The sequence below is a fragment of the Carex rostrata genome, chromosome 17 (genome assembly GCF_964058835.1).
Source record: "Carex rostrata chromosome 17, lpCarRost1.2, whole genome shotgun sequence".
NCBI classification, from domain to species: Eukaryota; Viridiplantae; Streptophyta; class Magnoliopsida; order Poales; family Cyperaceae; genus Carex; species Carex rostrata.
The window spans coordinates 9,313,458-9,371,131 of record NC_135934.1 but is presented as its reverse complement, the minus strand read 5'-3'; the positions used below and the strand labels follow the sequence as shown (position 1 = coordinate 9,371,131).

The window sequence follows — 57,674 nt, the reverse complement described above, 5'->3', positions numbered from 1 at the left end:
TATCCGTACAGATATTCAAATATCGAATATCCGTATCTAATTTTCAGATACAGATACAGATACGGATACTATCCGACCAGTTTGCACCCCTAATAACAACCCTCCTTTTCGGCATTTATTTTTAGAAACATAAATAAATGGGGGAAATTATACTCCTTAAAAATTTTGAAGTTTATTTCTCCCTCTAAATTTGTAATTTCATACTTATCTTCCGAATTTAAAAAATACACAAATTTACTCAGATTGTTGAACTTTTTTTATTAAAACTTATTCTAAGTTTAAAAATATCTATTTTATTATTTATTAAAAAAATATAAAATGCGTAGCTTATTTAAGAGAAATATTCAGTTTTCTAATTAAGACGGTTGTGAGAGCAAATTGTTTATTTTCTTATTTGTGACACACACATAGACATATACCTATTTGTTACTGACTACGTGTTTTTATTACAAAACTGAGTAATTTTTATAAAAATTAAAATTGGTATTTTCTAAATTTAAAATAAATTTTGATTGATTAAAATTGTGATTTTTTTTTAAATTTAGAAGGATAAATATGATATAAGAACGTTTAGAGATGAGATATGTAATTTTGCCGAGTTTTTTTAAAATAACCAAATTCATAAATATTTTATTAAAAATAACCACGCTTTGGACGGATTTTTAAAAATATCCAGGGCGTGAAAAAATTTTACGCTCCGGAATTTTTAATCCGGACCGTGAAAAAATTTCACGGGTGGGTTTTTTTTTATAATATATGTATATGTATATGTATGTATAATATATGTATATGTATATATAATATAATAGAGATGGGCTACGGTGAGTTGCAAAGTAAAACGCGTTTTTACTTCACGCTGTATTTTTATTTTGAAAGTCCAAACGACCGATCCGAACCGTTAGATGTTTAATCCATATTGAAATGTGCTTGGAGACCAAATTTTATATTTTTTGGAATTTTTTTACTATTTGTTAAGCATTTTTTAAAATTGTTGTTTTGCTGTGAACAGTGAAAAACAGTAAAATTTTATTGTCCATCAGATCATCGACTTTCAAAATTGCTTAATAAATAGTAAAAAAATTCCAAAAAATGTAAAATTTGGTCTCCAAGCACATTTCAATACGGAGAACAAGATGAACGGTTCGGATCGGCGTTTTGAACTTTAAAATCGTAAAATATGAGCGTGAAGTATAATAATTGCTTTACTTCGCAACTCACCGTAGCCCATCTCAATATAATATATGTATATGTATATGTTGGGTTTTGTGGAACGGTTCAAACCCATTAGTTTAGCTTAACAGCGGAAGTGTGTAAAACAAAAATTTTACGGTTAAGTTAAGCTAAAAATTAAACGAGGTATATCAAGAAACCTTCCAAGGCGGTCCACCTTCAGTATTCCTTCGGCATCAAAACCTCATTTAATTCATTTATAGATCTACTCCATAATTGATTTTCTAAAGCATTGAATCTATTTACAAATTAAATAGATTAATATAACAATTTATACATTGATTCCAAATCTCAGTTGGAATGCAGACCGAGCGAGTAGAGCCTCACCAGGGATGGAATCGACTCGCAGTATCACACGTGTGATACCTCTATTGGTTATCCACCAGGACTAACCGGAGAGCGATTTATTTCTTTTGCCAGAAATACCGTAAATCGCGGAATTCTGCAAAAACACTATTCACCAAAACCGTAATCGAGGAAGAGAGAAATACCGATTAACAATGTAATCAGATTAACATGTGAAAATAGTTGGTCTTTCTCTCTACCCCTACCCCTCTATTTATAGAGTTTTGAGGAGGTTCGTAAAAGACCGAAATACCCCTCAAAACAAATCTATTTACCAAAAGCCCTTGACACCTCATCCTTTTATCATGTGAAATGACCAAAATACCCTTGCCACCTCACATGACACATGTCAACACATGGGAAGTCGGCACCAAGGTAAAAAAGACCATTTTGCCCTTGGCCCATTAAGGATGAATAGTAAAAGGCTTTGATTTTGGGCTTTTAATTTTAATTAAGGCTTTGATTATTTTGGGTTTTTAAATCCATAATTAACAAATTAAAATCCAAATCAAATATATATAATTGTCATATACAATTATATTTCTTTTCGGTTGTTGTTCGGTAACTTTTATACAACGTAACGTGTACGTTTATAAATTAACCGTTGTTTCTGCTTGTCATTCTAAATGACATTTATAATTTAATTATATCACGTATAATTAATTATAACCATCTTAATATTAATTATAATTAATTTATAATCAATCAGTAAGATTCTCCGAGTACCTCCTATATGGTGTGACCCAATAGGAGATGTGTTATGTTGGTAAACAGAGTTAAAACTGTTTTAACTTCTATAATCATGGGTGGCGTCTGGCAACACATCATGACCATCCAATTATACAGATGATGCTGTACTGTACAATATCACGATCCAGTAAACTATTTACTTGTGTCTGTTCTTCTGTCTCATAACTATCAGATCAGTTTCAAGGTAGATGTGTGTCATCCTTGTTAACTGTATCTTTTCTTGATCTTGAGTATATTATCAAATATAATTACTCTTGTAATTATACCGCATGCAGATAATCTAACTCTATCAAGGGGCCCAGTGATGCTATAGCTCGTATAGAGATACGAGGGACAAATAGTATTCTTGGCAGACTATCACTTCCTCAGCTAAGCTATACATATGGAAATGCTACCGTTATGGCTGCTTTTTACGGACAGCGTTAGATAACACTTACTCATATATATTTCTTAGTGGGAACGATAAATACCTCATATTGTAGAACTTTGACACTGAATGAAAACATTAATGACACGAACACAATTCTATTTAATGTTTCATTCGGGGTCTGTCAAATACCATGTTCCTAGAACATGTATCTATGTGATTAAAATGACATCTCGTGTCAGGTGGTTTGTAAAACTTAACCATCTTTTAATCCACATACTAACCTTATAGCGGTAATTAGTGTTCCTGCTAATTACCTTGGTTAGTGACCTTTTAAGATTAAGAGTATATATTATCTATATTATGGAGTTTCACAATTTCAGTCATGAACTCGAAATGATCCATAAATGCAATAGTACTCAAGGCAACAAAATGATATAAACATTCAATTCATGAACAAAGCTTTATGATAATTTATCGTATTATTGACTTCTAGATTATTACAAACTAACAGTATATACATGTATTATATATGAGGAGGGATTAAGTTACAATATTTTTTGAGTTACAACAAGTTACAACAAGCATTTTCTACATTTTGAAAGTCCAAATCGATCGTCGATCCAAACCGTTAGATGTGATCTCTACAATAATATGTGCTTGGAGACCAAATTTTACATTTTTTGGAATTCTTTTACTATTTATTAAGATGGGTACAAAAACTAGTCAAATTCAAATCATTGAATTTTGTACCCATCTTAATAAATAGTTAAAAAATTCCAAAAAATGTAAAATTTGGTCTCCAAGCACATTTTATTTTAGAGATCACGTCTAACGGTTTGGATCGACGATTTGGACTTTCAAAATGTAGAAAATGCTTGTTGTAACTTGTTGTAACTCAAAAAATGTTGTAACTTGATCCCTCCTTATTATATATGATATATTATATATGCATATATTATACTATGTATAATAACTTAAAGTTTATGTTTTTTTTTTAAATAGATACAACTTTTTAGAAATTAAATGTACTAGAAGGATGACAATATTTTCTATATTTACCTAGAAGTGATTTTTGAATTGGGATCAATAACATAGAATTCAAGTTTTTTTTTTTCCAATAACACATAAAGAAATATATTAATTTTTATTACAGCCGCTAAAAATCTGATCTAAAAAATGTTGATCCGGGTTATTTGTTGCAGTCTTTCTAATAAATCAAATTATATTGTATTCCTTCTATTTTCAAATAAATATATTCAATATTTCTAATATTTCAATATAAAAAAATTATGTTTTAAAAAAAAAATCAATCCGGTTATTTAATAACCAGACAAAATTCTTGAATTGGGTAGATTGAGTCCAGTTAGTTATTAACCGGACAAAATCAATCAGTCCGGTTATTTATTGACCAGACAGGGCATTATTCGAGATTCTGCTCAAAATTGGATAGATTCAGTAATTTGATAGAATTTTTGGGTACTAATAAAAATTTCGGTTCCAAACACAAGGGTATGGGTGTCAATGACACCGGTTTACCTGTTTACTCTATCCGTATCATATTTGATAAGACGAGCATGAGTAAGATTTTTTTTTTGTTAGCTTATTGGGTATGGGTAATAATTTTTTTTCGTTAGATAAATGGGTACGGGTACGGATAAAGGCTATTTCATATCCGTTGAGTAACGGGTAAAAGACGAGCATGAGTAAAAATTTTTTTGTTAGCTTATTGGGTATGGGTAATAATTTTTTTTCGTTAGATAAATGGGTACGGGTACGGGTAAAGGCTATTTCATATCCGTTGAGTAACGGGTAATTATATAAAATAAATTATATCATGATAAAATGTATACATTTTATTGTAAGAATAATATTATGCTAAATATTTTTACTTTTTTATTTGAATGTTTTGTTATTTACTAAAACGAATTGAATTTGTTAGAAGAGATTTATGATTTTGAATTTTTTTTGCTTTATAAAAACTATTAGTTATAATTTATTGCATGTTTGTATTTTAATTTTATATTAGTAATTGTGATTGTATGTGTATTACATGATAAGTTTTGATGATTTATTTGTAAAAGTAATAAAACCATTCATTTGTATTATTTGTTATTTGTCCACTACCGTTTCATTACCCATTAATCTTAACAGATATAGATAGAGTAAGATAATGCAAATTCTTAATGATATAAGTAGAGTATGAATAAGATCAATTCTTAGTGAGTATGAATATGAAAAATAGTTTAACTCTCTATCTGTGTCATACCCACTGACACTCCTAAGCATGGGAGTTCATGATATATATATATAACGACTTCACTCTAATTCTACAAAACTCTGTCAAATAAAATCCAAACTGATTAACTAAAAATTTATACAAACAACTCTTACATTTTAAAAAACTTGGCCTCGGCTATAATACCGAAGGGATGCTCGGATGAGGATCTTCTGAAGTAACCCAAATTTTGAGTTCAGATCTGAAGGGCCTGTTCGGCCGACAAATGGGAATGGGCTTGGGCACGGGAATTGAACTGAAAAACACTGTTCTCGTGGGAAATTTTTTTTTTCCCACGTGAACAGTGATTCGTCCAAACAGACCCGAACTGTCTGCAATGTATGAGGGTTCCTTTATAATTCGTACCATAGCTGATCACATGATGATCTGATCCGAACTGAAAATTTTAGTTACAGGATCCAGAATTTGAATTCATATCACCCAATCTTATTAAATCCGATTTCTATGTGGTATGCGGAAGGCAGTATGCAGCTACATGCAATGGCATAGCTAGAGTTTTTATCAGGGTAGGCAAAAAATAAATTATGAAAAATAGTTATTATTTTTTATTTAATTAATTTTTTAATAAAAAATTTAAATTGTGAGCACACCTTTTTTTAAAAATGAAATTTTTTTATTTCTAAACAATCTGGTAAAAAAAGTCATGTTATTTTTCAATTAAGATTATTTTTGTGATAGTTTAAAAATAAATGTATTCATTGTATGTTAAAATCATCAAATAGCAAGGTACAATGGTTTAGAATGAATGTTAAGGCTCAAATAATTTCTAGATGCTCTTGGTTCTTTGTGAATCAATAATTATTTATAATTTTTATATTTAATGGACTAATACATCAAGTCTATTTAGAAAGAAGTATCAAATAATCCTTCTTCTTCAAAGAGTCTCCGTTCACTTTAATTCCAAATCAACAAAACTCATTTTTGTTAAATTCAAAATTGACACGAAAAATACCGAATTAAGCCACAACTAGAAAAGAATCGCGGCAGAGGTAGGCAATGATCTAATTTTATATTGATTTACAGGTAATGATCAAAATCCAGGGGTAGGCGGTTGCCTACCCCTGATCCATCTTATATATGCAGATTTTAAAATGAGAATTCATATGCATATAAACAAATATGCGGTATCATATAAACAAGTATGCAGTAATATGCGGCTAGATATGGGGTAATAATATGTAGTCGAATATGCGGCCGCATATTGACTTTATACATATTTCTATGCATATTACAACCAAATACTCATATGCGGTCGCATAAACTGCATTTTATTACATACTAATATTGCAAAAAAGAAACTCTAAACTCAAAATTTGAGTTACTTCAGAGATCGGACATTGCGAATTCCAACTAGGAGATGCTCACACGAGTGAGGAGTCTATATCGCATGAAGTAACTCAATTTTTGAGTTTTGACCCGGACAGTCCGATCAGAAATTTGGACCAATCCGGTTTATGGTAGAACTAGGGTGCATACAGTCAGATATTATATGTTTGTAACTGAATTTGTATCTGAAAATTAGATACGGACATCGATATTCTAATATTCATACGGATACATATATGGTTTTAAATATGGCACTAACATTCCGACTTGCTGTCGTTTGTGAACCTGTTTGTGTGAATACCGGCAGAGACGGCTGCGGTTGCTGTTGCGTCGATCCGACACGAGGTGTAAGAAGTGAAGAAGGTTACTGCTAGAGCTTGAAGTTTCCGCTGCGCGTCTAGTAGTAAATCCTATTTATCCTGGAATTAATTTTATACACAGGTTATGATTTTCAAGTAGTAAACAAATCTTGAACTAAATTAAATTATTGCGCATATAACCTATCTGAAATCCTTCAATAAGGAGAGGCATTTCTTTTTTCCCATTAATCAGAGTATATAAAAAAGAATTAGTTAAATGGAAGTTTTTAATAAACATTCTACAAGAGAAACTATATAATTATAGCATAACTCGTGAAAAACAATACTATAAAATAAAATTTCCACAATCTGTTTTTGCTAGAACTACAATATGCTTGTTCTGTTGTTGACAACAATTTCCATGCTTCATTCACAAATAGCAACAATTATAGATTCAATTTTGATCTAGGTAACTAAGAATCATGCTTTTTGAGTAATCCACAACTCAGTACTTCTCATCCGATATTGCGATCAAACTTAATTCTAGGTTCCAAGATCTCAAATCGGAAAATCTCTATTTAGATTTGAGCGCATTTATAAGACACTCACAAATAAATTTTAATTGAAATCAATCATAATCAGAATCATGGCGACGCCTCTGCTTCTCTTTGCGATGAGTTTATTGAGCTATGGAAAGAGAGGAGAGGAGGGGAGAAGAGAGATGAGAAAGAAAGAAGGTGAATCGATGAAGGAAGATGGAAGTGTTTTTTGTTTAAAATTCAAAGGGTATCTAAATATCGGTTAATACTTTTTTTGAAATAATTAAATAAATGAATGAAAGTTAAATTTATATGAGAATATTAAGTATAATAAATTTATGATGCATTCAAAGAAAAATATGGCTATTTTAAAGCTCTGAATGGGCACACTTAATTTTTCTCTAAACAAATATATCTCTCAAGATCAGGCGTTTGCAAATTCTTTTTCTGGATTTTTTTGCCTAGAGAGGGGTATCCCGATTACGTCGTTCTAAAGGATTTGCTGTTTTGAGAGTCTACCGAAAACCCTAGCAGATTGCCGCCCTCTGCCCCCCCCCCCCCCCCCCCCCCTCCACCATGCTCTCCTCCACCGCCACCTCCTACTCTCCGTTGTCTCTACCCGTCCCTCTGCCTCCACCGCTTCTAATCTTGTTCCCAACCCTCTCTCCTTCCCTCCACCACCACTGCCACCTCCTACTCGTCATCACCAATACTCGCCCCCATCTCAGCCTCCTTGCCGCTTGCCCTGCCGCCTTTATGCTGCTTGCTCCTTGCTTACTCCGCTGCTTCGCCTACTGCTTGGTCTCTTGAAGCGCTGACACTAACCCTACTTGCTCTTTATTTACTTTTATGTAAATTATGAAATAAATGTTTAGTTTTTGTGATGATGTTGTTGTGTGTTGTTTTTTGCTGCTTCTCGTCTCTTCCTGTCTTTCTTCTTCTTGTTCTGTTGAGGTGACTGTCCTGGATTGATTGATTTAGTTTCCGGTCTGATTTGATTCAGTGCCTTCTCAGCTAATGGGTGACTGTCCTGGTCCAGTCGATTCAGTTTCCGGTCTAGTTTGGATTCAGTGCTTTTTCAGGTGTGTTATGTGTACAGAGGAAACCATCACTAGGCTTCTATCAATCTAATCAAGCAAGGATCATCAATTTGCGTCCACAGAATGCATATACCCCTGTGCGTTTTTTGTTTTGTTAGCTGTATGTTTTTCATAGACATTGATTGTCTAACTTATGTAACATCTACTTTGTAACTCTCTATCAATAAAATTGTCTACGGGTTTTCAACCAAAAAAAAGAGAGGGGGGAATCTGTACTCTCTCCAATATTGCAGAGGATCACCCTCACTTTATGATTTGAGATTAAATCTCAACCGGTTTAGGATTCGCGTTGCAATAGGGGACAATATTTTTAGGCTTTGACATTCGTGTCAAGTAAAAAAGAACGGTTCAGATCTAGTAATTGTAAAAGATTCTCTTATCAGATATCGGAGAGGATGTGAATTCGAGAGAGGGGGGAAGTCAGCGTTGGATCAATCGTTGCATCACAAATTCACAATGGAATCTCGATTGTTGGATAAAAAATAGATGCCATTATGCCTGAGAGGAGAATTCATATCACCTAAAGTAGGTGAAAGTTTTTGTTTAGATCAGAACCGTCAGATCTGTTTCTACACGAATATTAAAGGGACCCGTTCATTCCACCTCTGGACCGATTGTCTAAAATTCTGATCGGACGGTTTGTATATAAACTCAAAACTCGAGTTACTACAGGGAACTGAATTCGAGACGGAGAGGATGAGATTTCACGCAGAAGGCGTCAGGCTGAACGTGCTTCTCACGTGACCATACAAGGCTGAGAGCAGCGATCAATCGCAGCCGTTCGATACGATTACAATCTAACAAACGTGCTTCTCTCTTCCTCTGGCTGATTTTCTCTCTCTACGACCCCCCACGGCCCCACCCCTTTCTTCCCTTCTGTCTCCTCCGCCAAACAACCTACGGGGACCCCCCAAGCCTAAAAGATCTCCGTCGTCTCCGCTGCTGTTACTCCGACCATCGCCGCAGTTTCCATCACTCTCTTCCTTCGTTTGAGCTCCCATTCGCTCGCCACCTGTCTCTATCTCAGTCGCTCCCTCCTCCTCCTGATTAAAGGTGCCTATATATTAGATCTCTGGCTCGTTGCATCTCTCAAGTAGCCTATTTTTAAGGATTTTAAGGCCCATCCTTTGTTTTGGTCTGATGATTAAAGATTGGACCTTGTTGTAATGAATAAATTACTAGGATGAAATTGAACTAAGATCAATTGATGGCCTTACAATGGAAAGCTACCGAATAGGAGATAAAGGATGTAATCTTGTGGGGATCTGATGTTAATTTTAACAGAGTTGTCTCTGACTTGGGGTTCCAATGCACTCTCAGCTGTATCGTAAGGTAGTTTCAGTGCTAACAGATAGAGGGTGTGCGACTGTGCTGTAGCAGTTCTAATTTTATAATGTTTGAATTTTCTTCGTTTTTAGAATTTTTAGATACAGACATAACACCAATTTGTAAATGAACTGAATTTAATCTCCACTTTCTGTGTGCTGGTATTGTGTATGTCTGTTTGAGCCATTCTGTGTGTGAAACTACTAGACAGAGAAGTGCCTAATTACCTCTTTGTAGTGCCCGTACGTACGGAGATTACTTTTATGTTATTTTTTCCTTGATTGGTGCTTTGATTATGAAAATCTCTGGATGTTTTCAAACGATTTGATGTCACTTCTTTAGGTAGGAAACAAACAAAAAAAAAATGCTAAAACTGGTGGTACTCTACTGTACAAATCCTACATAGATTCCATGTTAATTTTATGGATGTCTCTTATTTGGTACATAATACAAGTGGTAATTATTTCTTAAATAAGAAAGGTAGTGTCAATAAAATAAGGAACTCATACATGCATTCCATGCATTTTTGTTTATTATTCTTAATTAATGATATCAAAGCATAACAGGTGTTAGCGCATTGATTTGAGAAAAGAGGAGACGGAATAGAATGGTGGATTGCCTAGAAGGAGTCAAGCAGCTATGCCAGCTTCTTCTCAAGTGCTTACGAATAGACAATTCGACTCCTTATAAAGGCCTCGGCGATCCTCATGTCCTGGCTGAACAAACCTCTTGTATGTTCTCCTGAGAATTTTGTTCACCTAAATTTTGATTTTGGCATTTATCATCACGAATGGTTTTTCCCCTCTTGCTGTTATTTTGGAATTGAACAAGAATTAGTAACACTCAAATGAAAACAAACGGAACTATACTGGTCTACACCAGTGGCGCTGATGGTTACTTTTATGTAACACTTTTGGCTCAAACATGACGGTGAAAGGGAAATTTTTTTTTTAATATTCTTATGTATAAATATTATTATGTCATAACCTTTCATGGTTTAATTAGGAAAGTTTCTTGAAAGCTGTCACTAACAGTGGTGGTGCATTTGTGTGTGCAGTTAGTGTAAGTGAAATAGAGGCGTTGTATGAGTTATTTAAAAAGATTAGCAGTGCCGTGGTCGATGATGGCCTAATTAACAAGGTTAGTAGACTATGTGCTAATTTGTTATGCTTATTTATTCATTTACTTTTTTTAAAAAGCGCCTCCTGCACACTTGTTGTGACTTCGACTGTTTCATGGTATGCACTTTAAATTAGTTTCCTTTTAACATAATCCTAGTTTTTTTAGTGCACTCCACATCATGTTTATATGTACAAATTAGTTTCCTTACTTTCCTTTATTTTCATTTCCTTCATATTTTATTTTTTGTTACTTTCATTTCTCTTGATAAAAATAGTACGTACTCGTGAAAATTAAATCAAATTATTACCACTCGTTTCCTATCTATTTCATGTGTTCACTTTGTATGTCATTCTGTAGGAGGAATTCCAGCTTGCATTATTCAAGACTAACAAAAAGGAGAGCTTGTTTGCTGATAGAGTATGCTACCCACCTTAAAATATATTTCGACAAATTAATTTATTTCTTCCACATTGTATTTATTGGAATTCTGATATATTTTTAAATCTAGGTACCAAGGTAATAATGATTTTATCATAAAACTCTAGTTTAGGATGAATTGCACTTATCCTTCAAATATTATTACTATTATTATTATTATTTTTATTTTTATTTTTTTTACCAATTTTATACCTGAAATTTTCTTCCCTAAGATTCTAGGAGTAGAGATTGTTCAATCAAAGCCCCTTTTATTAAGCTGTTAAAATATAATTGTATTTTAACTTAGTATATCTGGGCTAAAATGCAAACAAAAATATTTCAGGTGTTTGACTTGTTTGATACAAAACACACTGGAATCCTAGGGTTCGAGGAGTTTGCACGAGCCCTCTCTGTTTTTCACCCAAGTGCTTCTATTGACGACAAAATTGAATGTATGTTTCACTGTCAATTGTTTCCTTCATTGATTTATTTGTCTATTTTTTGTTTTTCGAGGAATGTAGGTATTCCATTATTTTGGAATTGAGAGGGGAAGAGGGAGGGGGTGGGGGGGTGCTTGGGTGATTGATTGAGTTGTGAAGTTAAACGCTACATTGTGTGTTGTATATGAGAAGAAGTGTTGAACTTTTAGGTTCCATAATTGATGATTGGTTGCTGGATTTGAAGGCTTAATTGGAATAACTGTTTGATTATGGAGTGAGGCGGACTTCATTTGGTTAATTAGGGCAGGTGAAACCGTATCCTAAATCTCCGGTACTATATCATTGTACACGGTGAAATGCCATAATTGGATGAAACAATGCCTTAAATCTAGCACGTAAAAGTATAAAACACACAACCATTACAGTCCTTCGAAATGTTATTTTAGTTTTACTTTTGATTGTTTTAATTTATGCGCAGTTTCATTCAAGCTATATGATCTTAAGCAACAAGGATACATTGAAAGACAAGAGGTATATGTATATAATTCCAATTATCGCATTTAGATAAAGGTTATAATGCAATCCTTCTATGTTACGGACTTACGATATAAATATTGGATTCTAGGAGTGTTTTTCTGATTTTTTTTTTTTGGTGCTGCAAGGTTAAACAAATGGTGGTGGCCACACTTGCTGAATCTGGCATGAATCTTTCTGATGAAGTCATCGAGAGCATTATCGACAAGGTAATACTTTGCTCTGGTATTTCTGTATTTTACCAATCTGCTGTTGCTAAGATTGCAATTCTATAACTAGATATTATAGATCACACACCCTGTATAATATGAGAAATAAAATTAGATGAGGTTGCATATGTAGGATCCGTGTGTTGATATTAGTGTGCCCCTTTTTGGTGCATTTAATTTGTGCTTTTTTTATTTATTTGTTAATTTATATCTGCTTTTGTTTCCATTGGGGGCAAAAAAGACATTTGAGGAGGCAGATACAAAGCATGATGGAAGAATAGACAAGGAAGAATGGCGTAGCCTTGTCTTGAGACATCCCTCTTTGCTCAAAAACATGACACTTATGTACCTTAGGTATATTACCTTTGTTATTAATTTTTTTTTTCTCCTTTGTTTCTACCAATCCCCAATTTATCCCTCAAATATACATAGGGTTGGTGTTTGGTTGAGGCCTAAACCATGGAATAAGGGGTTTAGGCCTCAGTTATTCCATCAAATATTGATTAATTAGGCCAGCCTAATTAGGCGTGACTCTAAAATTGGGCCCCCCAAATCTAAACCACCTCTCCAGGTGGCTTAAAGTTAGTCCCCTATGGCTCCACAGTCAACAACTATCCAATTTTCCCCCCTCTCTCTTCTTTAGTCGGTACTATCAATAGCTTGGGCCATGACAAAACTTTAGACCTCAATCAAACATGAATTGCTATGCCAATTTAGGCCTTCAAAATTTTAGGCCTCAACCAAACAGCACCTTCTGTCAAGCCTAAATTTCGAACCAGTTGTTACTCATAACAGACAAAAGGGAAAATGGAGCACGCGTATCAAATTGTCTGACTTTGTTTCTACTTTGTAGTGGGTACAAATTGAATCAGTTGACATCCATTATTCCGAATAAGGTCTAATTAAGTTTCCAACAATACTTTGAATTTCAGGGATATAACTACAACTTTCACGGATTTTATCTTCAACTCGAGAGTAAAAGATGACTGAAGTTTATGGGTTTTTTTCTTCTTCCAAATTTAATTAGTTATAAAGGAAAAGAAATGTGAAAAGGGATGTACATTAGTGAAGGGGTCTCTTTGTTACTGTAAAATTAGCTTTGAAATTTTGAAGTTGTTGTTGCATAATTCTCAATCTTGTATTTTATTTTAATGTATTCAATTTTTGAGCGGGAATGGTGGTATATCCTAGAATTCTCTATACATTTGATAAAATGATGTTATTTGAAGTGTCAATTACAGTTGATTGGCACACAACAGTTCGCAACAGAGCGTGCCACAAAAGCTCTACTTGTTTTTGGGTTGTTTATCAGTGAAAAAAAACTGGGTGTGATATTCTTTGTTTCTCAGTTCTGTTTGCAGTGCAGAGTATTAATCTATGTGAATATATTATAAAAATAAAGTTCATTCTTCTGTTCCCAAGGCAATATAAAAGGTGAAACTTATTCTTTCCAATGTCAAATTAAAAGAAATATATATAAAATATAATACATGGTTCACTCTTCTCTCCTAGATGCAAAATATTTTTTTGTCAGTTATTAGTTTTCATTTTTTTTTCCTGTCTCGATACTGCAATATTTTAAATTCAAAGTGCCTTTCATATTTCTATTTAAGGTTGATTAACTCTTTAACTTTTAAAATACAAGATAAGAATATTGGAATTGGGTTGTCAAAGATTAAGTTTTTTCAGGTTACATGTCAAGTGCTTTTTTTTTCCTATTTGAAGGGGAATATTTTTCAAAGTATGTGCCAAATGTGAACATGTCCTGTTAGATTTTAATAAATAAAGATATTAAACTGCATGTCAATAATTAAGAGTATGTTCGGCAATTACGAGATGATAAACAAATTAATTTTATTAGTGTGGGATTCTAATGGTGTGGAAAGTCTAGAAAATGATATCAATTAATTAAGAGTATGTTTGGCGAAAAGGGTATCTCAATATCTCATGGACGTAGAAATGTGTGAAAAAGTCTTATTGTTTGGACATGAGTGGAAATTGTGACAGGAATCTATTTAAATTTGATAATCTTGTCATTTGTTAGTGTTAATTATTTAGTTATACAGAATATACAAATGGCTAATCTAAAGCCTAATAAAATTGATGAAGTTAGACTAATTAAGAAAAAAATGAAGTTTACAAAATTCGACACTCCTATCAATAGTTCTATTTTTTATTTTTTTTGTATATAAAATTAAAGGAGAGGGTGGAACTTTAAAGAGAGAGACTGTAGGAAAAGAATATTGATGTTTTACCTTTTTTTTTTTTTGGCACATGGGAATCATAGATTGAGGAGGAAGTTTGGACAAATAGCATGGTAAAAAATGGGAGCCAAATAATATAGAAGGAAATATTTCCAAAAGACCCGTGAAAAGGAGGAATATCAGAGAAGAAGACAAAAAAAAATTCAAATAATACGCATTAATTTTTTTTTGCTATTGGGTCTAATTTGATGGCAAAAGATGGACCTAGCTACCACATAATCTGGATCGGATCATTTAGCCACACTGAATTCTATTATTTGAGTGATATAGTATAGTAGATCTATTTGTTTAATAAAAATATTTGATCGGCCAGTTGTTAAAAAAATTCAATTATATATAATTTGATCATTAAATGTAGGTGGGTTGATTACCGATGAGGCTGTTATTATATGAAAATAAATAGTTGGTCATATCAACATGAGTTAAGTGTTTTGACCGTTGGCTAGTTGCAAATTTATAATTTATAAATAAATTAGGTGTTGTCGTCGAAAGAGTAAATGCTGTTTGCAGAATGACTCGTTCTGGATCTGGTTAGCTTATTGATTCTTTACAATTTTCAAAATTACATATTTTCCCCTCAAAAATTAATAATATCATATTTATCCTTCTAAATTTTAAGAACACACAAATTTATCTAACTTATTGACTTTTTTTTTATTAAAACTCATTTTAAATTTATAAAATATCCTCTTTATCATTTATTAAAAAAGAAAAATACATACTCCGTGACTTTGTATAAAAAAATGTTACGTCTTCTGACTAGAGGTGTACAAAAAGCTCATAAATCGTGATTCGATTGGGTTCGATTCAAACAAAAAAATTCGGTTCGAAACAAATCAAACTAACTCGGTTCTGAAATGAATTAAACTTAGTTCAGGTCAAATCGAACTCAAAATGAGTCTGGCTCGGTTCAAAACTCTTCTTTTTAGTTATAAAAACAACTTAAATTTCGAAACTGGTTCGAATCAAACTTGATCTCTTCTTTTCAGTTTGAAACTCTGCTTCAATTTCGAACCAGTTCAATTCTAAATTAGTTTGAACTCGAATTTGAACTGGGTTAAGTTCAATTTGGTCCGATTCGTTTGCAGCTCTGCTTCTAACTGATTATTGTGGTATACACAGTGAAAACAAGCAATTATGAAATTATTGAGGGGTGTACATAAAATTCATAAAAAAGTATAGCAATGGGACAAAATGCATGGCGACATTTTTGAATTGCAAATGAATTGCTTTCGCATGTGAGCTGTGTTCCATCACCTCCTCTCTCTGTCTTCTTCTCCGCTTTTTTTTTTTTTTTACTTTTTTCATTATCACACAACAAATTCTAGAGCTGTATTATTTTATTTACTTCTTTTTTTGCCAGATATTCCCAAAGAAAATCATATAACCTACGGGAAAATGAAACCTGGCATCATGCACATCATGCAGCCTAATTGCACCAACAATAAAGTTAAAAAGAGTAATAAGTGCTGTGCAGAATGATTTCAAGGTACCTCGAAGCATTACATCACATCACGCACCTAATTCTAATTTTAACCAAAACCATTTTAATTCGATTTTCATCTCTAAAAAATAATCTGTCGGTCTAGAATATTGCACTATTTAAGTATTTGATACTTCAAAGCTTAGCTTAACTGGCAACAGATTTGATTAATTCCTCTAGAACAAACTGTAACCACCACGCTTCCATTCTCTCTCTCTCTCACAACTAACTGTTCTAGTCTATAGTCTATAGTCTATAGGAGCGCATGTGCAGATATGCTCCATCGTTTCTCACATTTTTACTCGTATTGTAGCGAGAGCAGCTAATACAAGCACCTCTCTTTTAGTGTCGGTCAACAAGGATAGGCTCCATTAATTATATAAATAAATATATTAATTAATACAAGTTGCTTATGGTGCCTCTGAGCATGTTGCATGTTACATAAAATTATATATATTTATTTTAATAATAGGGTACACATGGTATTCACAGCTCAGCATTTAAGCTGACCTTTCACCTACCGCTTCGGCGCGTCCAGCCTTCTGTAATCCTACTTTAATTGTAAAATAATAGAATTTCTGTTCTATTATATTCTAATTCTATCATCATTTCATTTCAATTATAAAGAACGTTAATTATTGTTACATCTATCTAAAATTATGGCCTACCGTGCATTTGTAAACCAAATATTATTTTAGTTTTTGAACTTTATTTACGGATGTCAACATTTTAATTTACCCATTATATTTTTCTAACCCCTCAATGTTTTAGAGAAAAAGATTCACATCTCGTCTTTCTTTCTTATTTTCCAACTTGCATCGTAACTTTTTATAATACAAGTCTGTCTCTAGGATTTCCACCTGGACCACCAAGTACCAACTTGTACATTCCAAAAAGAGATTTTTTAATAGGAAGAATTAGAATTTGAGAATAATTCTACTGTATGATTCCAGAGAGAAAATCTGTTTTCTTCTGCGCTTAGAATTCATTGAGTGGAGATCGTATGTGAAACACTCTCTACATCCAAATATGAAGCCTACTAATACCGGGCCCAAGTTTGTGGATGATGGTGGACCCCAAACGACAGTTGAAGAAACACATTTGTTTGTACAATCAGTATGATCATAGTAAATCAAAATTCAGACTGTTTCGCATTTTGCGAGGTCAGTTGGATTATAAAAATGGGATCCAGTGTAAGAAATAAATTATTGACATGAATGTGGGCACTCCTCTGCACTGTTATAACCCTTCTTATCTCGACGTATTAGATATTAGATTAGTATAGTAAATCATCTTTTTTATTTATTTACTAGGAAAGAAAATGAACGAATGAATAATCCAACTTCATCGTGTCGGTGTCGGTGGGTCTTTGTATTTTGGGGCTGAGTCATAGATGCGGTAAGAAGCAACGAATAATAAAGACACACATACTTGTCAGACACAGAAAGGTTGCCAGAGAGAGACACACAGGAGGGCAGCAAGAGAGAAGCAAGAGAGGTAGAGAGAAAGAGAGAAGCAAGTGAGAGGAGATTAGTATCTCTAACTTTCACAGGAGAGCAGCAAGTTTTATTGGGTGCTTGTCTTTTCACCCAAGTTGTAGCCAGATCTGGTGAGAGATTGGGGGGGTTTTGGCGCTGTGGAGAGAGCAGAAGAGGGAGAGTGCGTGCAATGTGCTTATTCCCGCTTCAGATGCGGGAATTTCAACTCTGATTCTATCTTCTCGCTTCGATTGAGTGCTTGACTGGAGAGCTGCGCCAGATCTGGTTTAATTTGGGAGCATTGCTGGTGCTCAAGTGAGAGATAGAGAGAGAGAGGGGGGAGTAAGAGGAGGCCGAAATGGAGGCGTGTGCGGGTCTAGTGGCCGGCTCGCATAACAGAAATGAGCTTGTTGTCATCCGCCGGGACGGGGAATCTGGCGTATGCTTTCTTATTTATTTTTCCTAATTATCTCTTACTTCCCTATAATGCGAATGTAGTTATAAATTCTATTCTAGTTATGATGTTAGGTACCAAGCACCATTTTTCAGTTTCATAAGTCATAGTCACAATATCATACACAGATATATTTTAAGCTTTTAACTAATTTTTTCTATAATTATGTTTATTTGGGCCTTTCTGATTGATACAATTATATGAAGTTAAGCTTATACTTTGGTGATAATACAGTACCAATTACAAGCTTCATCTGACCTAATTTAACCGGTTACGTAATAGTGACAGCAGTGCAGTTCAGTACTATTATTATATGTGTTGCTATTTGTTTCTATCAGTCCCAATTTTACTTTTACCTAAATAAATTCTTTATTGTTTTGGTACCTTTTTTTAATTTAGATAATAATAATATTTAAGCCAAGTGCAGTGATCGAGTTCCTCATGGATTGGGAAGTATTTCCCTGAAATGTTGTTAATTTTTTTTTTTTTTCTTTTATCATACAGCCGAGACCAATGAAACAGTTGAATGGGCAGATCTGCCAGATCTGCGGGGACAATGTGGGTCTGAATGATGACAAGGAGCTGTTTGTGGCATGTAATGAGTGCGCCTTCCCCATGTGTACGACTTGCTATGAGTACGAGCGCCGGGAGGGCAACCAGATCTGTCCTCAGTGCAAAACCCGTCTTAAACGCCACAAAGGTAAGGTAATTGGAGAATTTTTGGTTTGTCAGTTTGTTATAACCCAGTTAGACTAACAATGGCCTCAACTATGACCTTTTATAGGATGTGCTCGGGTCAATGGAGATGAGGATGAGGATGGTGTAGATGATCTCGAGAACGAATTTAAAGACATGGGCGGTGATGATGATGCCGAGTCTGTGATCCACAGTCACTTGAGCTATGGCCGCGGTCGAGACTATGACTTGCCCCGTTCGTACCATGCCATTCCAAACGTCCCTCTTCTTACCAACGGCCAGATGGTATACTCTCTCTCTCTCTCTCTCTCTATTTCTATCGGTACCATGACCGTGCAAATTTTGTTTGAACTGTTTGTAGCGCATTTTCATTGGTGTTTTCACTGACTTTTCTGATGGGGTTCTCACTGTTCTCTGCAATTGTATTCAATTGTAGGTTGATGACATCCCCCCTGAGCAGCATGCTTTGGTACCTTCTTTCATGGGTGGCGGTGGAAAGAGAATTCACCCACTTCCATTCACAGATCCTAATATGCCAGGTGCTTTGATCTTTCTTTTCCTTGATTAAATCTTTTCTATATTTCCTTATTGAATGTTGCTTTTGAGTTTCCTTATACTTCTTGAAATTATGCTGCATATTCACTTTTGATATGCACTTCATAATTCCCTACACCTATTGTTTTTCAACAATTATATTTATTCATGGGGTCTTTTCTAAGTTCCATTATATTCCCGTGGCCATGAAACATCTCTATACAAAAGCATTTTTGACATTAATCTCTAGCAATATATTTGTGTTACTTTAGTGCAACCAAGATCGATGGATCCTTCAAAAGACCTGGCAGCATATGGCTATGGAAGTGTCGCATGGAAAGAGAGGATGGAACTATGGAAGCAGAAGCAGGACAAGACACACCACATGAGAACTGGTGGTGGGGACGGCGATGATGACGGGCTTGATCTTCCACTGTAAGATAAAAATAAAGATAATTTTTTTTGCCGTTATTGTGATGTAATCAAATCAGAGAAAACATAAATAGTTGACATGTATACGGAAAACAAAAAATATCATTAAGTGGCTCTTTAATTGATATTGACCCGTAGTAATACTTTATTTTGACCTTGTTTTTTAACCTGTGGTGCAGAATGGATGAAGCGAGACAACCATTGTCAAGGAAACTGCCATTCCCGTCTAGTCAAATCAACCCGTACAGGATTATTATAATAATTCGTCTGGTTGTTCTTGGGTTCTTCTTTCACTACCGAATAACTCATCCCGTCAATGATGCATTTGCACTTTGGCTCATATCAGTTATTTGTGAGATTTGGTTTGCTTGTTCTTGGGTTCTTGATCAATTCCCCAAGTGGCTTCCCATCGAGAGGGAAACCTATCTTGACCGTCTAAATCTAAGGTTGGTTGCTTCGTGTACAATGCTAAGTAGTAATATATCTGTTTTACGTTTTGTTTTGAATATGAATTTCCAAAGCTAATCCCTGTGCACCAAAAAACCAAACAAAAAAAAAGAAAAAAAATTACTGATGTCCTGAACTCTACAGTCTGTACCAATTGTCATGATATTGTGCTCCTTGATCATCCCTTTCTTTTATTTCCTGTTCCATAGAGTGTTTAATGTGAGATTTTAATCTGGTCAGGTATGATAAGGAAGGTCAACCGTCACAGCTTTCACCAGTTGATTTCTTTGTGAGTACAGTTGATCCCATGAAGGAACCACCTCTTGTCACAGCAAACACTGTTCTCTCTATCTTGGCTGTAGACTATCCTGTTGACAAGATCTCTTGTTATGTCTCTGATGATGGTGCCGCCATGCTGACCTTTGAGGCCTTGTCCGAGACCTCTGAGTTTGCAAAGAAATGGGTACCATTTTGCAAGAAATTCCATATTGAACCACGTGCACCGGAATGGTACTTCCAGCAAAAAATAGACTACTTGAAGGACAAGGTGATGCCATCCTTTGTTAGAGAAAGGAGAGCAATGAAGGTATATCAGCCTTTTGTTTTCCTCTTTCTGTAGAGCTTATCTTTGTTAGTAGTTCTGTTAATTTTGTTCTTCTTGATCTCAGAGGGATTACGAGGAGTTTAAAGTAAGAATAAATGCGCTAGTTGCGAAGGCAGAGAAAGTTCCGGAAGAAGGGTGGACAATGCAGGATGGAACTCCTTGGCCTGGAAACAATGTCCGTGATCACCCCGGCATGATTCAGGTATATACTCTGAAGATTTTGGCGTTGTTTGTAAATTTGTTGACAAGTATTTTCTTTGTTGTCTTTTGTAAGCATCAGAAACTAATATTGCTTACTTTGTTCATAAAATTAGGTATTTTTGGGTCAAAGTGGTGGGCATGATGAGGACGGTAATGAATTACCGCGCTTGGTTTACGTCTCGAGAGAAAAGAGACCAGGTTACAATCATCACAAGAAGGCCGGTGCAATGAACGCCCTAGTAAACCCTATTTCCTTGTACTCTTTCCCTTTAGTGTCATGGTCAAAGTATCATATCGAGAATTTAGGAATTGTGTGAAGCAAAACAAAAGTTCAGTATGAAATCTTTAGAAGAATACTAAGTTGTGAAGTGACACCTGAAATAATTGCAAATTAAACACAATAATGAGAAATCACGTAGATCTTATTTAGTAAAACTTGGCACCAACCACGACCAATTGACCAGCAAACCTACACTTAAATTCTTATTTCCAGGTGTCGGCTTTGTTACTGACTATTTTTCTTTTGGGTAGGTTCGAGTGTCTGCTGTGCTAACAAATGCGCCGTATCTTTTGAACTTGGATTGTGATCACTACATCAACAACAGCAAAGCTTTGAGAGAAGCAATGTGTTTCATGATGGACCCTTTGGTCGGGAAGAGAGTATGCTATGTGCAATTTCCACAAAGATTTGATGGCATTGATCGACACGATCGATATGCTAACCGTAACATAGTCTTCTTTGATGTAAGCATTTCACCTCATAACCTTGCCTCTTTATGCTCCTATGCTTGATAAATTCAAACAAGTGAAAACAAAGATTCAAATAAGTACCAAGAAAACTACAATAGTTACATTTTTGGGCTTATCTTCTTATCCTAAGAATAAAACACAAATTTACACTTCATTTCTTGTATAGATTAACATGAAAGGTTTGGATGGCATCCAAGGGCCAATCTACGTCGGAACGGGATGTGTGTTTAGAAGGCAAGCATTGTATGGTTATGATGCTCCAAAAAAGAAGAAGCCTCCGTCTAGGACATGCAACTGCTGGCCCAAGTGGTGCTTCTGTTGCTGTTGCTGTGGTACCAGAAAAAATAAATCCGGCAAATCCAAACAGGGAAGGAAGTTCAAGTTTCCCAAATTTTTCAGGAGAACTGACAACAGATTACCTGTCAATGGAACCACTGAAGAGAATGGTGAAGGTACGTACGTGATGATAATAATTTATTTTGTTAAATATATCGGTGTCAACTAACTAGCCTCTAGATTTGTAACAAAAAGTCATACTGAGATTATGATATGATCAGCAGGAGCAGAGCAAGAGAAGTCTGCTGCAGCTATATCAGAGCAAAAGTTAGAGAAGAAATTTGGACAGTCTCCTGTGTTTGTTTCATCAACCTTACTTGAGGATGGTGGGACGTTCAAAGGCGCTAACCCTGCGTCTCTTTTGAAGGAAGCGATACATGTTATCAGTTGTGGCTATGAAGACAAGACTGACTGGGGAAAAGAGGTTTGTACTAATTACTTTATTTACATGAACTGAATTCTACTGCTTTTAATTAATTATTTGCTATATGTTTATTTTTCTTCTTTGATAGGTTGGGTGGATCTATGGTTCAGTTACAGAGGATATTCTGACAGGATTTAAGATGCACTGCCACGGGTGGAGATCAATTTACTGTGTACCAAAGAGACCAGCGTTTAAAGGATCTGCACCTCTCAATCTTTCTGATCGTCTGCACCAGGTGCTCAGGTGGGCCCTTGGATCTGTTGAAATTTTCTTCAGCAAGCACTGCCCCATCTGGTACGGTTACAATAGCGGTTTGAAATGGCTTGAACGGCTTTCCTATATCAATTCAGTGGTCTACCCCTGGACTTCCATCCCTCTTCTCGCTTACTGTACCTTGCCTGCCGTTTGCCTCCTGACTGGGAAATTTATCACTCCTAATGTATGTATCTATTGCTCTTAAATTTAGGAATATTAAATTGCTTATAAGCTATCTTCAGGTGTAGTGATATGATTTTCAGTTAGGGAAATAGCTGTTTTCTCATTTTGTGCGAATTGTTTGTTGGTGGTACACACGGAGGGCCAATATACATCTCTTTATGTATTGGCACTGGTCTGATTAGCAGGCTTTTATATCAATTTGATTGCTCATTTGGTAATTTGAAACCTTTGCAGTTGAGCAATGTGGCGAGTCTTTGGTTCATGTCTCTCTTCATCTGCATTTTTGCAACCTCAATTCTGGAAATGAGATGGAGTGGCGTCCGAATCGATGACTGGTGGAGAAATGAGCAGTTCTGGGTCATTGGAGGTGTTTCCGCTCACCTCTTTGCAGTGTTCCAGGGTCTGTTAAAGGTTCTTGCCGGTATCGACACCAATTTCACGGTCACGTCCAAAGCTGGAGACGATGAAGCATTCTCTGAGCTGTACACCTTCAAATGGACTACGTTGCTCATCCCTCCCACAACTCTTCTCATTTTCAATTTTATTGGTGTTGTTGCTGGTGTGTCAAATGCTATTAACAATGGGTATGAGTCGTGGGGCCCGCTATTTGGCAAGCTTTTCTTCGCTTTCTGGGTGATCGTCCATCTCTATCCTTTCTTGAAAGGTCTTGTTGGCCGCCAAAACAGAACTCCAACCATTGTCATTGTGTGGTCTATTCTCTTGGCCTCCATCTTCTCCCTCTTGTGGGTCCGTGTCGACCCGTTCCTTGCTAAAGGCGATGGACCCATTTTGGAGGAATGCGGCTTGGACTGTAACTAATAAAACAAATAAACAAACACGGAGCTTAATTCTTTTGGTGACCTAAGCAGGGAATACAGCAGGTAATCAATCTGTAGATAGAAACACCGGCTGTGGCAAATATATTTCAGGAACCATTTTCTATTGTTTCAATTTTCTTTGGTGACTCCAGTCTCCTGTTTCCGGTCGAGGAAAAAGCTGCGGTTGCGGGGCTTTGATTTTTTCCTTATTTTAGAGGAAGGAGATCTGCGGGGAAACCAAACCAAATGATCATTTGTTGATTAGATTGTAGTTGAAATTATTGTTCATGGGAATAATGTTATTAGGATGAGTGGTTGATTATTCCCCGTTTTGTACTTGTGGGATTGTGTTATTAGTGTAATAATTTTCTACAGTGAGATGAAGTGTGCCTGCTATTGAACTGAACGATTTGTTGTTGTATTGACTACACTTTCTTCGCTATACAAGGGAACGGTTATGTATAATGGTTTGAGCAGCTTCTGATTTTTTTTAATTTAATTTAATTTATTGGTTCGTGAGGTCAATGGATATTGGGTTGCGTGGCATTAGGTTATATGTATCACATTAGACGATTTTGTTTCTATTTTGTCGAGTAAGAGTCGTTCATGTATCAGTAATAGTGAGATATTTGTAAAATGCCAATGGTGTTGCGGCCGAGACAAATTATCATCATACATTTTTGAAGCAAGCGATCTTATTTGTCAGGAGGCAATAAATAAAAGCTGAAGTTGATGGACCCAGTATTTATTCGTGTGAGTACAATGTGTCTGTTTGTCGTGGTTTTTCACCAGTTTTATTGGAAAATTAAGTAAAATAATTGCAAAAATATAAAGAAAGGTTATAAGAGGTTGGTTGTGAGTTGTGACTGTGAGGCAGGGTCATTAACTAACTAAAAGCTGTCATATTTTTTTAGTGCAGTGCAACAATTGATAATTTAGAGACCCGCTCCCAAATTCACTTCATTTTAGTTTAAATTGTTACTGTGTTTTAACAGTTTTCTGAAACTTCTTCATTGTACTCTTTTTGATTCGGTTATTTGCAGAAAAATTGGGACCTACAACCAGTTCTCATTTGTTGACAGAACTGAGAATTTGTATCAGAGCAATACCAAGTCAAATTAGAGTCACGGTTCTCTCTTTCCTTTCCAAGAGGAGAAACGACGACTGCCTTTTCAAAAAAAAAAAAAAGAGGAGAAACGACGACTGATCAATTCCCTATTTTTTTTTTTTCCTTTTCTTTCGGGTGATCAATTCCAATTTGAAGAAAATGACAACCACTGGCCGACGCATCGAGGAATAAAAAATAATCTAGCAAATTAAGCGATACTTACTCGCGTATCATTCCTAATAAAATAGTCACATTAGTTCATGCATTTTGCTATCTTTTATAAATCTGTAATTATTATTCTTATCAATAAGAAATATCAACTTGCTGATTCAACGGAGATTGAAATACAATAATATTTAGGGAGGATCTAGCTATTTCCGGTAACAATCTCCCATTTTATCTCTCAATCATTAACTACTACATAAGGAGACCACTTACAATTTGAGAACCATCTAATATTTAAAAGATTTTACAACCTACGCGCACAAGTATTTATCTATAACACATCAAATATTCATACTTAAGATATCAAGTATTTGAAAAAAAAATGGATACATTTTTAGAATTGATTTTTTTTTTTCTCCATTCAATCTAATCAATATTTCTGACGATCGGTGAGAAATTTTACAAATCTAAAACCATAAATGTTTTCTACATTATTTTATTTTTCAAACGAGATTCATGATGATATACTTTCGAGTTGTCCGTTGCACAAATATTCATCATCATCAAGAAAATATTCATCTTCGTCGTGCAAGTGCAAATATAAAAACTGAACACATCACTCATTCATCTTTTACACGTTTTTAGAGGTGATTTTTTCTCCATTCAATCTAACTAATATTTGTGACGATATGTGAGAAATTTTACAAATCTAAAACCACGAATGTTTTCAATACAATTTTATTTTTTAAATAAGATTTCGTTGCACAAGTGTTCATCATCGTCGTACAAATGCAAATATAAAAACTAGACACATCAATTATGTATCTTTTACATGTTTTTAGACACATCAATTATGTATCTTTTATATGTTTTTTACATGTTTTTAGAGGGGATAGAGTATGAAATATCCGACGTTACAGTAGGAGTAAAATATCCATGTCATGTTATAAACAATAATGACAATAATATTATGAGCAATTGAACATCATTTACTGCTGTCGAAAGAAAAATAAAACATATATGCGTGCTTCGTTCACATCACTATTACGACGTACGAATCCACAAACTTTGGCATGTACGAACTGGAGAGGATTGATAAATTGGAGCAGAGCAGGCCGCCGCCGGTCAACCAAACCAATCTGACTGGATATCTCCAGTGGTAGCTGCCAACTGCCAAGTCTCCTCTCCTGCTTTGGCCTCTTAATTCTGTTTATTTTTTCTTTAAATTATAAATAATTATGTATTTAATTGACAATGAGAGCTGTGTAGTTGGGCTGTTGATTTTGTTTTCTGCTTTAATAATATAGTAATTATATTGCATGAATGGAGGTTTTAACAGCAAATATAAAAGAAGAATGTAAAAATCTTTTATAAGAAATAAATAACATCCTATAAATAATTTAAATAGCTATGTAGAAACTTTTAACTAAAAAATAGTCTCAATAAACTTACAGTAAACATAGACATTAATAACTGCAATAATTCTTTAAATCATACTGGGGGGGGGGGGGGACGAAATATTTTCTCAATATGAATTTTTTTCAGCAATACAACCGAGTGAAAAGGTTACAAAATGATCGGATAAAATAAAACGATAAATTTATAGCTGATTCAACTAATTCAGTAAAACAATTAAGCAATCATCCTTTAAACCATATAGTTAGTCCACGAATAAAAAAAATAATCAGAAATTGCACTGTGAACTGATTTTCCTCTTCAATAAAACAAAGGGTGGAAGTAAATTACATACAACTAGGAAGAAGAAAAATGCATTTTTTTTACAACATCGGTTGCAAAATGTGAAATATAATTATTTAAGTACTACTCCACTTAACATTTTATAAGAGGTTACCGAAATAAACAAAATTCAGAAACACACCATATGCGAAACATATAGAACAAAAAGAACGAGTACATGCTTTAAATAAGGAGTTTGGTTAGTATAATATCAGTGTTATTTTAGTCTATATAACATTAATTTCAAAACCTATCGAATTTATTTCAAACGGTGAATCTAAATCATTCAAACCAATTTACTTTATTAGTTGTGCGTTTACATGTAAAAGTTATAACTTTTTGAATTTATTTTGTATCAAGTCAAGCGGTCAAATATGTGAGTTTTCAAGTTAATTTTAATACATTTACTTTTCAATGTTTTTACCACTTGATTTGATACTAAAATAATTCAAAAATAGATAAAAAATGTATGTAAACGTATCATTTATAAAGTAAATTGGTTTGAACGGTTTGAATTAGTTGTTTGAAGTCTATTCGATTCATTTTGAAGTTAGTATCATGTGATATCGATGTCATATTAGCTAGATTTTTAAATAAGAAGACGGATTAGAATGAAGAAAATAAAAAAATAAAAAAAACCCTTATGTTTTCAGCCTGGCAATCAATTGAATGTATTGACGAACACGCCAAAATAGGAGCTCTTCCCCCTAGAATAATTTTGGCTTGCAATATTTATTTATTAGATAAGTAAATGTTGAATCAGAAAACAAATTCTTATATATTTCTTTTTGTTTATTACGATTGGATGTGCTCGTATTTTTCATGTCTTTATTTTTTTTAATTTAAAAGAGTTTGTATTTTATGGTAAATCATATTGTTTGTTTATTATATATGTTTTTTTAAAATTTTAGAAAATTTATTTATGTGTAAAAGTATTTATGAAAACTTAACTTATTTTAAATATATATTATGTTTCGAAACAATTCAGTAAGGAATAAAAGACTGAAACAGGGACGTCTTTTTTTTTAGCTATATGCCTATATTCTACGGAGTACAGATCCAGCAAAAAAAATAAAAATAATAATAAACAAATAAACAAATATAAAATAATAAAAAGAAAAAAAAGAGAAAATATCCTCTTATACCTTTGCTTCCCTCTCCATTTCTCATTTTCTCTGAAACCAACCCCAAATCCCACCCACCTCTTCCTCAGCTATGGCCTCCAGCTCGCTCCTCCGCCGCGCCATCTCCTCCGCTCCGTCCAGCTCGTTCCTCCGCCCCATTTCGGCGCGCCTCTTCTCCTCCTCCTCCGACGAGACGGTCCTCTCCATCGAGACCAGCGTCCCTTTCACGGGCCACAAGATCGAGCCTCCCTCTCGCATCGTCGAAACCTCGCCTAAGGAGCTCCTCTCCTTCTTCCATGACATGGCCCTCATGCGTCGTATGGAGATCGCCGCTGATTCGCTCTACAAGGCCAAGCTGATCCGGGGGTTTTGCCACCTCTACGACGGACAGGAGGCGGTGGCCGTCGGGATGGAGGCCGCCATCACCAAGGCCGATGGTATCATCACCGCCTACAGAGATCACTGTATTTTCCTCGGCCGTGGTGGTACACTCGTCGAGGCATTCGCCGAACTCATGGGGCGCAAGGCCGGCTGCTCTAATGGAAAGGGTGGATCTATGCACTTCTATAAGAAGGATTCTAGGTATTTATATTTCCATGTTTTTTTTTTCTCACCGGCCTTAATTAGTTAATTGGTGTTAATCATAGTGTCTATAGAATCTGAACATTGATTTCTTTACAGTTAGTGTGTTTGTAATAGTTGTTAAAGCAGACATTTGGTAGAACTTGTGTAGTCCTATGTAGGGCAAGTTTATTTTCTTTCAGGGGATATATGTAGTGTAGTGCTTACTTTTCTTTTATGATACTAATGCAGCTGCAAGAGTTTTTGAGTTCATAATTTATTGTCATGTAATTCTTCAAAATTACCTAAATTTTGCTACTATCTGAGACATGAGACATACAGATAAGTTGAACAAGAAGGTGATTCCTCTTTGTCACAAATTTTTGCATATCTGTTGTCAAATTAGTGCACCAAATTGGACGTGATGTTGGTTTCTTGTTTGTAACAGTACCTAATTTGTAATAAGTGTGTTGTTATACTCGAATTGTAAGAATATTAACATCATCACTTATGTAGGTTCTATGGTGGTCACGGGATTGTGGGGGCCCAGGTGCCATTGGGTTGTGGTGTGGCCTTTGCACAGAAATATAACAAGGAAGGTGCTGTCACCTTTGCACTATATGGAGACGGTGCAGCGAACCAAGGGCAGCTTTTTGAGGCGCTCAACATCTCTGCTTTGTGGGACCTGCCTGCAATCTTGGTCTGCGAGAACAACCACTGTTAGTGTTTTTTTTCATAGCTGTTTTCATGGCTTGCTTTAGATGTTATCAAACTTGATTTTGGTCCTAATTTTACTTTGTTTATTTAGTGAGTTAAGTAATTAATTAGATTATAATTCATAGATGGAATGGGAACCGCTGAGTGGAGAGCTGCAAAGAGCCCTTCCTATTACAAGCGTGGTGACTATGTTCCTGGATTGAAGGTTGGAAAAACTCGAACTTTCGATCGTTTCTTCTTTAGATTAATTGATTTGAAACCATCACTAGCCACTGCTCGTGTTGACCTGGAATCTTCATGATTGTCAAACTTCCATCTCTAGACATATCTGAGTAATGTGCAGTTCTTGGTAATATTTCATATGGACGGGCTGTGTGTTTCATTTGCATGAAAACATGCATAAACTATCATATTTCTGGAATTGAGCATATGATTGAACTATTGAACCTTTGTAATTGAATCCTTTGTTTAAAGGTTTTAAGATTCCAAAGTATAGAACATTGAGGTATTTACATGACCTTATATTATTATTATTAGGTTGATGGTATGGATGCCTTCGCTGTGAAGCAGGCTTGCAAGTTTGCTAAAGAGCACGCACTCGCAAATGGACCAATTGTTAGTACTTCACAGCTCTTTTTTTAATCTTACATTTGTGTTCTTTCCTTTGCAACCTTTTTTTGTATTTATATTTATATCATGCACGGTACCTCTTTCCTCCTCCTGTTAATGATACTTGCTATATGTATCTTCTTAATCAATAATAAAGTGCAATTTTTGTACCAAGTGAAAAATTTAACACAAGCAAGAAAAGCATGATTTCTCTCACTTACAAAAACAATGTTCTTTCTTCGTTTAAATTTTTTGTGTATCTAGATTCTTGAGATGGACACTTACAGATACCACGGCCACTCGATGTCAGATCCAGGTAGCACATACCGTACCCGTGATGAGATCAGCGGTATTAGACAGGTCACCCAAGTTTGGCTCAATAATCTTGTTCCTTTAATTTAGTTTCAAGTACATTTCATCCTCAAATTTTTGCTTTTATCCGCATACAGGAACGTGATCCAATCGAAAGAATCCGTAAATTGATCTTAGCCCATGATATTGCACCTGCCTCTGAACTCAAGGTAATTTCGACATCCTTTTGCTTCTCTTTTGATCATAGGTGCATCTTAAGTTGTCACTCATGCTTTTTTTTCGCCAGGATACTGAGAAAGAGATTAGGAAACAAGTTGATGATGCCATTGCTCAGGCCAAGGTTGTTACAGTAAATAAACATCTAATTGGTTTATGTCATCTTTTATTTTTGTCAATTTTGCCTTGAGTAATTTGCTTCATGATTATTATTGCTGTTGGTTTGTTTATTGATTTTGCATCTTTTTGTGATATACAGGAATGTCCAATGCCCGATGAATCTGAGCTTTTTACAAATGTGTATGCGAAAGGTTACGGGGTTGAGGTAATATATCCATTATTGCAAATTTTTAACCTTTTATGTACCTTATGCACTATCGCTGAGAGGCGCACTTCTGTTGTACGATGTTAAGTTTTCAAAGAAAGAAAAATTCCTTTACCAGTACCTACTTTTATTGATCACGCAAACAAGGTTTAAATAACCTACAATTGTGCATCAAGCACCAAACATGACCAATAATGCTAAAATTTATTTTTCTGATAAGGAAGGTTTGAATAATATATATATATATATATTTTTTTTGGGGGTTGTTACAGTCATTTGGCCCGGACAGGAAGGAAATCAGAGCAACGCTTCCCTGATTTGATAATTGCATTCAAGTTTTGTCAACTAGGCGCCAAAAAAGATAAAGAAAAAGAAAAAAAGAATTGTTCACCAAATAAGCATGGAAAGAAGAAGGTTCAGACACCCCCAGCATTTTTCTTAGTGAATATATAAATTTATATATGCTCGTATATCAAACTATAATGGGGGACCATCTTCATAGATTCCTTTGTTTTTTTCACGCTCTCGCAACTTAATTTGATCTTATCTTTCACTGTTGTAACTTTTGGTTTGAAATTTTTGTTTTTGACTAATTGTTTCATGTGCATGCTGGTTGCTGCATGTTTTCTAGTGGTTAAAAACACTTGGATGATCTTTTGTGCTCTCGGTAAAAATAATTGTTTCTTATTGCCTTGCTTAAAATTTCGCTCAGTTGCTGCGCGCTGCAAGTTCCCAATTTTGATACGCGAATTAAAATTACCAACTGACTAAGACTGGGTAATCTGATCTTGATTTGAAATGTCAAACTTCCAATAAAACAAAAAAAGGGCCTGGTAATTGGGCCGGGCCTGATGTGGTGAAAACATCTCTTATTTATTTATTTGGGAATCCTCAAGTTAACACGTCGTCTCATGGAGACCAACTTCTTCAATTCAGCAATTGAGAGTAATGGCTAAATAATAATTATGAAAATTTTAGAAATTAAACAATCCACTCCTACATTAGTATAATCAATCAAACAATTGAAAATTAAACACTTGGCCAATAAGAATTAAACGTTTGGTCAACTCATCTTTAGAAAATGATTTCTTATTAAGCAATTCTTTTCAAGAATTGCTAAATAAGCAATAGCTATACAACTCAGCAATTATAAAAACAATTGATATATTAGCATAAGTAATCCATAAGCAATTATATTTTTGGTTATTACCTACAAGATTTTTTATTTATTTTTAACTCGTGATACGTTGCTTGCACACGAAAGTACGTTTTCAGCTTAACTAGGGGTGTCAATGGCACCCTTTTATCCATTTATCCAATCTGTATCATATTCGATTAAATGGGTGAGATTATTTTTTGTAAACTTATCGGGTATGGGTAAAGATTTTTTTTGTTATTCTGTACCCGCTATCCAATCGGATAATTACACACACACACACACAGATATTAATGAGCAATGAATATTAATTCCCCAATTATTCTTGATAGTCGTGTTACGCTTAATTAATTATTAAAACACGTAACTAAATTTCAGCAAATCCCAATAAAATTTAGACTTTTGCAACACGTATATATATTTATGAAAGGAATGTGTTTTAATGTATTATTTAGTAAATAATAAAATATTTATTATAATAGTATTATTTGTTATTTATCCGTTACTGTTTTGTTATCTGACTACTATAATAGATAAGGGTAGACTACAGGTGAGATGATTCATAACGAATAAGAGTAGAGAATGGATAAGGACAATTTGTAACAGGTACGGATATAAAAATGCTTCTATCCGACCCTTACTGTACTCATGACACCCGTAAGCTTAACCCCATTTTAATATATGGATCAAGAACCCTAAAATCAATGGAGTTATTTATTTCTGTAGAAACAGAATTATATTTTCCGTAATCAATTTACTTGTAGTCAGTTATTGTAAAATAGATATCGGAGTTCTGAGTTTGTTGTTTGAAAATTTCATCAAAGGTTAACGTTGCGTTCAGTCGAAAAAATAATTTTAGCTTTAGGTTCATATCTGTATAGGTTATTGCATGCGACACCTGTTTAGAAGAGAGAATGCCTTCGTGAACTCTTTTTAACCTTTTTGGGCATTCCTAATATTGTTTATACAGATAATACCTGTGAACTCTCTACTTATATTTTTTGTACCTCCAAACTACTATCAAGACAGAATCAGATCTCCTGCCTCCGGGTGCAGGAAATTCCTGCCCCCAGAGTCACTGCGGGGATGGGTCCGGTTACTATTAAAGAGTTTAGGGTTAAAATGATTTTGGGTTTATGATTAAATGAGGGTCCACTCCACAGTGACTCTGAGGACAGGAATTTTCTGCCCGGGGGGGCAAACGATTCGGATGCTAACTTGCCATTGATGATTGGTCATCATATCAATTGCATCTCACATGTCCTCTTTATACATTTACAACGTCAGCCGAGAAATGACTACAAGTTCCGTACACAACTATGCAACAAGAAATCAAGAATTATATTGAGTAAATATTATCCTATTTTGTTTGGAGTTATTGTGTGTGGGATGCAAAATGAATTGTTGTGAATAATTATGCACATGAGATGGTAATTATGTTTATAAGCTGCAAGTCCTTTCACATCAGGCTTTTTTTTTTGAGAGAACTTTCACATCAGGCTTAATTGATAGCTTTCATAAACTTTGAAGAAAAATTTGACACGACTTTTGCTCGTCGGCTGATCGGCTCGTTGCTCTATGCGGATGAACACTCTCGGAGAGATCAGTGATGATTTGTTGTTTTCAAGATAGAGAATGCATAGAGGCTATAAACAAGCTATATATATTTTGTAATTAAAAAAAGAAGAAGTCATCAGTGCTTGTAACAATAGTATACTTAGAACGAGAAGTTGATTGAATTGAAATTGATCCGCGTGGTTTGATCAGTTAGTTGGGAGGTCAATTTCATTAGGTTTTCTTCGAGATGGCGATTGCTAATTAAATTGGTTTAGGTGATAAATTAAAACACACACTGCAACTGCAACTGCAACTGCAATGCCACAGATTAATTAATAAATAAATTAATGAGAGTTCTGTCTTTGTCAGAGTGCTAACCTAACACAAACCCACTTTAATTAATGACAACCACAGCCTTCCTCTTTTATTGATCTTCTCCCACAGCATGTATCACCAGTAGCTACTCAATAATTACCAATCATGTCATGTTTCAGCATTAAAAACACACGCTGTGATATTCTAGCAAAAACTGGAACTAACAAAGATCGAAATTGTTAATAAAAACACAAGCGGTGTTTATAGCATGGATGAGAGGTTACAGCTTTATACTATTACAATTTTGTACTTTTGCTTTGATCGTGCACCTGCGTGGCTGCGTTGTAGCTTCTTGATTTTGTCCTTTTACTTGACTTACGACCTTTATCATATTATCTTTTATAGAGTGGGAAAAATGGTACGGCGGAGCTGATTCCGTCACGGTTACGGCATATGTGACTGTTCTGTGCTTTGATCAACTTTTAAATTTTTTGACATGGTACGGCACGGCACGTCACGTAATCACACAAGTCACATGTAATTAGGATCGTTAGGTCTTAATCAAATGATAAATCTTGAATAAACTAACTTAAATTGAATAAACTAATTTAAATTATGAAAAAAAAATAGTTAAACGTGAAAAACATAACCAGTTACATTTGGACACGGCATGACTCGCGTGCCGTGACCACCCCTCAACATTTTGGTCACGGTACGGCACGGCACGTGTCACTGTTCACTTGATCACAGCATGACACGAAACCAAAATCATGACATATTAGTCACGGCACGGCACGTTTTTTCCAATCTAATCTTTTACCATTTTTATCTCTCTAATTTTCACTTTACTCGTGTTACTGGCTCCTAATTTAGTAATAATCTTCTGAGAGAGGGTTAAAGTGCCTCTTTTTTTTTTTTATCTCCATTTGTCTTTATTTTTTCACTTTCTAATAACTAAAATTATAAAATTTATATGTTAAAATAAAACTGTTAGATTTTACAGGAATCAATAAGTTGAAAAATCAACTTCCACAATTTATCTACATTAGTGTATTTTTAAATGCTCTTGATACTAAATCAAAACAAAATTAAAATTTCATGGTCTTTTATGTGTGCATAGAGAAAATGATATATCAGTTTTGTTTTGACATTGAAGTTACGTTTAAGTTGTTAGTTATTGTAGTTCTAAAAATGAAGATGTGATAGAAGACATTTGAACACTCTTCAATGATTAATGGTTAGTTTAGTTCACATGTGTGTTATCCAAATACTCGTATACAATTATCTGATACTCGTATACAATTATTTTAATATATTTGACTAGCTGATATATGCCTTGATACGTCAGGTTTGATTTTCCATTTTTTTTGGAACCCAGGTTCTATGAGTTTGAGCACCAAAACTCTTAACCACTGTATTGGACTACCTTATGTGATATATGCTAGTAACTATGATATTCAATTTATACTTGAGCTAAACCTTTAGTTTTTTTTGTGCAAATTTGGTTTAAGTTATTATTATGATTAATCTAACTATCACAATAAAAATAAAAATAACATATACAATAGATGTATCGTATCTTTTTTTTTTTTAATTATCACATCGTATCCGATATGGTACCTGTACTACGTCATGTAACGCTTTGAATATGGGTGATGATACTAACACAAACGATATTTTTATTAACACAATAAATTCAAATATTTTACTTGTTTGGACAAATTTGTCCTTGCTTAACTCTATATACCGTATCTTTAAAAAGATGTACTTTTTTTTTATATTAATAGTCATTATTTATTTATTTTATTTTCAAAACTAAAAGTCCTAATTAATGAAATCTTATCTTCTTATTGGAAATGTTTTATTTTTTTTTTCAAATTTGAAAAATATAGCTACATAAATTTACAAAGCAGTCATTTCTGGCAGAAAGAATCTTATTTATAATCAATTTTGATGCATTTATGTAGCTACATAAATATAGCTACATAAATTTAATCAATTTTGTTGGATTTACAACATCATCATATGTCATTTTTTACTGTTACTTATTATTAAGTGGTTCGTACAAATTTTATATTGTTAAATTTTGAAAAACAAAGAGAATATAAACTATATTCAAAATATATTATCATAGTTCAACAAAAGAACACTATAAACTCTATTAATTGAAAATAAACATGAACTGAAACAAAATATTATACGCAAAAAGACTAATTTGTTTGATAGAATGAATTTTCTCTCTATAAAGAAGGGTATGGGTTTCTAATTTGTTATTTCTATTCTTTGAAAAGAAAATGTATTAGGTGAAAAATCCAATTATGAAAATAATATTAATAACAAATAGTTATTAATATGAAGAAATAAACATGTATTTTATTGGTTGATGAGTTCGTATACAATTTGGCCATTCTTTAATTATTTTCTTCAGCTACTTCATTCATAATTGTTTATCTTTATTTTTCTCACTGATTTAGTTCATTAAAAATAACATGTATCTTATGTGATTTCTTATTTGAACTAAAAGTAATCTTAATCATTCGTATATGATATTAATTAATAATTTGTCCTGATATTTAGAAATAAGATTAAAATAATTTATTAAATTACATAATAACAAAATATATGACCATATTTAAAGAAAAAAGGATAGTCTTCGAAAAATAATCTAAACATAAATGCTACAAGGTAATATAAATTACATTCAATCGATATAAAATATGTTACGCGAGAAATAATTAATCTTTTATCTTAACATAAATTAATAAATAAAAGGGTCTACTCCTCAACTCTGGCCAACATTATTTTGAAACCACAAAAAAAATTCAGTTGGTGTTATTTTTAATTTGTCTATGTTTTAATAACTTAGTAAGAATAAACTAGTTATGTTAAATTTGTTAAAAAAAAGTGGTAATATAGTAAACTTTATTTTTATATTTCTTATACTAAATATCTTCAAACAAAATAGGATCAAAATACATATTTAATTAAAGATAAAATGATTGATGTACATAAAAAAAATACATCTTTTGTTGCTTTTTTTTTAAAGAAGTAGAGTAGCCCACCGATTTCTATTAATACATAAATCATATAATGTGTGTCAACTGGTACCAACATTTTTTTTTCTTTCAAGTTAGATGAAAATTTAACAATGAAAAAAAAAATATTTTTTTTGAAATATATATATATATATATATATATATAGAGAGAGAGAGAGAGAGAGAGAGAGAGGAGGGATCAAGTTACAACAAGTTACCACAACTATTTTCTACATTTTCAAAGTCCAAATCATCGATCCAAACCGTTAGATGTGATCTCTACAATAAAATGTGCTTGGAGACCAAATTTTATATTTTTTGGAATTTTTTTACTATTTATTAAGATGGGTACAATATTCAATGATCTGAATTTGACTAGTTTTTATACCCATATTAATAAATAGTAAAAAATTCCAAAAAATGTAAAATTTGGTCTCCAAGCACATTTTATTGTAAAGAACATCTAACGGTTTGGATCGACTATTTGGACTTTGAAAATGTAGAAAATAGTTATGGTAACTTGTTGTAACTCAAAAATTGTTGTAACTTGATTCCTGCTCATATATATATAGAGAGATGGGCTATGGTGCATTGCAATGCATAGGCATTCTCGTGCATTGGACCATAAATCACCGATTCAAAGTCCAAATGACCGATCCAAACCATTCATCTTGTTCTCCATATTAATATGTACTCGGAGATCAAATTTTACATTTTTTGGAATTTTTTTACTATTTATTAAGCCACTTTGAAAATCGCCAATCCGGTGGTCCAGAATTTTTACTGTTTTTACTGTTCAACCGGATTTTCAGATTTTCAAAGTGACTTAATAAATAGTAAAAAAATTCAAAAAAAATGTAAAATTTGGTCTCCAAGTACATATTAATATGGAGAACAAGATGAACGGTTTGGATCGGTCAGTTGGACTTTGAATCGGTGATTTATGGTCCAATGCACAAGAATGTCTATACATTGCAATGAACCATAGCCCATCTCTCTCTATATATATATATATATATATTTCATTGTTAAATTTTCATCTAGAAGAATATATAGTAACTAATAAATAATGTTTGTACTAGAAGATCGTATAATCTCCGGGTAACAAAAATGATAGTTGAAAGCTATATGTATAGTAAGGGGTAAAATTGTCTATAAAATTATAAAATTTGAAATTGTTCTATCAAAATAAAATATTATTGTGTCAATATCACCACCCTTTGAATGTAATAGTTTGATTCAATAATTGTTTGTTTGATAATGGTTCTTCTAGCTAATAGTATGGTTATTATTTAACGAGGAGGGTTCAAATGCCTCCATGTTTTTGTGCCTCCATCTCTCTCCATCATTTTCAAAGTTCAAACAGTCGATTCGAACCGCTCAACCTAACCTCCATACTAAAATATGTGTGGAGACCAAATTTTATATTTTTAGAAAAAATTTTACTATTTTTTTAGATAGGTACAAAATCAGTAAATCTGAACCATCTAAAAACAGTATTTTTGTACCTATCTAAAAAAATAGTAAAAAATTTTCTAAAAATATAAAATTTGGTCTCCAAACATATTTTAGTATGGATGTTAAGTTGAGCGGTTCAGATCGACTGTTTGAACTTTGAAAATGATGAAGAAAGATGGAGGCACAAAAACATGGAGGCATTTGAACCCTCCTCTTATTTAATTCTCCTATTTTGTTTGGAGTTGCCACTTGGATGCACACCTGTTATTGAATATGTATTAATTATTGCCTCAATTAATTCGTGCGCTCTCTAATCATCCACACCGACAACTAAATTTTCAAACAAATATCATATCATCAGATCAAAGATGATGATGATGATGAGACCAAAGTCGCAACATATGGAATATGGAACCTACAGAATTGATATATTTCGCTACAATGAAATCATTCATATATTTTGTTTTTTCCCAGAATTCTAATTGAGTGGTTTAATTTGTTTCTTTGAGAGTGATTATTCTAATTAAGTAGTTAGTACTCGAAAGCTGCCACTTGGATGCACACCTGACACCTCTCGTTGATTTTGTATAATTACCTCAATTAACCCGTGCGCTCTCTTATCAATTATCATCCCCACCGACAACTACTTATCGAACAAACATCATATCATCTCATCTCATCAAAGAAAACAAATTATCATACCAAATAAAAATACAAATACAACGGTTAAGTTATGGTTTGGTCGCCGTTTGAAATGTTTCTTCGAGTGCTTCCACGTTTAATTCCGTGTTCACCTTTTCCTTTACACTTCACACGTGATATTCGCTGCTGCTTCGTTATATTTCATCAACGAATTTTTCGTCGGTGATTAGTTGCGAAGAACAAACGAAGTTACTTTTTTATTACTCTGAGGGTTCGTTGAAAGCACACGTGGCAACATGTTGACTGACATGGCCATGGCCTTTCTGGAATCAGAATTGAGATGATGAAAGCAACCATTTCGTTTCAACTCTGCTCTTTGAATTTTGTTTCCTTGCGACTTAGTGTTTGCGTGTTATTTTTAACATGTTTTTTGCGACAGACAAAAGGTGTTCTCGAACAATTATATTCATTTTCATCAAAGCATATTTTTATAATTTTAGCAAGAAATAATGCAATAGCAGCTATTTTTTTTAGGAAAATGCATGGCCAAGTATTTTTTTTTTCTAGAGTTAAAATGAGATGCTGAAATATTAAATGTGGTGTTCTATATTCTTCGTTTGTTTGATATTTTAAAATATTATTCGTCAATGGAATATACGAGGAACTTTGTACGCCACAAATTATGCTCTCACTTGTTAAAAAGAAAAAAAAGAAGAAGATGAAAATGAGGTTGCTTCTTGGCTTAAAATTCTCAGAAAAACATAGGCATCCGCTGAAATTATGGTGCCGTTTGATTTTTTTTATTTTTTTTTATTTTTCTTATAAAGAATAAAGTACATTATTGCAGTTGAAATTATGGATTTACCATTTTTTCACGGAATTGGTGCAATTTATTTTTGTCAATATAAATTATGCATATTTTTCAGAGGGTAGACTATGACACTATGTACAAAAGAATTATATCCCTGTGGAAATATTAATTAGTGAATTATATTATTTCTTTGGACGCCAATTAGAGATTGATTACCTTATTTAGTATCAGCTACTATACATGTTTGCCACGAAAAAAATATTTATATCTAATTATCTATAAATCCTAATAGAAAATGTCTTGTATTTCATTAACAATATTGTTATTTTTTTTTATAAAATTATAAGCGAGAATGTCCAACAATAATTGGAGATCAGAAAATTTCAAAGGCTAAAAGAAAAGAGAAAAGGTTCTTGTCCACTGGCTTTTGTCCACCATCTGTCCACAGCACCTTATCCAACTCCCGTTCAACTGTCGGTCTCCACCTCCACTTCGTCTTGCTATTTAAACACCCGATCTCTCTTTCCGATCTCTCTTTTCTCTCTTCTTTCCGATCTCTCTTTCTCTCCGATCTCTCTTTTCTCTCTTCTTTCCGATCTCTCTTTTCTCTCTCTTTCTCTCCGATCTCTCTTTCTGATCTCTCTTTCTCTCTTTCTCTCTTTCTCTCTTCTTTCTCTCTTCTTTATGATCTCTCTTCTTTCTCTCTTCGTTCGCGAATCGCCTATTCAAATCCAAATGAAATTCTCGATCGCGAATCTCATTTTTGTTTCGTTCGCGTGTCTCAGTCGCAGGAACCGAGGAGATATTCACTAATAGTGAGCTGGTTCGATTTGCTTCAATCAAGTATCTCCGATCAGGGTCACAAGGGCTTCGATTAACCTGGTTCGATTTGCTTCAATCGTGGAGCGCGATCGAATAGAAGTTGTTTTTGTTGAAGAGCACGGTAAAATTCAAATCTAGTAAGTTTTCTGTTGAATTTATTGTTTTCGTTGTATGCAGTAACAGATCTAGCATTTCAAATGAAATCTGGATGAAAGAGATGATAGAGAGGCGATATGGAGTATTGATCTGTTAATTTTACTGTATTGCCCCGTTAATTTTACAGTATTCATCTTGTCATTTTACAGTATTCATCTTGTGAAAATCTGGAGAAAATAGATGATAGAGAGGTGATGGAGTATTAATCTGTTAATTTTACAGTATTGCCTTGTTAATTTTACAGTATTCGTCTTGTATTTTACAGTATTCATCTTGTGGAAATCTGGAAGAAAGAGATTATTTGTTAATTTTACAGTATTTATCTTGTAATTTTACAGTATTCATCTTGTAATTTTACAGTATTGGTTCGATTTGTCTCTGTCCTTCATTTGTCTCCGTCCTTCAATCAAGCCCTTCGCTCTTCATTTGTCTGTCCTTCATTTGCTTCAATCAAGTACTGGTTCGATTTCGGCTCGCTACTCCGAACAGTGAATGCATTGTTTCAAGCTTTGGTAAGAAATATTGTATATTTCTGATTCATTTTTTCTTTGCAATGTCGATTTTAATTGAGATTACTGACTCGATCTCATTTTTTATACATGATCGCAATGGAACCTTCAATCGTGGAGCGCGATCAAATAGAAGTTGTTTTTGTTGAAGAGCACGGTAAAATTCAAATCTAGTAAGTTTTCTGTTGAATTTGTTGTTTTCGTTGTATGCAGTAACAGATCTAGCATTTCAAATGAAATCTAGATGAAAGAGATGATAGAGAGGCGATATGGAGTATTGATCTGTTAATTTTACTGTATTGCCCTGTTAATTTTACAGTATTCATCTTGTTATTTTACAGTATTCATCTTGTGAAAATCTGGAGGAAATAGATGATAGAGAGGTGATGGAGTATTAATCTGTTAATTTTACAGTATTGCCTTGTTAATTTTACAGTATTCATCTTGTGGAAATCTGGAAGAAAGAGATGATTTGTTAATTTTACAGTATTTATCTTGTAATTTTACAGTATTCATCTTGTAATTTTACAGTATTCATCTTATGAAAATCTGGAGGAAAGAGATGATAGAGAGGCTTCTTACTCATCTGAACAATGAACACATGAGGTTTTTAATGTAAAAGTTATTTGTCCATAGTTTTTTTGTTGTTGTTATGCTATTCTGAATGTTGCAGTGAATATTTTTATCTTGTGTTGAACAGATGTTGTTTGTGGTGAACGGATGTTATTTTGTGGTGAATAGATTTTGTGTGTGATGATGGATGTATATATAGATTTAGCAATTTTATAGTATACATGGTATTATTTTATGGTTTATATTTTGCAATTTTACAGTATACATGATTGTTTGCAGATTGTAGTTTAAACTGAAATGTAGCATTTTTTACATTTTATCTTACAGTATAGATGGTAATATTTTATGGTTTAGTTTTAGAAATTTTACAATATATAAGATTCAATTGAAAATTTACAGTATTATGTGAAAATTTTACAGTATAGACGATTCAATTGTACATTTACAATATACAAGATTCATTTGTAAATTTTACTATGTAGAAGATTCAATTTTACAGTATACAAGATTCAATTTTACAGTATACAAGATTCAATTTTACAGTATACAAGATTAAATTGAAAATTTTACTGTATACAAGATTCAATTTTACAGTATACAAGATTCAACTCAGTACCAATAACCGCTAATAACTAACTCTAACTGCCAATAACTTCCTATAACTGCAATTTCCGAAAGTACAGTTTGAAAGTACATTTATTTTGTCATGTTGTGCAAGTTGCAATTTTTTTCTAACTATTATATGATCACTTAAAATAGTTGCTGAATGTTTTGTAGTTAACTGATATATTTTATGTGATATATTGTATAATTATACAGCATGTAGAAGTAATTTTACAGTATTCGCGTAAGTCAAAGCTGTGGACAAATGGTGGACAAAAAGCTGTGGACAATTAGACGCTTCCAAAAGAAAAATAATTTACCTTATAGAATTGAAAGTTGTTAAATATTATTATAATTCGAATCTCAAGTGTAAATTCGTTATTTTACTAATTCAACTAAATTTCCAAATAATTAGTACCTAAATCTATGTACGTGCAGTGTTGTAAGGCTAAATATTCATATATATATTATTTTAAAATTTGCTGCCTAAAAAACAGAGATCTTTTCACAAATAATATCTGCATTAATATTTAAAGTTTATTTGGTGTTTTAAAATATGAGTTTACCAACCTTTTTTTAATTTCATTTTCTGTGTCTATTTCCTTGTCACAATATTTCTCTATTCCATTTGCTTTGATCTTTTTCTTTTTTCATTCCAGTTGTCAAGGTAATTTTTTTTTATTTTTTATTATTGTTACGTTCATCAAAAGCCATGCAAACATCAGAAAAATATCAAGGGTTATTTTTCTAAAGTCTATATCATACACACAACAATTAAATCATAAATATCCACAAATTACAACAATACTTAATCCGATAAAAATACTAAATAAATAATACAATTGTGTTATTGTATTCTAACAGAATCTAAATTTATTTATCACTATACTTGAAAGTTGAAACAAACTAACGGCGCAGATGAAAGCAGTAATTCCACGTGTAACAACACCGTTGATATGGTCATTCGAGATTTATATAAACAATTAAATAAAAAAAAATTCGAGATTTATATAAACAATTAAATTAATTAATTAATAAATACATTGGGCCCGTACCAGCTTGCGGTACAGCTGTGCCTTGGCAGGACCACATCACACATTGGTTCTCGTTCTCCCTTTTCTATGATATGATGATATGATGAGACATTGAGAGTGAGACTGATTTATTATACATATTTCTCTGGTTACATTATATTATATCTCATATTTTTTTATTTATAGAAATTAACATAAAGGACTACAGGGTATTAGAACGAGGGGCAGAGTTTTTAGAAGCATAGAAAGATCCGATTTTTTTTTTTTCAAAAATACGAGCAAAAATTATTGGATCCAATTTGCTGGTGACAACAATACAACATACCACACTGCAAATTAGATCTTATTAGAGTCGGAAAAAAAATTGTATCCAAATTTTAAAGTAAAAAAAAAAAAATCTGAGATTTAATAGATTCAACACTGATACACAAAATTATAATAAACTCGTCTTTGTAAAAGTGAGAGAAAAAGTGGGAAATAAAAAATGTTTGAAACTGATTAAAATTTTCGGATCCGAAAATTAAAACTGTATTTTAAATACTTTGTAGTCAATTTATAATGAGTTGCATGATGTCTGACAAAAAGATTGAATGCGAGCATTTTTTTTCAGCTCTGAACATTGAATCCAAGTTTTCTTTTCCAAATTAGAATTTCTATAAATAAAAAATTCTGATATATCTTGACTAAATAATTAATTAAAATATTGGATTCCCCCGACCAACTGAACGCTTTTCAGTTTTTAAATCATTTTCTAAACTCCGCAGAGCAATTTCCAAAGCAACTGACCACACAAACAGATGGGCAGAACCAAGGTAAATATTCGACCAATAAGGCAACGCCACGTTGCTTGTCGTGACTTTAACGGCCCTTTATTGACAGTGTCGGTAGACTCGGTCTTTGTTACATTTACACCGAGGGAGATTTCAAGACTCGTTCTTCCTGTATTGGGAAATAACATCTCTCATTCTCTGACCTGACCAGTTAAAAACTTAAAAACAATTAATTTAACATTAAATTCTTTCTACAATTCTCAGTATCAGAATATAAACAAGTTGTTTCGAAATTTCATTTGAAATATTTTTTTTAATAAAAAAAAATTAGATTGAGTAAAATTAAATTTAACATTTAATTCTTTCTTCCATCCTCAGCATCAGAATATAAGCAAGTTGTTTTAAATTGCATTTGAAATAGTTCTCTTTTAAAGCATTTTTCTTAGTCACAATATAAATTGCATTAAGTTTGAATTTAACTTTTTCTTAGTCAAATTACCATACATCAACACGGTTGACTACTGACACTAGAATTTTTTTCTTTACTTGTTTGTTTCACAACAAGGAAAAATTATGTTTATAATTCAAATATGCCTCATCTTAAATATTATTATAATATGTTTTGAATTATGGAAAATCGCATGACTTTTTTTATTTTTTTTCTAAATGTATACCGTAGAAATATGTAGACTCGGTCTTTTGTTTTAGCAAACGAGATTTGAAGATTGGATCAACTGAATTGCTTAGTATAGAATATGAACTAGTTGTTGTAAAATTTACTGTACAATGTTTACTTTGTTGGTTTGGTTATAATGTTTTTTTCTATAATTAATTATTATGCTTGTCTTTCTCTACCTAAATTTATCTTAAAGTTTCTAATTATTTTCTGTTTTTTAGTATCCAATACGCGGTTTAACTTAGTTATTTTTGTTAGATTATGCAGTTTAACTAGGAACAAATTTCGGTTAAATATTTTGACAAAGCAGCTTTTGATTCATACAGCGCTGTTTTGACTTCATTATTATTTTCTGTATAAATTAAAAAGTGCTCTGTCAAAATCTTAACCCCAAATTTCACTAAGGGCCTGTTCGGCCAGATCACTATTCACGTGGGAAAAAAAAAATTCAGTTCAACTGAATTTTTTTTTTCCCACGGGAACAGTGTTTTTCAGTTAAAATCCCGTGCCCGCGCCCATTCCCATTTGTCGGCCGAACAGGCCCTAAAACTAAAAATTGAAAATGGTTCACGTACCCAAATTCATTCAGTACTTGCGCATTAAATGAAAATAATACTTGCACATTAAACTAACATATTGTGTGTAGAGATCTCAATTATATGTTTGGGTGACATATAATAGCTACTATTTTTGACGAGTTATTCTCAACACAACACGTTTGGGTGAAAAAAAAAATGCTATTCTCAACAAAGGAATAGCTCGGGTTAACTGCTATTCCGCTATTCTTATGAAATGTTGGATTAGTAACTCTTCTGAACTCAGGAATAGCTGCTATTCTGAACTATTCCTTGATTCATCCAAACGCATAATAAAAGAACTAAATAACAGTTTTGGCTATCTACCCGAATAAGTGTTTTCATGTTTCCAGATTTTTAGTAGCAATAGTACCGTATATTTTTCTTAAGCCGAGTACTTTTTTTTTATTGCACGTAGCAAATTAATAATGTTGAAGCAATTCTTGGGTTTATGTAAAAAAATAAAAATAACCATACATGCATACTTTTACAAAACTATGTATTTTCTATGAAGAATATAAAATTGTAATAGAAATTAGTGTTTTTTTTATATACGATTTACTGATAATGAACTTTTTATCAATTAGAAGCAGAAAAATGTTTATGAATGAAAAAAAAAATGACCCCCCATAAATAGTATAATTTATGACTATTAATTGTAGTTTCAAAGTATTGAAAATGATATGAGTTAGCGGGAGCCAGGCGGGCCCAGCCGTAAAACAAAAGAAAGATTTAATATTATTATTTATTTAATTATTTTACACCGCGTTACTCTGTCTGTCCTTGCTAGTTCTTTCCTTGGTTGCTTATATTTATTTCTCTCTCTCATTTATTGACACCTAAACTAAACCAAAACTAAACCCTTCTCTCTCCTCTCTCCCTCTCTCGCCGACCGTGTCTCTTCTCCTCTTCCCATTTCTGTATTTCACATCTCTCACAGTAGAAGCAAAACCAAAACCAAAAATCTGGAACATTAAGCAGTAAGTAGGTAGAGAGGAGGAGGCGCCATGGAGATGCTCCCTCTTTTTCTTCTATCATTCCTCCTCCTATTCTCCTCCTCCGCAGCAGCATTCGCCGAGGCCCCGCTCTTCCGCAACGGCGAGTCCTGTCCCCGTGCCCGTCATGGCCTCTGCGATCCCACACGTGTCCACATCGCCATGACCCTCGACACTCACTACCTGCGCGGTTCCATGGCCGCTGTCTTCTCTCTACTCAAGCATGCCTCCTGCCCCCAGTCCCTCTTCTTCCACTTCATCGCTCCCGCCTCCTCCGCCCCTCTCCTCCGCCGCCTTGTCGCCGCCTCCTTCCCTTCCCTCCGCTTCCAAATCTACATCTTTCGCCAGGAACTCGTTGCTGATCTCATCTCCTCCTCTGTCCGCGCCGCCCTCGAGTCTCCTCTCAACTACGCACGCAACCACCTTGCCGATCTTCTCCCTCCCTGCGTCCCCCGCGTCATCTACCTCGACTCCGACGTACTCGCCGTCGATGATGTCCGTCGCCTCTGGGAGACCCGCTTGCCCGCTCGGGCTGTCATTGCGGCGCCGGAGTACTGCCATGCCAACTTCACCCGTTACTTCACTTCCTCATTTTGGTCTGATCCGTCCCTTGGTCACCGTGTTTTCGAAGGGAGGCGCCGGCAACCTTGCTATTTCAACACCGGCGTTATGGTCATTGACCTAAGGAGGTGGCGAGCAGGTGATTACAGGAAAAGAATCGAGACTTGGATGGCTCTGCAAAAGGAGAAGAGGATTTATGAGTTGGGATCACTGCCTCCCTTCCTGTTGGTTTTCGCCGGCGAGGTTGAAGGGGTGGATCACAGGTGGAACCAGCATGGCTTGGGCGGTGACAATGTAGAGGGGAGTTGCCGCCCATTGCATCCGGGACCTGTCAGCCTTATGCATTGGAGCGGCAAGGGGAAGCCATGGGACCGGCTGGATGCTGGCCGGCCGTGTCCGATTGATCGGCTTTGGGCCCCGTACGATCTGTATGTCGGTTCTGGGTCAGAATCTTCTCCTTCTTCGTTGTATTCTTGGTAGACAGAGCAGAGCATGGAGAAGTAGGGATATAGATGTAATTCCAATTCAATTCTTTTTCTTGGCTGGCGATCAGTCCCGATCGCCGGTGCCGGCTGTGTATAGATATAGAGAGGAGGGGTGGAGGAGATCGATTCTTTCGATTTTGATTCATTTTGCACAGGGGATAAAAATTATTTCATTGTTCGTGTACAATGTCGATAAATGATAGAACAACAGAAAATTTATTATTTGATTAGTTTTGTGGGGGGGTTAAATTTTCATTCTTTATTGTTTTGTTTTGTTTTTTAGAATCTTGATTCTTTGAGAATTTTTTTCTAGATGGGGGGGATTGTTTGTTCTGTATATGGCCCGTTTATATGCAGATATTGGGAATTAAAACTGATATAATTTATTATTCTTTTCAATTCAATTCAGCTGTTCTTTTTTTTCTTTGAACTGTTAATATTTTTTGTGCTTGCTTTGAACTGAGAAGTGATGTTTGCTTGGAGATTAAGGCAGGAATCAGGTAGGGCATGAAATGAGTGTAATATTCGTTCCTTCTAGCATCTCCAGCTAAACGTGACAGTAACCTTTGAGGAATAAAACCAAAAGTTCAATTTCAATCTAAATCAAATTCCCTTTGCTTCAGTCTTCACCACCCTTCCCTAAGTTTAAGTTCCCTTCATTAAATGAATGATATTCCAATAATTGACATTAGTCTGAGTTTGCTTTGCTTATTGTGGAAATTAAAAAATGAACTGAATTGAATTGAATTTTGTGTGGGGCCCTGGCAGCGGTGTGAGCTGGCTGGTGGGAGTGGGAAGCAAAGCAGTGGCAGGTGCCAGGCTGTGGTTTTGTGCATTTGTTTTTGTTTTTCTGATATAGGTGGAAGCATGTCTGTCCCTCTTATTATTATTGATTGCATCTTTATTTGCGTTAGATTCTGTTTCAAATTCCAAATCAATTCAACCATTGTTTAATTCAATTATTATTATTATTATTATCTGCCACCACGCATTCTCCTCTCCTCTCCTCTCCTTTTCTTTTCCTTTCCTCTCCTTTCACTTTCCTTTCTTTTAATTATATAGTATTTTATACAGATAAATCATCCTAATCTGTCATTCTCAGGTTCCTAGTCGGCACCCATGAACTCCTTTTATTTTTATTTCTATTTATTTAGTTTATGATATTACGTAAGATTATAGTCAGAACAGCCTCAAAATATTGTAATAATTATCATTTGGCATTGGTATAATGACTAATATCGTTAGTTAGTTTGTTGAACGACTAGTAATATTTAATTGCACGATATGATATAATAATGTTTGGGTGGGTATGTGTTCGTACTTTTAGTTAAGTTGGTCTAATAATGAAGTTAGGTGAATGCTGTTATTGCTTGTGTAGTTGTGTTATTCCTTGGTGTTCCATAATATCTGTGCATATAATTTAATATAATATAATATTATATATATAATGATGAACACGAAATTTCCCTGTTCATTTCTTTGTAACAATGCATGTATGATTGATTGCATCAGCCATCAGGCCATGAGTCCCCACTTCTAAATTAGAATTCAGAAAATGAAGAAGAATGAATAAAAAGAAAGAGAAAGAAAGAGAAAATAATCAATAATGTCCCTGGACCTGTGGACCATGACATGTGTTGATTTTATAAAATCCAAGTAATTACAACCATTCAGAGTGACTTTTTTTAGATAAAAGCATCTGCTTTCTGAAATCTGAACAATATCATACCTGCACTGCACTGCCCCTGCACCCAATCAGAGGAGAGAGATTTAATGCAAATGTAAAAAAGAAAATGGTCAGGAAAGGAAACTGAAGGGTCATATTCATATATATTATATATATGTGATATGTAAATTGTAATGTATCTCTTCTTAATCAATAATAAATATCCTTGGTGCTCCACTTGGCATCAAATATCCACTATTTGGTCTTCATCCGTATTAAAAACTTCAAAATGAACAAGCTAACTAGTTCCATATAAGTTATAACCCCCTTTACATTTGTTAATTATCTCTTCAAAGTACCATATCGGAATACTCGGAGATAAATGAGCTGATATTCCCGAGCAAGCAAAAAAAAAAAAAAAAAAAAATAAAGTAATAAATAATTGGAATTCGTGGTAGTAGTTTCTAGAACTTTAAGGACACCTGCAGTTTGCAACAACTGGAGGAAACGATAGAAATCCATGGAATGATGAGATAGATGCTACCGTTAGCCGAATTCGCATCCTCTGAGATATCTCATATTTTGCGTGACCTTTTGGAAAATCTCAACCGTTGCAATACGTTCTGCGCAAATCTCAAAGCTCAAATAATACTGGTCCCCTACGTCACCCCCGAATATGGCACCGGACAGGTCGGTCACGCAAAATATGAGATATCTCAGAGGATACGCGCTCACCGTTAGCCAACAAATTACAATCTGGAGCCTGGAAATTGAAAGGAGAGAGATATATATATATAAATATAAGCATAGTGTGGATGGATGGAAAGCGAAGATAGAAACTAATAATTTTGTGCATTTGTATGCAAATGTAAGCATCCACTTGTCAACCTGTGTTAGTTAGTTAGTTAGTTAGCTAGCTGCTTATTGCATTTTGTTCAACGCGGTCTTGATTGGCAGCCAAGCAATTAGATTACTTTGAAAAATGAAATGATGAATGAATCGTTGCTTGGTGATTAATGCGGGTCTCAAGTGACAGCTGGAATACTTTGGGCTTGGCAGAGTAGACAAGACACTTGCTATTTACTCTTCCATTAATTGCTCGCGAACTCTTGCTACAAAGTACAAACACATTTTACAATCTGCAAAGACAGTCAGACAGACACTTGCTATTTTATATCTAGATCAATATTCTATACATCTTCAATCAATAATATAATTTTCAAGATTAATACTTGAACATTTGTCGCAAATGAAGCTCATTATGTACATAGAGGCATAGAGCTCAACAAAGATTTAAAAGTAAACATTTTCATTATTTGTGTGAAGGCGACACTTCACTTACCATGCAATTTTAATACAGAGGGACACATGCATAGTGTCATTGAATTGCTTGGTGAACCGACAAGGCACTCAACCTCAGGCCAGGCCAAATTATCTAATTAGCCAAGCCTCTTTCACTATAGGTATAATTAGGTAATAGTAGTAGGTTCATAACAAAAAGGAAGATGATTTTAATGACTAATAGCCATATACTCTACATCCGAATTCATCTAGCAAGAATTTCATTTTCAAAATTAATAATATGAAATACCATAATGAACCCAAAGCATATATAGTAAAAGTTACGTATACCAAACTAAACAACATAACTATCTAAGATGTGAGAGAATCAATCTTTGATTTAATGACTCATATAATTCAACTGTGTTCTCTTACGAATATTTAATGTGAGAAAGTTTGATTTGATTCTCATCTTTTCAAAATAAAGAAACAAAAAAACTTATGTAAGATTTGAGTCTTTGCTCAAGAGATAAGGTTTATTAACAATAAAAAAAAAAAATGAAAGAATAGTGCAACTGGCGGTCGTCACTAGTATGCAATTCATGGCGAAAGATACACAATCGAAATATTAGAATTAGTTGCAATGAAAGAGTTATCTAGGAGTACCATTTCCCACTAACCAAATTTACTCGCTATTTTATATAAATTAGCATTTCATATAAATCTCATCTTACAATCATCACAAGGACTAACATCTTGATATCTAATTACTCGGCAATTAATAATTGATCCCCTCATCTAGGGGTGGCAAAAAAAGTTCATAGTTCGTAGTTCGGGATTCGATTTGAGTTTGATTTGAGTTTAGTTTGATTCGAAATTAGTTCGTTTTGAAACAAATCAAATCCAGTTCGGTTCGAATCTTATTCAAATCAAACTCAAACTGGACATAATTTGTTCGAAATTAATTCGCGAACTATTTAGGTTCGAATATCAAATAATACAACTAATGAATGCAACCATTAATTTTAATAATGGAGGAACCAAACTTATATCGCAACTCAAAATTGTTAATATAATGATAACTTATAATAGAAAAATGTTTTAGCAGCGTAACAAATTAACAATGTAATAAGTTTCATTTGACTAGGTCTATGTTGTGATTTTAATCAATCCAGTAGCGTAAAATGTAAGGAAATATTGAACTAGTCCATAATCCATTAGTGTGAATTCGTGAAAGGTAAAAGGAAGCCGTGTGAATTTTGTCCCACGAGAAGAAAATTAATGTATAAACTACCGATATAACTAAGGCTGCTAAAATTTTTTTAGTTCGTAATTCGATTTGATTTCGATTTGAAAAATGTGTAGTTTGTAATTAATTCGATTCAAAACAAATCAAACTCAAACTAGAGTAAGGTCAATTCATTTTGATTCGTTGCCACCCCTACCCTCATCTTTTTTTTTTTTTTTAATAAAAGTGGGTAACCCCCACCTGTTTCATATAGAAATAGTAACATTGTTCAATACAAAATGCACTGGGTCAGAGACCTCATTGTGCTAGATAAGCAACATACAGACTAACCAAAAAACAATAAGCTATCACCTATAATGTTCAGCAAGGATCATATTACAAAACATAGCAAGGCTAGACTAGAATTAAGATCCACTTATTACTAAGAAGATTCAGAGTCTGAGGATGTAGAGGTACAATCCATATGGGATTCTTCAGAAGATGGAGATATATGATGTGGATTAGCTGGATGAGAGGGTGTATCAGTATCAAACTCCATTCTGGCTATTAGGTAGTTCGATAGATCCAGTTCTCCCGATCCAAGTTCTACGTCCCCTATACCTTGAAACCGGAAAAGTGTCAGCCTCTTGATTCAAGATTTCAACATCCATTGACAAGATTAAGATCAATTTAAAGTAAGACTCATCATTTATAGCTTTGCTTATAAGATCAATTTAAAGTAAGACTCATCATTTCTAGCTTTGCACCAATAAGCAGCCAAGGAGATTATATTGTTACCTATACTGGTAAGTAGGATAATGTTGAATATCAAAACAAACCCTATTGCCACCCCTACCCTCGTCAAATCTGAGAATACTGATCATCGATAATAAAAACAAATAGCTGCTAATTACACAAATGCCCGCTCAAAGCAACTGAGCAGTCAGCTCCAGTTTGTACCTGGGTAGTCTCAAAATACCCGTTTTGGTCCTCCACATTTATAATTTTGTACCAATTAGAGCTATTAGTTATGAAACAACTCCTAATCATTGCTTATGTGGGACAAACCACGACGTCATCCAAAGACATTAGCAACTTTTTTTTTTTTTTTTTGAAAAACTTGGTAGTGGACATCAGCAATTTCACCCATTCATAATTGGTATCAGCTGCCGTTTTCTTCCATTTTTTTTTATTGAAAAATGATGATAGCTTTACATTTATACAAATAAAACCGTTCTGGGACGTAATTACTTTTTTTTTGAAACTTTAGGGCAAAAAATCGGAACTACATGAATTGGTCTAATTCATAGCAACATGACAGAGGAGTTAGTGCAAGTTCCGTAGTGAGGCTATGATACTAAGCATAGCACAATCCATACTATGAATCAATATCTCTGTCTTCAAAGTCCAAACAGTTAATTACCGTGGACATGATCTCCATATGAAAATCCACATGTAAATCAAATTTTACATCTTTACAAAAAAAAATTACTATATTTTTAGATAGAAAATACAGAAATATACAAATAGTGAACAATATAGCTGTCTACTTAATTAACAAATAGACAAATACACATTCTTTTACTAGTTTTCTATTTGTGAACTTTTCACCTTTTGCATCAGTATAGATCTTAAAATACACAAATAGGGAACCATATAGTTGCCCTAGTTGATTCTCATGATATTCCAAATCATACAACTCAATACTAGCAACATCGATATGAAACGAAACCACACTAGAATATACATAACCAACATTTAAAAAAACTGCAAATGTGAGATCCCAAAGTAGGATGCATTACTGAAACAGCAGAATCAAAATTTTGAACGAGGAGAAAAAGAGCTGAGTATCTACCAACAGTTATCTTGGAATCCATCACAAGAGACATGCAAAAGTTGCTGGTAAAATTAAAACCTCTTCGACAATTAGATTATTCTATAAAGAGATTTTAACACCCAGAAAATCCAAATACAATTTCAACCAATTCTTCACTCTTCAAACCACAATAATAATAAAAATAGACTGTAAGAACTAAAATTAATTTTCTCATCGTTTCTGACTTGATTTATCAAAAAAACTATGGTACTAAAAACAATAAAAGAGTGATTAGGTATCAAATTCCAGTTGCAATAAGCATAACAAAGACATGCAAATCAAGCCGTGAATATTCAGCAAACCATTCTACCTTCTCTCGAAAGTGTATATACAGAAAAACTAAACCATCCATTGATAATTTCCAGGAATACGTCAACAACCCCCCCCCCCCCCCCCCCCCCCCCACACACACACACACCAAAATAAAAAAAATAAAAAAAGGGGCAAACTTTGTAGCAAATTAGAACAGGACACACAAGTTGGTATATTCTCAAACACGGCAGCCTGCACTATACTGGCTTTAGTTTCAGGGCAAGCAATGACTATATAAAACATAAGGCGCTCAAATACGAACAGCACGTCAAGTCATCAATATACTCATTTCTAACCCATAATGAAATAACAGATTGAAATAGTGCAATATATTATGTAAATATAAAGGTAATAGAAACCAAAAAAGGTTTGCTGAACGAAAATAAAAGAAATTACTTGCAATGGATTTATTGCAGTTCAAAACCATTTACATAAGTGCCGAGTTTCTAGAAGTTAGCAAAAACAAAATATGTGAACTTTTATTCCACTCAAACTTTTCTCAGCACACTTTCTTCTAAAAACCTGGTTACTTTCTCTAGTCTAATAATTTCTTCAAATTTCAAGGACATAATAATTCAGGGGAAATAAACACGGAATAGAGAAGAGAACAGTAAAGAATTTGAGAACGGATGTTTGATTGTAAGCGTTATACATAAAGAAAAATAAACTAAAGGAAATCACATACATGTATATATATTTTGCAGAGGACGCCATATCTCAGCTTTCAATGCTAACTAAATTACCCAACTGAGATGCAATCTATACTCCAATACTCTCAAGTAATGCCCCATCAGCATGCACCTAATACAAAACAGCAGAAAAAAAAGCACTGTACAGTCAGCTAAGATCTGGAAAAGAAAAACGTGCCAGTACATACTGTATAAACAGCAGCAGGAGGTTTATAGTTACCTTGATTCTTGACCATCACAACTGAATAAATGAAAAAAGAAAGGTTTGAAAAAGTAAAAAACACAATGATAAAGAGGAAATGGGGCTTTTACCAAAAAAGCAGTTTCGCTAGATGATCTCTGGAAGTGTCGGCCCCACTCTCATCAGATTCATCTGTGTTCTGTGCCTCGCAGAGGAAGAACTTGTGATATATGCTATGGACAAGCTGATGAACGATTCCTTCCACCTCAGAAGATGACGGTTTTGACAATTCATAGACCTGTTTTTTTATATAATTTCAATTCTCTCCTTAAGAACAAGCACTAAGTGGCAAATAATGGCCCTTGTACCGTCGTATCTAATGATAACAGTATGATAACAGGTGAAAGCTGTTAAAAGTACTAACCATTCGTGGATCTAATGATCTCAGATACTCCAAGAGGTCATTGCTGTCTTCCTCGTTATGTTCTAGATACAAATTCTCACACTTCTGAGCATCAAGTTCCTGGAAAAATTATGACATTCCTCAAAAAAAATGTAATTTTATGTACATAATGATTTCAATCTATATAAATCTAGGAAAGTAATCAACACAAAGAAAGTACAGTTTAAACTAAAATTATAAGTTGGTCCACTATTTTTCAATGTGTTATAGTTATCCAAACGTATGCAATACAGTGTGCTCCTTTTTTCATTTGCTTATTTTTTTTTACAGGCTTCAATTTATAAATCTGGGCATAAAGGGCCGGGATTAGTGGTAGTCGTGCTCATGCAAATTTAAAAATGCAAACATGCAAAACTACATATAAGTTAAACGAAGGTTAAATAAAAGCGAAAAAAAACCCCCATAAACTAGAGACTAAAAAGAGAAACCTTTTGAAGACTTTGTAATTCTGATTCCATCTTTCCAATATATCTCTCAGCGGCCGAAGATAACTCGCCAAGATTCTCATGAGCCCCTTGATCGACATAATTGTTCAAGTCTTTTGCTCTTGCCTCTTCTTCTCTCTCTTTATTTTGTCTCCCATTAACTCTTTCGAACTCATCAAAGGACTTGTGCTGTTCTCTATTAGAAGGAGACATGTCATAGATCCTCATCAGTGACATCCTATACTCCGCATTCCATAGAGTATACCTTCACAAATATTTTGTAAATTGATCATCAGTTTCCAAGGATACACTGCGAATACTATATTAGACCTGGTTACATATGTTGCGGGGGAGAATTCACAATAGATTCCTTGAGCAAGGTCTTGGCCTAATCATCTGTACTTAACTTTTTAATAAACAACTGAGAAATTAACCCAAATATACTCAATTGCAATCGTGCAATGAAACACCAAACATGAGAAACGAAGACAGCAATTCAACGATATTTAGCTTATTGGGCAATTAGCATCCCCTAATAAGATCACTAATCGGGAAGTTCTACTTGTTAGATAAATGAAAAACTATTCAAATAATCCTTAATTTCCTCACCAGAGAGTTAAGTCGACCCACTAAAAGAGCTAGTAAAAATCTAAAAAAAGAAGAAAACCACTGAGAAAAGATTACCCAGTTATAATAGACGAGAGAAGTAGCTGATGCAACGGTGCCTTGGATACCCGAACCGAGACATCAAATTGATCCGAAGGAAGCAAACCAAGCATGGCAGATATGGTTCGCTTCATAGAATCCTTCGCATGGCCAGAAACCTCCTTTCCCACAACTTGTACGTCCAGTGGTTCGATCCGAAGCAATAGATCGGCTAGTGTTGAGAACTGTCGCTGGGACCCACCGCCTTCAGATCGTCTTGTGTCGACGAACTCATCGGCGACACCACCTCCACCTCCTCCAGAGAGGACGCAGCGGACGGTCGGGTAGGCCGATGTACGGCGGAGATGGAGGGATGTCGGGATTGTTAAGTGGTGACGAAAGAGAAAGAGGGATTTGGGTGTGGAAGCGGAAGTGGTTAGTCGGAGATTTGCGGCGGAGGTGGCCATAGACCACCGGATGCCTGGCGGCGGAGAGGGGGGGGGGGGGGGGGGTATGAGGTAGGAGTTTGGTTGGAAATGTTGGAGTGTGGTATCAAGGATCAAGAGAGTCCGGATGAGGTGGGATAACCAGCCTCGCATTTCTCCAGTGATCATTTCTCTCAGTTTGTACTATGAATCATGAGATCATTTTCTGACGGTCCAGATCTATACAGTTGGGGATGGTGGTGATTGTACTGGAGAGATACTGACGAGGGATGATGTGGTGTGGGTTTACATCATCCACGCTGCCTCCAGACGGTCCACAGCGATGTCCACCGTGGACTGAGTCTTCTTGACTCGTATATATGCGCCATTTTTTTTGGTGGGCAAAAATCTGGGGGTGAAGGTTCCAAGGTTGTTTGGGATTTTGGGTTAGACAAAGCCACAATTCAGGTTTGGATTGTAGCATCCAGCATCCACCTACGGATTTAGGAGCCGATAACACATACAGGGGACGGAAAATACCGTTACTTTTTACCGCCAAAATTTTATAGTAGTAACTTGTCCAGTGTAGAGGTAACCGTAGAGATCCATTCCGAGGAGAGCAGCCAGCAATGAAGAAAAGAAGACGCGGCAGTGAATTTGTTGATAAATGGGCTTGATGGGCTTTATTGGATGAAAGAAAGGTTTTATTACGTTGATGGGCTGCCTTCTTTTATATTGACACGGTAAGCTCTGCCCAAAGCCTAAAAGGGCCATTTTGTGACTTTATTCTTAAGCGCCAGACGCCAGTGCATCAGCATCACAAGAAAGCATGAAATGCATTCCCCCTTGTATAATATGAATCTAACAGATGAGATTGGATTAGATAGCTGCCATCCAAAATAAAGTTATAAATGAGGGGAGTCAGAGTTGAATGAGGCAAAGTTTGAATTGAATTCATGTCAAAACGATCTAGTCAAGCTAATCACAAGTTAGGTTGTGAACAGTTCGTTTGTGCTATTAGTCCCGCATAGATAAAAGATTTTTTATCGATTTGATATTATGAGCAATAAAAACAAAATTTATCTTATTTCTGAAACGTGTTTCAAACTTTCATGATAGATAATACGAAGAAGAATGCTGAAATAGGAAAAAATTGACTTAGTAGGCTATCGCTTGCAAGATAAAAAATGCGAAGGCCTTTCTGCCAAGTCAAA

At 34.2% G+C, this 57,674-nt stretch overlaps 5 protein-coding genes across 9 annotated transcripts; 4 read left to right on the top strand and 1 right to left on the bottom strand.

The window, feature by feature from the left end:
- Positions 1-9,053: 9,053 nt before the first annotated feature.
- On the top strand, positions 9,054-13,538 carry LOC144568470 (calcineurin B-like protein 3). Of its 2 annotated transcripts, none has more exons than XM_078318827.1 (9): positions 9,054-9,308; positions 10,148-10,312; positions 10,639-10,721; positions 11,061-11,120; positions 11,464-11,572; positions 12,039-12,091; positions 12,223-12,303; positions 12,545-12,657; positions 13,236-13,538. In XM_078318827.1, exons 2-9 carry the CDS (start codon positions 10,189-10,191, stop codon positions 13,291-13,293), a joined length of 681 nt encoding a protein of 226 aa, XP_078174953.1. In that variant the 5' UTR covers positions 9,054-9,308; positions 10,148-10,188; the 3' UTR covers positions 13,294-13,538. The 2 variants fall into 2 exon arrangements, with proteins under 2 accessions (XP_078174953.1, XP_078174954.1); XM_078318828.1 differs by having other exon boundaries at positions 10,140-10,312.
- A 3,707-nt stretch (positions 13,539-17,245) lies between these two features.
- LOC144567980 (putative cellulose synthase A catalytic subunit 5 [UDP-forming]) lies at positions 17,246-24,127 on the top strand. Of its 2 annotated transcripts, none has more exons than XM_078318189.1 (14): positions 17,246-17,967; positions 18,487-18,682; positions 18,767-18,963; positions 19,115-19,217; positions 19,485-19,647; positions 19,824-20,090; positions 20,332-20,677; positions 20,760-20,897; positions 21,010-21,135; positions 21,428-21,640; positions 21,813-22,098; positions 22,207-22,406; positions 22,495-22,845; positions 23,079-24,127. In XM_078318189.1, exons 1-14 carry the CDS (start codon positions 17,887-17,889, stop codon positions 23,661-23,663), a joined length of 3,252 nt encoding a protein of 1,083 aa, XP_078174315.1. In that variant the 5' UTR covers positions 17,246-17,886; the 3' UTR covers positions 23,664-24,127. The 2 variants fall into 2 exon arrangements, with proteins under 2 accessions (XP_078174315.1, XP_078174314.1); XM_078318188.1 differs by having other exon boundaries at positions 22,204-22,406.
- Positions 24,128-27,804: 3,677 nt separating this feature from the next.
- On the top strand, positions 27,805-31,238 carry LOC144567982 (pyruvate dehydrogenase E1 component subunit alpha-1, mitochondrial-like). The gene is made up of 9 exons (XM_078318190.1): positions 27,805-28,378; positions 28,874-29,076; positions 29,200-29,279; positions 29,612-29,689; positions 29,948-30,043; positions 30,133-30,204; positions 30,282-30,335; positions 30,471-30,536; positions 30,809-31,238. Exons 1-9 carry the CDS (start codon positions 27,888-27,890, stop codon positions 30,851-30,853), a joined length of 1,185 nt encoding a protein of 394 aa, XP_078174316.1. The 5' UTR covers positions 27,805-27,887; the 3' UTR covers positions 30,854-31,238.
- A 14,822-nt stretch (positions 31,239-46,060) lies between these two features.
- Positions 46,061-47,673, top strand: LOC144568143 (putative galacturonosyltransferase-like 9). Its single transcript, XM_078318385.1, has one exon. It carries the CDS (start codon positions 46,236-46,238, stop codon positions 47,262-47,264), a length of 1,029 nt encoding a protein of 342 aa, XP_078174511.1. The 5' UTR covers positions 46,061-46,235; the 3' UTR covers positions 47,265-47,673.
- Positions 47,674-52,880: 5,207 nt separating this feature from the next.
- On the bottom strand, positions 52,881-56,594 carry LOC144567983 (seed maturation-like protein). 3 transcript variants are annotated; one of them, XM_078318192.1, is made up of 6 exons: positions 56,075-56,594; positions 55,394-55,655; positions 54,927-55,025; positions 54,634-54,800; positions 54,318-54,433; positions 52,881-53,343 (listed from the first exon to the last, which is right to left on the bottom strand). In XM_078318192.1, exons 1-5 carry the CDS (start codon positions 56,500-56,502, stop codon positions 54,367-54,369), a joined length of 1,023 nt encoding a protein of 340 aa, XP_078174318.1. In that variant the 5' UTR covers positions 56,503-56,594; the 3' UTR covers positions 52,881-53,343; positions 54,318-54,366. The 3 variants fall into 3 exon arrangements, with proteins under 3 accessions (XP_078174318.1, XP_078174320.1, XP_078174317.1); XM_078318194.1 differs by having other exon boundaries at positions 52,881-53,245; XM_078318191.1 differs by lacking the exon at positions 52,881-53,343 and having other exon boundaries at positions 54,231-54,433; positions 56,075-56,593.
- Positions 56,595-57,674: the final 1,080 nt, after the last annotated feature.

Coding starts and splice junctions, on each gene's coding strand:
- LOC144568470 (XM_078318827.1), top strand. CDS start 10,189: ATGGTGGATTGCCTAGAAGGAGTCAAGCAGCTATGCCAGCTTCTTCTC. Junction 10,722..11,060: donor ATGATGGCCTAATTAACAAG/GTTAGTAGACTA, acceptor GTCATTCTGTAG/GAGGAATTCCAGCTTGCATT. Junction 11,121..11,463: donor AGAGCTTGTTTGCTGATAGA/GTATGCTACCCA, acceptor AAAATATTTCAG/GTGTTTGACTTGTTTGATAC.
- LOC144568143 (XM_078318385.1), top strand. CDS start 46,236: ATGGAGATGCTCCCTCTTTTTCTTCTATCATTCCTCCTCCTATTCTCC.
- LOC144567982 (XM_078318190.1), top strand. CDS start 27,888: ATGGCCTCCAGCTCGCTCCTCCGCCGCGCCATCTCCTCCGCTCCGTCC. Junction 30,044..30,132: donor AGATCAGCGGTATTAGACAG/GTCACCCAAGTT, acceptor ATCCGCATACAG/GAACGTGATCCAATCGAAAG. Junction 30,336..30,470: donor ATGCCATTGCTCAGGCCAAG/GTTGTTACAGTA, acceptor TGTGATATACAG/GAATGTCCAATGCCCGATGA.
- LOC144567983 (XM_078318192.1), bottom strand. CDS start 56,502: ATGGCCACCTCCGCCGCAAATCTCCGACTAACCACTTCCGCTTCCACA. Junction 55,656..56,074: donor CTCTCGTCTATTATAACTGG/GTAATCTTTTCT, acceptor ATATTTGTGAAG/GTATACTCTATGGAATGCGG. Junction 55,026..55,393: donor AATTACAAAGTCTTCAAAAG/GTTTCTCTTTTT, acceptor TAATTTTTCCAG/GAACTTGATGCTCAGAAGTG.
- LOC144567980 (XM_078318188.1), top strand. CDS start 17,887: ATGGAGGCGTGTGCGGGTCTAGTGGCCGGCTCGCATAACAGAAATGAG. Junction 18,964..19,114: donor TTCTTACCAACGGCCAGATG/GTATACTCTCTC, acceptor ATTCAATTGTAG/GTTGATGACATCCCCCCTGA. Junction 22,407..22,494: donor AGACTGACTGGGGAAAAGAG/GTTTGTACTAAT, acceptor CTTCTTTGATAG/GTTGGGTGGATCTATGGTTC.